This window comes from Panthera tigris, chromosome E1 (genome assembly GCF_018350195.1).
Source record: "Panthera tigris isolate Pti1 chromosome E1, P.tigris_Pti1_mat1.1, whole genome shotgun sequence".
In the NCBI taxonomy this organism is placed as follows: domain Eukaryota; kingdom Metazoa; phylum Chordata; class Mammalia; order Carnivora; family Felidae; genus Panthera; species Panthera tigris.
Genome location: NC_056673.1, coordinates 34,720,106 through 34,781,053, shown reverse-complemented (window position 1 = coordinate 34,781,053; position 60,948 = coordinate 34,720,106). Strand labels below are relative to the sequence as shown.

The following is a 60,948-nucleotide window of genomic DNA, read 5'->3' as shown; positions in this document are numbered from 1 at the left end:
GGGGAGCCTTGTCCACCCTGCTCTGCCCAGCGCAACTCAGATCTCTGTTCTGATAGCTCAGGGCATAGACTTCCTTCTGGTCACTTCCTGCCTGCCCAGAAGGACAGGCGGTGGCTGGCTGCCCCTGTGTTATCTTGCCGCCCCCTACCCCACGCCTGCAGCTAGGCACCCAAGGAGGAAAACACCACTTAAGAACAAGCACCAGGAAAGGGATCACCAGGGTGAACCCCGGGCAGACCCCGCAGAGAGGGGCCAAGACCACAGGGTTGGGGAGGTGAAGGCAGGGGAGAGGTGGCGCGGGGGCGGGTGGAGGGATTCCTTCTCAGCCCCAAGAAGGAGTGGAGAAGTGGCTTCTGTGATCCCGCTGGGGGAGTGAGCGATAGAAGGCCGGAGGGAACCTAACATGGCCAAACTGGGCAAGCAGGAGAAGGCCACTGAGCCCAAACGGGTTTTACAGTTGGGGAATGTGAAGACGCAGCCTCGGGAGTGTGGGCATGTGGGGGCTCCTTCTGGGGCTTCACCTGCCCATCTCCCACCCTGCCCAGGCTGGAGCGGAGGAAATCAACACCTATTGGATGCCCACCAAGAGCGCCAGGCAAGGCGCTTGATGCTTTACCTGCTGTTGCCATTTAACCCTCAGAGTAACCCTCCCAGCTAGGATTATCCCTGTTTCTCAGAAGCAAAAGTGGAGGCAGCAGGCACCAGATCCGGGAGCCACAGAACCTCAGCAAGGCAGCCATTTAAGAGGGCCATGGGAAGCCACCATCTGGATGACGCTAGGACCCCTCCCCACCCCCTCTCCTTGGGTACACCGCACCTGGGAGCACCACCGGTTTCTGCCGGTTCCCAGGTAACCTGTGGGCCTGGGGCGGAGAGGTCAACTTCCTGATTGGCTGACTACTAAGCATTCCCATTTCACGGATAAGAAGACTGAGACCCACAGTTGAACGCGACCTCATCAAGGATGTATTCACGGAGGGAGTCTTGCTAAGTCACTTTCCACGTCTCCATGACTCCTGGGCCGGCAGACTTGCGCCGGGTGGAAGCAGGGGTGCGCCCCTTGGAAACAGACCCCTGCGCCAGCCCTCTCAGCCTCAGTACCTGGAGGGGCATCTCTCCAGCACGGCCCACCGGCCACTTGAAGGAGTTGTCGCTGTGTCAGTGGCCCGCCACCCCTGTCTCAAAGTTCCTCCAGGAGCCGCAGTCTCAGGGAGGCTCTGTCGCAGTTCTCGGCCACTAGACATTCGACCCAAAGGGCTGAGGATAGGGTCGGGAGGGGGCGGAGCGCGGGGAGGGGCGGGGGCGGAGGCGGCTCGGGGCGCTGCGGGGGTCCCGCTTGGGCAGGCTACCCGCCTTCGCCTCCTGGCCGAGGAGCCTCGACCCCATGGACGCCCTGTGCGGCTCCAAGTTCTGGGTAAGGAGGTGTCCCGGGACCGAGGGCGCGCATCCGCGAGCTCCTGAGAGGGCCCTGGGGAGGAGGCATCGCCGGGAGGGGGTCTGGCCGTGCCACCCCCCACCCCCAGCCGGATCCCTGCCCGGGACGCACGGGGACCTGTCCGGCTGTCCCGGGACGCACGGAAGAGCCCGGGAAAGCGAGGCAGGAATCAGAAGGTGCCCCCACGCGAACTAGGGCTCAGTTGCCCAGCTCTACGCCTGCCCCGACCCCTTCCAGCGGCCGCGGGGGCATCCAGAACACCTGTTCAACCAGGTGCTTTACGGAAGCTGGCTTTGCTCTTCTTGGAAAGGGCTCCAGCCACCTTCTTTTCTCTGGTGTTGAGAGCCACTAGGAAGTAGGGAGTCCCTCTCCAATCCTCTCCTTTTACGGGGGGGGGGGGGGGGGGAAGGGAGGCTGGGAGAGAGGGAGGGACTTGCTCAAAGTCCCCCGGTTACAAGAAAACAGAGCTGGGTTAGAAAAGCAAGCCTTTTGACTCATATGCCAAATCCTTTTCGAAAACATCAGGTGCTTTTCGGGCTGCTGATTCTAGTTCCCTAGCATAGTTCAGGTTTAAGTGTAGACAGCCCAGGAGCTTTTTTTTACAGCTTTCAAGACCTACCCACACCAGCTCCTTTGGTCTTCACTGCAGCTCTGGGGGCAGGTGGTGGTGTTGCTCCGTTTTACAGACAGTCTCAGGTTCGAGGGTCTTGTCCATGGTTATGCAGGCATGCCCAGTGTAGGCTGGCCTCGAATCCAAGGCCCCTGATTTTCGATCTCTAAATCTCTTCCCCACGTCGGGTGTTTGTACCTATATGCCTGATGTGTGCGTGCCCAGTGCGTGTTATCCGCGGATGTGTTCTTGTGTGGGTGCGTGGGCACGTGTGTGTACATACAGCGTGTATATGGTGAAGACTCTGTTCTTGGGCTGTGTTTGGCATGAACTAAGGGGTGGTGCATGGATTTTTGAAACTAGGGACCTATACAATGGAGTACCTATAAAAGCGTATCTTTGGAGATCTCTTTCTCCCTCTGGATCACTAAAGGGTCATTAATCAAAGGTGGTACAGCTTTCTTGCCCACCCGCATAGGGACCCACATCCATCGTCCAGCTTGGACTACTCATTTGTCCCCAAGTCCAGAGGTTGTCCCTTTGGTTGATGAGCGTACTTTGTTTGACTCAGCTGGCATGGCCATGGCAGGATCACGGGGGCTGAGATGGCCGGGCAGGGGACTTGCACAAATCAAAGGGGCAGACGTACCCATGCCTCAAGTGCAAGGGCTCCCCGTGCCCGGGCAGACTGTTAACGGCAGACAGAAGGTTAGGACTGGACAGAGTCAGACTGAGGACGTGGAGGTGAGGAACTCACGACTCCCTTCTTCCTCGAAGCTTAGAGATCCTTTGCACCTTTCTGTGACATTGTAGAATCCCAGACGTTGCACAGACAGACCTCGGGGGCTTGAAGCAGCTAGCCCAGCGCCTTATCGCAGAGCTTGGGAAACTGAGGGCCAGGGAGGCAATGGACTTGTCAAGGTCACGCAACAGTAAGTTGCAGAGCGCTGGACTGGGAAGCAGGGCCCCTGAGACATGGGTCCAGCCTTGCCATCGCCTGACTGTGCGTCCTTGGGCTTCTAGGCTCCTTGTCCCTGGCCTTCTTGCTGCTCGTGAACTCAGTGTACTTCCTCTGAGACCTCAGGATCCACAGGAGTCAGCTTATCTGTATTAGGTCCAAGGGATGAATCCCTTGTGGCAGTCTCTGCTTGGGTCCCTCAGAGGACAGGGAACTCACTCCTTTTCCTCATTCCAGTCTAAATGGCTACCGTCTTCCACATCACCTCCTCGCTCCTGAAGTTGTGCCAGGCTGGACCCAGCGTGGTTGGTGACGGGGCGGGGTGGGGAGAAAGCAGGGGGCCTTCCGGCTCCTCCTCTGAGCTGAGACAAGGGAGGACCCGAGGCCAGGAGGCTGGAGCTATATCCCCAGGGCCAGTTCAGTTACCCCAGAGGCCCGGGAGTTGTGGGTGACCTTCAAGGTGGGCTAGTTTGCATCTCATGTGTATTGCGCGTTATTCGGGTATGCTGCCCAGAAGCTTTTATCTCAGGGGCCTGCGGGTGACCCACCTTGTGGAAAGTAGTTCAGGGTAGCATGCGAAGGGCCCGAGCCAGGACTGAAAAGGTGGGGGTTGGGCCCTCCCCTCCGCCCCCATGGTTCAGGCCTGTCCGCCCACTTAATCTCTGTGCCTTCTCACTAGCTTACCCGCACAGCCTCCCTTACTCATCTGTGACATAGAATAACTCATCTCCTAACCACCTAAGACTGTTGTGATCACATGAGCAGGGAATGGGAAACCATTCCAAGAACGACAAAACTTTCTGTGGGTGACAGGGTCCTGATAGTCCTGGAAAAGAGAGGGAAGTGAGAAATGAGGTTCGAAGAGGGAGGCAGGTCTGGGAAGACCTATGAGAGAGGGGCTGACGGGGCCACTGGGCCAGGGGCCTCTATGTCAGCTCTTTGCTGGGGGTTTTGTGGCTTAAATCTGTCTGCCTCAGCCCCAGACAAGCCAGAGGGCATCCATGAGCCCCTGGACTTGTGCACACACACCCGGGCGCTCGCACACAGAAAGCACGGAGTGAGTGATTTCTCTTTGACTTTCTCTCTCTCACCTCTACTGCTTTGGGGTAGATCACTAGCACCTCCGAGGGTTCCTTGGGAATCGTTATAGACATAAATTTCCAAATGAGCGAACCATGACCAAAGTGCCCAGCACTAATGAGGCCAAAGATGCTTCTAGAATAAAGAGGTGGTAGTGTTCCTTTGCTGCCCCATTGCCTACCACCTGGAGGATTGTTTTCTGTTATGAACAACGGAGTCAGGGGAGCCCTCAAGTGTGAACAAAGGACACGGTGCCCCAGGAGATCTTGACCGGTTGGCAGAATTAGTCTCTATCTGGTGCCCCCAGGAAGCTCTTGGGAGGCTGATGTTGGCTTAGATATCGGAAGGTCTTGACCATGAGGACTGTCCAAAGGTGGCACCAATTGCCTGAGAAGTAGTGAGCTCCCCATCACTGAGGGTGTGCAAGCATATGGTTAGTGACCACTTGGTATGGATGCTGAAGAGAGGATTCAAGTCAAGGAAGGAGTCCTACTCTGAAATTCTGTGACCAACTAGGAAGAAGGAAGATGTGGCCAGTGGAAGATTCACGGGTTCCTCCTCTGACACGTCCAGACCTCTCTTTCCCTGGCTCTCTCTCCACTTCGGACATGGAGCTTACCTAGCAGCAGCTCTTGCTAGAGACCCACGGGTCTGCCACTGGTCAGGCACCAGCACCTTTGTGTTCCCTTGGTTGTCTGCCCACCCTCGGCAGAGGCAAAGCCCTCATCCTGCGGAGGCTCCCTGTGTCTTCTCCCATCCAGCTAGTTCCATTCAGTCACTCACTAGCTGTGTGACTTTTGGCAAACCGCTCACCCTCTCTGGGCTCCAGCTGAGCTTAGGTGGACTCCGGGGGGGCCCCCTTCAGGTACAGTTTCCCCACACCGATTCCGGGAGGCTAATTCTGAGGCTCAGGGCCATGGCCATGATTAGAGCCCTCTAAACATTAGGGATCACTCAGAGTGGGGGGGGGGGCACTCAGGTATGCCACTCCTGGGTGGCCAGGCCTCTCCCCTCCCCACCTGGAGCTGTTTCTGTTTCCCATGGTAGGTGCAGGAGGTCGTAATGGGGGTGGTACCCTTGGGTCAGATCTCTCCTTCTTACTGGGTATTCAGGTTTCTAGTCTAGCGGCTCCCAGAACCGCAGCCAGAAGGTGATTCGAGAGGGGGTTGCGTTGGCCGAAAGGAGATTTTTAACATTTCAGGTGATCTGGACACCTGTGGGAGGTCATGCTGGAGTCCTAGAGGAAGTGCAGTAGAACAGGGACGGGGACTCTGGAGCTAGACTGCCCGGGGTCCCAGTCCTGGTGCTAACCCATGGGATCTGGGGCGTTCACTGCCCAGCCAGCCATGGGTCTCAGCTATTGTGGACGTAAGATGATAATCCTAGAGCACAGAGGTGCTCAAATAACCAGAGTCCTTGGTGGTTGGCAGGCCCCCCCTTCAGCATCTGGGCCAGCAGGCCCGTGAGCCACAGGCTGGCCCAGCACAGAGGGCTTTGTCCCCACCCCCAGGCCCTTGCAAAGGCTGCTGTTGCAGCCACAGTAGGGCAGTGAGCTTGAATGGGGATCGGGGATCAGGGATCAGAGCAGGCCCTTGGCCTTTCGGCACCTCCATTTCTGCTGAGATAAATGAACTTGTCAGTTGATCGCTTCTCCTCCCTTCTCCCTCCTGCACAGGATTAAGGAAGTAATTACTCTTCCCACTGAGCAGAGGCTGTCCACAAGCCTGGGGCCCTGGCGGGGGTGGGGATGGGGCTGGATGGTGGGGGGGTGGGAAGGGTAGGGGGGGTTGGGAGGGTGCTGGGAAGTCCCTGACAGAGCTGTGACCCAGCCAGGGCCATCCTCCCACCCACCTGTCTCCTGCTTGGGTCTCTAGGGATTTCAGCCTCCGTGCCCACGGAGGGGCCCTCCTCCGTGCGGTCCATTGGGCGCCAGACCTTATCAGTCCCGTGCAGCTGTTGAATCGCATTATTAAGGAAGCTGTTGTCGCCTGTGGAAACTGTATGGGGGTGGGGGGTGGGCGGGCTGTGGGCCGGGTTGCCAGTCCAGCCCAACCCAGCTCTTCTCTTTTGAATGCTCGTGGTTTCAGAGGGGATCATTCACCCTGCCCAGCAGAATTGTAGGGAGCGTCATGGGGTCCAGGAATGACCTCCACCAACCTTGTCCTTTGCACTCTGTTTGGATCAGAGACCCCCCTTGGGTGCCAAGGGCTGTGGTCTTGCTGTCAGAGAGAGAGCATACTGTACCCCTGGGCACTCAGCTGCAGAAACCGGGCTTCAGAGGGCCCCCTTCATTCCTTTCTCCATTCATTCATTCTTTTGTTCACCAAATGCATTATGAGTGTCCTCTCCCGTGCCGACCACTGTTCTGGGGCCCTGTGGTGAACACCCTGGTCCTCATGGAGCGTGTGTTCCAGTGGCTGGGGAAAATAGGACGGGCCAAGGGAGGTGGGGGTGGGCAGGAGTTCGGTTCTGGACGCATTGTGTATGATCTGTCCCCTCGATGTCCCAGCAAGGGCTCTGGGGTGAATAATCTAGGGGCACAGGCATGGGCGGGTGCCCACCGCCCCTGCAGAAGGCTCTGCCAAGGTGGCCAAGGTAAAGGAGCCTAGGCTGGATCTCCCCGTCGGTCCAAGCAGCCATCTGAGGTTTCACACCCCCAAGATCTCTTGATTGTTGCCACAGCGCAGCCTGTGTGTGAAACCAAAACAAAGTCCCAGCAGCCTCTTGCTCTGGCCCCTGTCTCCCTGAGTGCTGTCCTGTGAGACGCGGGGTGATCTGTTGTTCATTCTCTCCCTGTGGGGAGCTGCCTGAGATGCAGGCATCCCCACCCCACCCCCCACCCCCACCCCGGTACTCACGTTGGAGACGGAGCTTCAGAAGGTGAAGGAACTTGTCCCCGCTTCCGTGGCTCGGGAGTGGCAACTCGTACTGGGCCTTCTGCATCAGGCTTTGTGGCCACTCCCCACCTGCCTTAAAAAGCCGTGCCCCCGACTTGCACGTTCATACAGTGATTCCCCATCATGGCCTTCGAACTCGGGCTCCATCCCTGCTACATACACACTCCCTTGTCATCAGCACCCACACCGTATCCGGGCTGCTCCTGTGTACCCAGCCCTGTGCAGGGGGCTGGAGGGGCGGGGAGCCGGGCGTCTGCCCTCCAGGGCGCACGTTGCTGCAGCAGATGGGATATGTGTGCAGGTGCAGGTGGCGGGGGTCAGGAGAAACCCAGGCTTGCTGTGACAAGGCCTGGGTGCCTGTCCCAGCTCTCTGCGGCCAGGTCCTCTGACCTGTGGCCCGACTGGGTGGAGCCTGCTTTCTCTTTCGTGAGCTGGACCTAATACCGTTCCACTTCTCTACTTCTGGAAGTGTTCTGAAATGACGGCCAGGTAATGACCATGTAAGTGCTGTAACAAAATGCCACAGAGAGGGCCTTTATCACTCTCAGGTGACAGTCACTTACCTGGCTGCCCAAACCACCCAGGATAAAGCAAAAGAAAGCCCTGGCAGAGGCTGGGGTGTCCCAGGAAGGCTTCCTGCAGGAGGTGAGGCTCAGGCTGGGCCCAGTGAGGTCTGGAGACCTGAAGGTCTGAGTTATGGATGGCCTTGGGCAGGCCTGCTGGATCGTGAGGAAGTGGGTGGGTTTAATGGGCTTGCTAAATTTAAAATAGGGTGGGGCTGCCGCTGACAATAGAATGGATACATACATGGGTCCATTCATGCGATGTGCCACCACCCAGAAGGTCCCTTCGTTCAAGGGCCACCACTTAGAAACGAGGAGGGAGAATCCCTACTCACACTCAACCCCGAGGATGACCCCCACAAACACAGAGTTGTGTGAAAGAAGCCAGACGTGAAAGACACATACTTGTATATTTCCTTTAGGGGAAGTGGCCAGATGGGCAAAAGGTAATCCACATGGTTAGAAGTCAGGATAGCGTTCCTCTGTGGTCAGTAGTGGCTGGGAGGGGGCACGAGGAGGGGGTGTCTAGGTCCCAGCAATGTCTCGTTGCTCCCAGCGACGATTCGGGTGCTGGTTACACAAGTATGTTCAGTGTGTGAGAATTCACTGAAGGGTATGCCTAAAACGTGTGCGCTTTTCTGTAAGTTTATAATAGCCAGTGTTCTGGAAGTTGAACAGGAAGCATTTTGTTTATTTATTTATTTTTATATTTATTTATTTTTGAGAGAGAGAGAGAGAGAGAATGAGCAGGAAAGGGGCAGAGACAGAGGGAGACACAGAATCCGAAGCAGGCTCCAGGCTCCGAGCTGCCAGCACAGAGCCTGACGCGGGGCTCAAACCCACGAGCCGTGAGATCATGACCTGAGCCGAAGTCGGACACTTAGCTGACCGAGCCACCCAGACGCCCCATAAGAAGTGTTTTAAAAAGGGCAAAGGGCTGGATTAATTGTGTCTGCTTGCCCTCCCCCTGGGGTGCCTCGACTAGGCCTAGGGGTGTACCCAGCTCTGACGCGGCACCGAGCCCTGGGCCAGCATGCCAGGTGCTCAGCAGGAGTCCTTAGTCCTTGTGGGTCCTGAGCTCACTGAATGCAGGGCCCTAGACTACAAGCTGTATGTGGTATACACTTTGCCCACCAGGGTGTGAATCTAATACCCCAAAGCAGCATGCCCCTGGACCTCATGCTCCCCAAAGGCAGGGACACGTCTGCCACGGGTGCACCCAGCCCAGGGCGCGACTCAGAGCATACCCTCAACACAGCATCATCAAGCGAGAAAACGGATGCTCTAGAAAGGCGGATCCCTCATGAGGTGCTGACTTCAGAGGCGGGGGGGGGGGGGGGGGGGGGGGAGTGGTATTCACGGTGGGAGACGTGGCTCCCAAGCCGGGCCCACCGGGTGGAGGGTGGAAGAGACAGAAAGCAGGTTGAGCAAAAGCGTAGCGGTGGGACCCTCAGAGCACATTTAGAACGAAGTGAGCTAGCAGCAGGGGAAAGGGGCAGCGGGGAAGAGAGGGCTGCAGGGTGCGTGGGCGCCCCATGAGCAGCAGGAGGCAATGTAGGTTCATGGCCCTGAAGCAAGGGGGCACAAAGCCGCATTTCAGGAAGAGCTCTGGGGCAGGGGCATCAGAGGGCAGAGGGCTGACCCAGATGGAAGTAAAGAGTAGAAGCTGAGGAAAGGGAGGCAGGGTGTGCAAACCACTCCGTGAGTATTTTAAGATGGGAGAACGCAACTGGGGCGCCTGGGTGGCTCCACTGGTTAAGCGTCATGATCTCGCAGTTCGTGAGTTCGAGCCCCGCGTCGGGCTCTGGGTTGACAGCCTGGAGCCTGCTTTGGATTCTGGGTCTCCCTCTCTCTCTGCCCCTCCCCCCACTCGCACTGTGTGTGTCTCTCTCTCTCTTTCTCAAAAATAAATAAACATTTAAAAAAATTTTTTTAAAAAGATGGGAGAACTCAAGCATGTGGATAGTTCAGTTCCCAGGATCAGATGATTCAGGACCAGCTGGAAATTTCGAATGCTGTAGTAATATGCTTGGACTTTGTCTTCTAGGCTTTAGGGCACCGCTGAAGGTTTAAGGGGAAAGTATAAAATTATTTTATTCATTCATTTATTTAACAAATATTTCATTTAAGTTATGTAACCACATTCCCCGCCACCCCCGCTATGTGCTTGGCATTGTTCTAAGTACTTAAAACACATCAATAAATGAAATAAAAATGGCACCCCAGCAGGAAAAGATGAGAGAAAACACAATAAGCCAGTGACTTATATAGCATGTTAGAAGGTGACAGGTGCTATAAAGAAAAGGAAGATGGGGCGCCTGGGTGGCTCAGGCGGTTAAGCGACTGACTTTGGCTCAGGTCATGATCTCGCAGTTCATGGGTTCGAACCCCGCATTGGGCTCTGTGCTGACGGCTCAGAGTGAGGATCCTGCTTTGGATTCTGTGTCTTCCTCTCTCTCTCTGCCCCTTCCCCGCTTGCGCTCAAAAATAAACATTAAAAAAACAAAAAGAGCAGAGAAGGCAAGGAGAAGGTAAGGAGAGTCACTGGTGTGTAGAAGGAGCTGGATGGGCCCCCGGGACACTGCCATGCCAAGAGAGGGAACCGGCCAGGAGACTTAGAAGGAAAGACCAGGGAGGAAGGGAGAGGTCTGTCTGGGCAGGGATCTGGGCACCTAGGGGATGGAAGGGAAAAGATCAGAACCTTATGGAAATTACTCAGGGGGGAAGTGAGGGCCTGGACTAGTATGACAGCTGAGGAGCCAGAGGGGAGGGGGTTGGGGAGATGTTATCCCCAACATTACCTTCAAAGAAACCAAGGCCCAGAGAGGCAAAGGTTAAGCATGTTGCTCAACATCACACAGCTTGAAAAACATAGAGCCCACTGTAGTGGACCTTGACAGAGTCAAGTAAGTGTAAACTCTGAATATTTGTATGGCAAAAGCCATTCTATACTGGAAGGGTGAGGACACTCAAATGGGAAGGACAAGACAGGTGCAGCCTCATTATCAAATAATAATAAATCGAACAATAAAGGTAAGAACAAATTGCTTTAACATGTAGAAGTAGATAGAAGTTAGCATATTTGAACGTATTTGCCCCTAGAAAATGGAACTAGGGAGGCACTTGTGTGGCTCAGTCCACTAAGCATCCAACTTGCGCTCAGGTCATGATCTCGAAGTTCATGAGTTCAAGCCCCGCCGTTGGGCTCTGTGTTGACAGCTCTTTAAAAAAAAAGTTGTGTGAAAGTATAACTTGGACAAAAATAAAAATGATCATTATTTAAATGGCCAGTTGGGAAGTAAGGAGTTTTATATCCTCTGGTGTTAGCAGTTGTCTCTAGATGGATGAGATTGGGGATGGGTTTTTTGGTTTTTGGTTTTTTGGTCTTTTTGTTACCTGCTTATATTTTCTGAGCTTTCTGGAAAGAACATCTAATGCTTTGTGGAGGTTGGAAGATCAGTTCATTTGTGGCCTTGGAAGAAACAGTCTCACTAAAATACGTGTTTGAATGTATTCCCCCACCTCTTTCCAAAAAGCTTGGTGGGTGGAGTTGTATTCAAAGACTGGACCCGGTCTTGTCGTGAGTCAGTGGCTCCCCACCAATACCAGACTTCTAGTGCTAGGACCGGGGCAGTCCCAAATGGGGATGGTTGGTCACCCAGGCTTTGTAACGTACAAAGGTCTCTCTTCATTCCCTTGCTCCTTTGAGCCTACCCAGTCAGTGAGGTAGGTGGGGTGATGGATCACTTTCCTGAATCCAAAGGAGAAGCAAATTAATCTCAGAGAAGCTCCCAGTCCCTTCCCTGGGAGAGGCATGGAGAGGAAGTGGGCTCTTCAACCATGCGCATATATCGCGTTGATAAAATAAAACACATGGAGCGCCTGGGTGACTCAGTGGCTCAGGTCATGATCTCGAGGTTCGTGAGTTCGAGCCCCGCCTCGGGCTCTGTGCTGACAGCTCAGAGCCTGGAGCCTGCTTCGGATTCTGTGTCTCCTTCACTCTCTGCCCCTCCCCCGCTCACGCTCTGTCTCTCTGTCTCTCAAAAATGAATAAAAAATAAAACACTGATTTTTTTTTTTTTTTAGAAGAGTGGAAATCTAGAATGGTGGAAAGGAGAGCAGTGGTTGCCTGCGAGGGATGGGCTGCAGAGGGGCCCAAGGGAGGTTGTGGAATGACGGAAATACCCTGTATCTTTCCCGCGGCAGTGGTTTTGCTGGTGTGTATGACAACCAAGCCCACCGGGTTGTGCACTTTGCACGGGCACACTTTATCGTGCTTTAACGATACCTCAATTAGAGAGAGAGGGAAATGAGAAAAGAGGGGCTACCATGGCCTCCCGGGAGAGCGCACACTCCTCCCAGCGCTTGCTCGCTTGCTCGCCGACCTCGTGTCATCTCCACGTGCCCTCTGACGCCCGGAGCAGGTGGAGTGCCTCTCTGGCCCAGCCACCTTCCTCCAGGGGGAGCCCCGTTCTGCGGCAGGCTGCCACAGCACCGAATTGTTCCCTCTGCCCCCAGGACGCCAATCTGTCTGTGCACACCGACGACCCGGACCTCACTCCCTGTTTCCAGAACTCCGTGCTGGCCTGGGTCCCCTGCATCTACCTGTAGGCCTCCCTGCCCTGCTACCTCTTCTATCTGCGGCACCATCACCGAGGCTATGTTATCCTCTCCCACCTCTCCAGGCTCAAGACGGTCAGGGGGTCAGGGATCTCTCGCGGGTGGGGCTGGGACCCGGAAGGTTCTGCTCATCACGATTCTCCCCCCCCCCCTCCCATCCCCCACCCTCGGTGGCTGAACGCTTTCCCAGCTACACCTGCCCCGCAGCTCAGGCCACGACAGCCTGCCAGCTGAGTCTGCGGTCAAATGAGATAGTCCCTGCTTGCGAAAGTTCAAGAAAGTTCTCTGGCAACACTCTCCCCGCCCCCGGGGCGCTTCTGGCCAGTGCACCACCTAGCCTCCGGGGCCAGACCCTGGGTAGGATAAAAGGACATCCTCCAGGGGCGCCTGGGTGGCTTAGCCAGTTAAGTGCCAGACTTCGGCTCTGGTCATGAACTCACAGTCCGTGGGTTCGAGCCCCGCATCGGGCTCTATGCTGACAGCTCAGAGCCTGGAGCCTGCTTCAGGTTCTGTATCTCCCTTTCTCACTCTCTGCCCCTCCCCTGCTTGTGTGTGCTCTCTGCCTCTGTCTCCCTCTCAAAAACAAAAAATAAACATAAAAAAAAAGATTGAAAAAAAAGGACATCCTCCGGTGGGAACCGTCCCTACTTTTGAAGGTGAGGTTTCCACCCTGTGCCCTGTTTGTAGGCCTTGGGCGTCCTGCTGTGGTGCATCTCCTGGGCTGACCTCTTCTACGCCTTCCATGGCCCGGTCCACGGCTGGGCCCCCGCCCCCATCTTCTTTGTCACCCCGTTGCTGGTGGGGGTCACCGTGGTCAGTGCGGGGCCCTGGAAGTTGATGGGGGAGGGTCTCCAGTGAGTTGTGGGACCGTGATAGGGGAGCCATGGGCTCCTTGGAGAGGGCCGGACACCTTAGCAGTGGGAAGAGGAAGGAGTGACCCCCCCAAAACATCTGGCCATGTGGGGTGGGGAGGACAGAGAAGGTCCAGATATCTGTGTACTCCGGCCCAGCCTTCCTTGCCCCCTCGGCACAGCTGCTGGCCACTCTGCTAATCCAGCATGAGCGGCTGCAGGGGGTACAGTCCCCAGGAGTCCTCATCATCTTCTGGTTCCCGTGCATGGTCTGTGCCATTGTCCCCTTCCGCTCCAAGATCCTGTCGGCCGTGGCAAAGGTAAGGGGCAAAAGGGGAACCTGCCAGGTGCAGCCCTATCTAGGGGATGGCCTCGGGGCTCAAGGTCACCGCCGGGTCCCAAGCTGCCCCTCCCCTGCTCCCAGGACCTCCCCTGCTGTTCAGTCCTTTCTACGTTGTCCCCTACTTGCTGTATCTGTGCTGGGAAGCAGACCAGGGAGCCGGGGGAGAGGGCTGGTGTCACACAAGGGAACGAGGCGGGACACGGCCATTGTGGGGCGTTCACCGGATACAGGGGGCCGTTCTGCCGCCACCACGGGCACCGCCACGTGCAGGGTCTGCCAGGGGCCTGTCAGCGTCTGCGTATTGGACACGTGTGTGCGGACGCGCACGGGTAGTCTGTCCTACCAGGAAGTCCTGTTGTCCTGCTCTCCCCTTTTCTTCCCATCCCCCTCACTTCTCTGGTCTTCGTCTTGACCTTTCCTGCGGTGGTGGGGTGCAAGATTCCTCCGTTTCCAGGGTGGGGGGCAGTCGAACGTGGTAGTGAAAGTGCAGGCTCAGAACATTCTACTCGCCCTCTCTGTGATCCTGGGCCAGTTGCTTCGCGATCATTTCCTCGATTGCAAACTGGATATCCCGAGATTTCCTACCCTGTGGGGAGGGTCAGACAAGGTGACTTCGGTGGGGTGCTTGGCGAGCCCTCACCGAACAGCGGCCCCTCGTGACCTCGCCCCATCTCTCGGAACCTTCTGGGTCCTGCATCCCACCCCGAGGGAGCCTGGCACCCCAAAGGACCCCGTGGGGGGCAGGACTGCAGGTCCAGGGTTGCCTGTGTCTGACGTCCCTCCCCACTCTCCCCTGCAGGGCAAGACCTCAGACCCCTTCCGCTTCGCCACCTTCTACATCTACTTCGCCCTGGTGCTTTTCGCTCTCATCCTGTCCTGCTTCAGGGAGCAGCCGCCATTTTTCTCCCCAAAGAATGTCGACCCTGTGAGTCTGCTATGGAGGCTGGGTGGCCGTGGGGTTTCCACAGCCCACTCCTCAGCCCAGCCCTTACCAGCAGCTCCCGTCCCTTCCAGTTCCTTCCATCCCCATGTCGTCCTTCCCTCCAGGAAGGAACGAGGGCCCCTGCTCCCTCTGCTCCGCTTCGGGAGGGTGGTGGGCACGCCAGAGTCTTCCTCTCCTACCCTCTCATCTTCTAGAACCCCTCCCCAGAGGTCAGCGCTGGCTTCTTCTCCTGCCTGTCTTTCTGGTGGTTCACAAAGTGAGTCCGCTCTCCCTCCGTGCTGGGCCAGAGGGAGGAGGAGAGGGGAGGTGGGGAGGAAGGGGAGCGGGCCACAAGTTGAGCCGGCTTGTTTCCCTGCCCCAAACCCTGACCCCAGAGGGCATTCGGGGCAGGCGAGGGTGAGGAAACCTGTCCATTTGGACCATTTGGACCATTTGGACTGGGGGCTGAGTGTAGAGGTCCAGCTGGCCCAGCTCCCATCCCAGCCCTGCATCTGGGCCTGTTCACAGGAACAGGCCCCGGGAGCTAGAGGGAAACTGTAATTACTTCCGAGCTCTTCCATCTGGGATAAGCTTACAGCTTGTCATTTCCTTGGCGGCCCCTCAGTGTGGCTTGAGCAGGATAATTGTGTCTGTGACCTGGGTGACAGCTCATTAACCACACCACACTGAGGAGGCACCTGGGTCTGGGACTCCATCCACCCGCACTTGTCCTCCCCCCGGGGCCACAGTCCGTGTGAATTTCATCACCAAGGCGCGAGGGTCAACATGGCATCTGGGGAAGAGGCGGAGACGGGGTGGGTAGGGATAGGAACTTGGGATGGGAGGCAGTGACCTCCAGGCTGTTCACTGTGGCCCGTGGCCATAGCCCTTCAGGGAGACTCTGGGGGCTCTGGAGACCCCGGTCCCTAGCTCTAGGCTGCTGAGCTCTGACCCCGCGTGGGCTTGCTGCCCGCCCCAGGACGGCCATCCTTGGCTACCGGCGCCCCCTGGAGGAGCAGGACCTCTGGACCCTGACCGAGGAGGACCGCTGGCAGGTGGTGGTGGACAGGCTGACGGAGGCATGGAAGAAGCAGCAGAAGCAGGCAGCGCGGTGAGGCCCTCCCTGGGTTCCCACATCCCAAGTCTCCTGCGGGGGAGGCGGGTAGCCCTGAGGCCGATCGCAGGGGTGGGGGTGGGGAGAAAAGCAGGTGCGGGCGGTCCTGAGGGGGGACGCCCGGGCCTGAGTGGGGCCAGCTCTCCCCAGCTCTTCTAATTCCAGGGAATAGCTGACACTTGCGTAGCACTTCGTCTGTCGCTACGTGGCCCTAAACACGTAGATTCACTCAATCTCTAACAGCCCTGCCGTGTGGGTTCTATTGTTTCCGTGTTACAAGTGGACGCTGAGGAGCGAGGGCCTAACAGGGCCCGCAAGGTCCCCGACTTGGTGGTGGCGGGGCTGGAACCCACCGGTGTCCGGACCCGCTGCTCTCACCGCTGTGCTATCGTGCCCGTCCTGAAAGGTGTTTTCCGGGGACTTCCCTCAGAAGGGGAAGGGTCAGGGGAAGAAGGTTGAGGCCAGCCCCTCTTCTCAATCCCGCCTCCTCCTGTCTGGAGGAAGGGACCGAAGAAGATGATCCTTGGACTGAAGGGCCTTCCCACTGGCAGTTTCCCATCAAAGACCCAGGGACCTGTCTGGCCACCCGCCCAACCAAGAGAGCTAGAGCTCCGAGTCCTCCTTCCCTACCCGTTTCTGACCCCAGGACTGAACCCCCTTCCCTCCCCCCCATAATTGGGGACCCAGGACCTCCGTGCCTTTTCAGCCCAGAGCCCCTGATTGGCAGCTGGCTGGTGGAGGAGCCAGGGACTTGGACTTAGTCTGTGGTGTCTCGGCTTCCTTAGTTCGGGGCCTCGGAGAAGACATACGGGCCCCCCAGTCTGCATGCTGCACCCCCTCTCTTCCCCTCCATGCCACCTTTACCCCCTCCCTGCCCAGCTCTTCAGTGACCAGGTCACTCGCCATCTCTCCCCTTGTCTCCCTTCCCTGTCGGCATCCTCCCTGGAGCCGTGCTGTGGAGGCAGGGAGAGGGCTGGAAATTGCTTGAGTTGTAGTCCTTGGGGGTAGTGGTTAAGGCAGCCCGTGACATAGCCTCATACGCCGGCAGACAGAGTCACTTGGGGAGTTCTCACCCGGAAGGTCATGTTGTCTGTCCCTCTGCCAGTCCTAAGAGCCAAGAAAGCAGGTCCGGGCACCCCCTGCTCCTCGCCAGGCCCCACTGGTGCTTGTCTCGTGGGGCACATGTGACCCTTCCTACCCACTGCTCCTTCCTCCCTGGACCAGACACAGGGCCGCGGTGGCATCTGGGAAGAGTGTGTCCGGTGAGGATGTGGTGCTGCTCGGGGGGCCGGCCCAGGCCCCGGGAGTCATCCTTCCCGCGGGCCGTGCTGGCCACCTGTGGTTTGGGCATCTTCACGAGCATCTGCTTCAAGTTGACCCAGGACCTGCTCTCCTTCGTCAATCCGCAGCTGCTCAGGTCTGACCACACTCACTCTTGCTGCCACCCTCCTGGGTAAGGGGCGCCGGCTGGCGTCCCTGAGGTCTGAGCGCAGAGGGACACCATGGGAAAGATCCCAGACCGGGACCGAAGGGGCTCTCCCCACTTGCTGTGTGGCCTTTGGCAAGTGACAATACCCCTGTGCCAGAGTTTCCCCAATTCACATCCAGCTCATCTTCATCGGGCACGTGCTATATGCCAGGCACCCTGGTGGGCAGATGGACAAACATCCTCTCTTCAACCCCCTGAACTCCAGCCAGGGGGTTCTTGCCAGTTGATAGGCTCTGTCGTCTGTCCCATGAGTGGCCTGGACCAGGGAAAGCTCTCAAATCGGGGGGTAAGAAGGAGGGCTACCCCGGCCGCTGAGCCCCCCAACACCTTGTCCCTCCACGTGTGCATCCGTGTATTCTCATTCAAAAAACAGCTGTTGAGCCCCCAGTGTACCAGAATGACGCTAGATACTAGGGATGCAGAGATCAAGAAAACACGGTGGGGGCGCCTGGGTGGCTCAGTCGGTTAAGCGTCCGACTTCAGCTCAGGTCACGATCTCACGGTCCGTGAGTTCGAGCCCCGCGTCGGGCTCTGGGCTGATGGCTCGGAGCCTGGAGCCTGCTTCCGATTCTGTGTCTCCCTCTCTCTCTGCCCCTCCCCCGTTCATGCTCTGTCTCTCTCTGTCTCAAAAATAAATAAAAAAACGTTAAAAAAAATAAAAAAAAAAAACACACAGTGGAAGACCAATGTGGGAATCCATTAGAGCACTGTGCAGACAGAGGTAGACTCGGGTGTCTGGAAATCCCTAGGAGGGACAAGGAGGCCAGGCTGGGAAGGAGCAACAGCGGGTGCACTTGCTTCCAGGAGAGGTCAGCAAGGTGAGAAGGACAGTCAGGTGTTGGTCGACTAGATGAGGAAGGAGGAGAAAGTTCAGCGCATGCAGAGTCACAAAGGCCTCCGCCGACATGACTCAAGAACTCCGGGTATTTCTGGAGGAAAGGGTGACCCGAGGGAGGGAGAGAGAGGGAGAGCCAAGGAAATCCTTGGAAGATTTGAAGCCGGGGGAGGGGCATCTGGTTTGCATTTCAGAAGGACCCCTCTGTCAGGGGATGTAGGTCCAGGTGGTGGGATGGAGGTGGGCCAACCAGGTCAGAGGAGAGTCCAGGCCAGGAATGAGATACGATTCAGGAGCTGCTGGGGAATTGGGTGTGTGCCAGGGAGAGGGAGGGGTCGTGGGCCACCTGGCTGTCGGATCTTTCTCTGAGATGATGAATGCAGCAGGAGGAGGGGGCTGGGCACCAGGCAAGGTGGTGAGTTGAGTCTTGGCTACGTTGGAGTCAAGGTGCTGGGGGACATTGTCCCAGGGGGACATTCCCAGCTAGCTGGAGACCACAGTTTCAGAGCCATCAGGTAGAGGCCCAGGGTCAAGTATCTGTGGCTGGGCTCTCCCAGAGAACTCATGTCGGTGGCCCCAGACAGAGCCCTAGGGAACTGTGACAGGTAAGGGGTGAGCAGAAGGCTGGCTTGGAAGGGCGAGAGCTGGGGAAAGAGCCAGTCGTGGAGCAGAGCACAGAGAATGCTTCTGGCAGAAAGCATGGCCTCCAGTGCAGCAGGTTGGCCGGTGAAATAGAGCCTGAGGGAGACAACGTGGGGTTTGTTAGTGCCGAGAATAGAGGCTGAGAACGAGGGGAAGGACCTAGAGCAGTGGGTCTGCCTTGGAGAGCAGGGGCTAGGGAGGTCTAGAAAGTTCCCATAAGGAAAACACATTCATTTCCTATGGCTGCTGGGACAAATTGCCACAAACTAGGTGGGGAGGGGCCTTAAAACAACAGGAACTTACCGTCTCACAGTTCTGGAGGCCAGAAGTCTGAAATCAAGATGTTGGCAGGGTTGGCCCCTCCTAGAGGTTCTGAATGAGAATCTGTACTGTGCCTCCTAGCTTCTTGTGGTTGCTGGCAATCCTTGGCCTCCGCTTGTAGACACATCACTCCCATGTCGGCCTCCAGCATTCTCCCCAGTGTGTGTGTGTGTGTGTGTGTGTGTGTGTACACGTGCATGTGCACATATCTGTGTGTGCACTCACATCCGTGGGTCTCTGTGTGCAAATCCCCTTCTCCTTCTCTTATAAAGACACCGGTCCCTGGATTAGAGCCCACCCGACTCCAGTATGACCTCATTCTAACTTGATTACATCCGTAGAGACCTTATTTTTGAATAAGGTCGAATTCGCAGGTACCGGAGGTTAGGACCGGAACATCTTTTTTGGGGGGAGACACAGTCAACACGCAGCAAAAGGAGAGGCCTGTCTACACCTCGGGAGGTAGCTCCATGAGGTCGAGGGGAGGTTTGTCCCAACATGGAAGAGACTTGGTCATGCCGGTGAGTGAAGGTACAGAGCCGCCAGCAGGGATGAAGATCTTGATGGTCCAGAAAGGGTGGCAATGAAGGAGCGTGTTGCTGAGCAGGTGGATGGGAGTCAGGGCTCAGCGGGGCAGGATCAGGCTCGGAAAGCCAGAAGAAAAAGAAGAGAGCAAGTGTTTGGAGGGAAGTCCGTGGTTGTCAGGGAGTTCTCAATGGGCGGTTAAGTGGTAAGACACGAGCGGGGCGGCTACTGAGTGGGGTGGGGAGTGGGGGCAGTGAGAAGGTTAGAGACAAGAGGTGCAGAGGGCCAGGGGACAAGAGGTAGATTAGCGCCCTGGAGAAGGTCACCAGCAGCACCGGGGGCCACTGATGTTGGAAAGGCTGGATTTGAGGGGGAGAGTCTGTGGGGTCGTGTGGTAGGTTCTAGAGCCTTCAGCAGCCAAGGAGAAGGTGCAGGAAAGTCAAAGCTATGGACATGTGGCATTTCTTCCTGCCACGTGGTCCAAGAGGCAAGAAAGGCAGGCAGGCAGGCTCGCAGGGAGAGAGTGATAGAAGCAGTGGGCCGCAGCGCCATGGCAGGTGGGAAAAGAGGTGAGGGCAGAAGGGACAGAAGATGGGGGGGTCATGGTCTTAAGGTGGCATAGGGCTGAGCCGGGGTGTGGGGGTGGTCTGGGTGGGGGTGTGGAGGGCCAGCAGCCCCTGCCTGGGAGAGTGGAGGCTAAGGGTGGGAGGGGAGGGCGGCAGGAGAAGGAGTGGCCTGGGGGACCCCTCCCCGCTCTCATGCCTCTCTCCTCTCCTTGCAGCATCCGGATCAGGTTTATTTCAAACCCCGTGGCCCCCACCTGGTGGGGTTTCCCGGTGGCCGGGCTGATGTTTGCGTGCCCTGTGATGCAGACTCTGCTCTCACAACAGTATCTCCACTGTATCTATGTGACGGTGTTGAGGCTTCGTTCGGCGATCACAGGTGTCACAGGTGTCCACTGGAACAGGGTGCCGGGGGGCCTGGGTGTGAGTCTGACTATCCTTGGCTGGCCGGCTGTAGTCGCCTTCCTGTGTGTCTGGACTCCTTCCTCTGTTTGCCTCTTTGTTCCTAGCTTTTGACATTGTCTGATGGCCGGGGGCTTCTGCACCTGTTTTCGTATTTGGCCTTTTTCCGTATGTTTGCTTCTCACTCTCTGTTGGGCTGACTACCATCTCTTGCTTCCTGCCCAGCTCCACGTTTCTGATCCATAGGCCTCTGTCCGTCTGTGGGGGTCTGTGCACATTCTTTAGGTATTTGTCTTATCGATCCACCCATGCCTCCTCAGAACCTGGGTCCTTCCATCTTGGCTGGGGTGGCTTTAATCGTCTTGCTGGTCCCACTAATGGAGCTGTGGCCATGAAGATGCGTGCCTTACAGGTAGGCGCTATCACGGGTCTGCTGCTCCTGCCTGGAGCACCCGGCCAAGGTGCCTGGGGGAGGGCCTTCCCTAACCTGGGGCCCCTCAGTTGCCTTGCTTACTGAGGAAGGATGGCTATAAGCCGCTTCCACAAACCTTAGCTCACTGCAACCTCATGACAGCCCTGAGAGGGCTCTAGCCACATTCTCGTGTAGCAGCTGAGAAATCAAAGCCCAGAGAGATAAGGGCAGTCCAGAATCAGGGCGAGCCGGGCCTCAAACCTGCGTCCAGAATCAGGGCGAGCCGGGCCTCAAACCTGCGTCTTCCGGTCTTTTTTTTAATTTTTTTTTTTTAACGTTTATTTATTTTTGAGACAGAGAGAGACAGAGCATGAAGGGGGGGAGGGTCAGAGAGAGAGGGAGACACAGAATCAGAAGCAGGCTCCGGGCTCTGAGCTGTCAGCACAGAGCCCGACGCGGGGCTCGAACTCACGGAGCGCGAGATCACGACCTGAGCCGAAGTCGGACGCTTAACCGACTGAGCCACCCAGGCGCCCCTGCGTCTTCCGGTCTAATGAGAGCCTTCTCCCACCACACTGTGCTCAGTGTAAATAGTCGTCCAAGCCTTCATTTTCAAATGTTTATTGAAGTCTTCAGTAGCCTCCCACTGTGCGTAGAATAAATGACAAACTCCCCATGACCACCCACCAGGCCCCTGCCCACCTGCAAGTCCTCACCCCCCAGGGCATGGCCAAGTGGCAGCCACTCTGGCCTTCTTTCTTTTCTCCAAAGCACCAAGCTACGCGTACCTCTGGGCCCCCCCACCCACTGTTCCCTGCCATGCGTCTCATCCCTTCCTTGCTTGCTCACTCCTCCCCATTGTTCCCCAGCATAAACTCTGAGTTCCCAGTCCCCGCCCCATTACTCTCCCACAGAGTCCCACGTACTGATTTACTAAGCATTTACTTAGTTAATGTTTGCTTCCTGTTGGCCTCCCCCGTCAGACTGTCAGCTTCATGATGGCCGGGGCCTCGCTTGAGTTGTTCATCATTATGTGCCGCGTGTCTGACACGTGGCCTGGCACAGAGTAGGCATGCAACGAATAGGGCTGAATGGATACAAGTCGGGCTGCCGTGCCCTGGGTTAGGGCCTGGGGAAACAAAGAGAAAGTTAAGCGGTCTGCACCCTCAGGAGGCCCCCAGTCTGACTGTGGAGTCCTGCGCGCGCAGGGATTTCCACGGGAACGAAAGAGAAGAACAACGTGGCTTAGAAACCCAGCAAAGGGGGCAGAGGATGCTGCCTGGGAGGGTCAGTGATGGAAGCACTGAGGCTGGAGTTGGACTCTGTGGGCGGAGGAGAGGGCGCAGCTGGGCTGAGGGGCAGCTCGGGCCATGCGGAAGGACGAGGGGGGGAATGGGAGCCGTCTGAATGGCTGCGGTGCGTGCCAGGGCACGGAAGGTAGGAACCCCAGTGGGGAGGGGTCTGGGGAGGAGAGCAGGGCGTGTCACTGCCACTCTTCCCACGGGCGGAGCAAATGAAGTTCAAGGACTCGTGCACCAAGCTGATGAGTGAGATCCTGGGTGGCTTCAAGGTGCTGAAGCTGTATGCCTGGGAACCCGTTTTCTTGGGGAGGGTGGAGGGCATCCGGGAGGACGAGCTCCGGATACTACGCCGGTCTGCCTACCTCCAAGCCATATCCGCGTTCACCTGGGTCTGCACCCCCTTCCTGGTGAGGCTCTCCCCCGACCGGGCCTGGCCCCCCACCTCCCACCTGGCCAGCCCAGGCCTCTGGACTCAACAGATTCCATTCTGACACTCGCCCTCCACCCCTGCCCCGGTGACCCTGATTACCCTTGGGGTCTATGTGTCCGTGGACCAGAACAACGTGCTAGATGCCGAGAAGGCCTTTGTGTCTGGGTCCCTGTTCAATATTTTAAAGACTCCCCGGAACCTGCGGCCCCAGATAATCAGCAGCCTGGTCCAGGTAACCCCGGGTAAGGCTGGGGGTTCTGCGGGAGGTAGGGCAGGCTGTTAGGGTCAGGGGACAATCCAGGAGAATTATTGGAATTGAGGGGGCGGGCAGTTGGCATGAGGTCATTAGAACCAGGGGTCATTTGGAGACAGAGGAAGAGAGGAAAGGTCCCTGGAAACATGGATTCTGAAGACAACCTCCTCGTACCAACCTAGACCCTATTCTTGGCAGTGGGTGCCAGAGAAGACTCAGTCGTAGGGTGGGGGGTGTCCAGCACCCCGTCTGGGTCTTTAGGGGGCCCTGCCTCTCCCAGGAAGTCCGGGCCAGGCAAGTGTGGGAGCGGGTGGGGGAAGGGAGAGCTTCCTGGGCTGACTCACTCTCCGGCAGATCAGTTTGTCTCTGAAAGGGATCCAGCATTTCCTGAGCCAAGATGAACTTGACCCCCACTGTGTGGAAAGAAAGACCATCACCCCAGGTCCAGACACCCTCTACCTGGGCTGCCCTTGCCCCAGACCCTGCTCCAGAAAATCTTCTGTTCCAAGCTTTTAACTTATCCGTTTCTTCTTCCTGTCTTCCCACCGGCCCCGCCTTCTCCCTCCCTTTGTGCAGTCCCTCACCGGGCCTCCCCCACTTTTTTTTCCTTTCTTAGGCCTCCCTGCCCCTCCCCCCCCCCCCCCCCCCCCCCCCCGCCAAGCTTCCCGGCCTTCTCACATTGGCCCCTCCCCCCAGGGCTCCCCCCACCTCTCCCTCCTCTCACCCCCCCCACCCCCAACTCCTTCCACTCCCATCTTTGGCTTGGAAACCAGAAAGAGCCTCAACTTGTCAAGGTGGTATCTGAAAGGGAGGAGGGCTTGAGTCTCTAGGTGAGAGGTTGGGGAAGGAAATCCCAATCCCTACCTCTGACTGGGTTCCTGGACTCCTTGCCCTCAGTCTAGACATCCAGGTGCCGAAAGGGGCACTGGTGGCCGTGGTGGGGCCTGTGGGCTGTGGGAAGTCCTCCCTGGTGTCTGCCCTGCTGGGAGAGATGGAGAAACTGGAAGGCACGGTGTGTGTGAAGGTGAGAGAGGGTACAACTCCCGGGAAGGGCCGCTTGGCCAGGCCTGGGGTACACCCTGAGGTAGCTTCTCCTCCGGCCAGGGCTCTGTGGCCTACGTGCCCCAGCAGGCATGGATCCAGAATTGCACTCTTCAGGAAGACATACTGTTTGGCCGAGCCCTGGACCCCAAGCTCTGGAAGCCTGTGCCTTGCTAGCTGACCTGGAGTTGCTGCCTGCCGGGGACCAGACAGAGATTGGAGAGAAGGTACAGGGTCCCCTCCCATCCTCTAGGGAGTCAGCACATACAGCTCCCCACCTTAGCCCAGCTCAGGTCCATAAATGAATTCAATCCTTCCTTCCTTCCTTCCTTCCTTCCTTCCTTCCTTCCTTCCTTCCTTCCCACATTCATGTTAATCACCCAGCTCTGTGCTTGGCAATGGGGGAACGGGTCTACGACTGGGGTAGGCTGACTTATGAACAGGTAGGGGGTGTAGAATGCGCTGGGGACCAGGCCGGAAGCTGGTGCAGGGGACAAGGAGGGAAGTGAGGGTGGGCAGAGCTGCATAAGGAAGGGCGTCACTTTTGAGCTGAATCTTAACAGCTGAGGAAAAAGAGCTCATCGTCCATTCATTCATTATCAGATTTTATTACATACCTACTGCATGCCAGACTGTCTTACATGGCAACGAATACCAGACTAAAATCTCTGCCCTTTATATCACTTATATTCTAGTGGGGGAAAGAGAGGATAAGCAAGATAAATGTATATTATTTATTATAATATTAATATAATATTATATACTATTGTATTATATTAATATTATATTATATTATATTAATTTGGACTTAATTAATATTAAGTCCTATATTAATATAATATAATATTATTTATAAAATATATATTAGATAAATGTTAAGGGGAAAGAATGAAACAGGAAAGGGATATAGGAATATGTACAGGGCTGTATTGTTAGGATGCCTTGGGAAAGCCTCACTGAGAACAAAGTGAGGAAGTAGTCCATATCTGGGGGTGTGGAGCCCCATCTGGGGACATTTGAGGCAGAGAGAGCAGTAAGTGCAAAGGCCCTGAGGCCTTTGTGTTGAAGCAGTCAGGATCCACATAGAGTCCAGTGCGGCTGGAGTGGAGCGAGCTGGGGTGAGGAGTAGGTGAAGCCACTGAGGTATCCAGGCAGCCAGGTCATGTAAGGCCTTGTGGGCTTTTATCAAGAGTGATGGAAAGTCTTCGAAGGTGTGAGCCAAGGAACAGTGATGGGACCGGCATTCCAGGGCAGTTTGGTGCGAGCAGAGGTTTGGAAGAGGTGGGGAGGGTACAGGGCAAGGCAGAACCTTAAAAACCTTAGTGAAGGTTTTGGCCTATACCCTAAAAACCACGGGGCCCCAGTGAAATTTTTTAAATTAATTTATTTTTAATTTTTGCCAAATTTACACACCATAAAATTTACCATCTTAGCCATTTTTAATGGTACAGGTCAGTCGCGGTAAGTATATTCACCTTGTTGGATAGCCAAGTGCAAAACTCTTTTCATCTTGCCCTGTGCCCATGTAAACAATTCCCCATGCACCCCGCTCCCCTCAGCCCCTGGCAACTGTCATTCTACTTCCTGTCCCTAGGAAGTTGACTACTCCAGGTACATCATATAAATGGAATCCTACAGCATGATACCTGCTTTGTGTGTGTGTGTGTGTGTGTGTGTGTGTGTGTGTGACTGGCTTATTTCACTTCGCATACTATCCTCAAGGTTCATTCATGTTGTTACCTGTGTCAGAATCTCTTTCCTTTTTAAGGTCAATATTTTATTATGCATATGGGTCACATTTTGCTTATCCATTCACCTGTCAGGGGACACTTGGATTGCTTCCACCTGTTAGCTATGGTGAATGCTACTACTCTGAACACGGGCATGCAAATATCTTTTGGAGACCCTACTTCCGATTCTTCTGAGTATGTACCCAGAAGTGGGATTGCTAAGTCACGAGGTAATTCTATTTTTTGAGCAAATGCCATGCCGTTCTCCGTCACGGCTGCACCATTTTATATTCCCACTAACCGTGCAGGAGGATTTCACCCTCCGCACATCCTGGCCAACGCTGTCGTTTTCTTGGGGGGAGCGGGTGTTTGGTTTTTGACAGCGGCCATTCTCATGGCTGCGAGATGGTATTTCATTGTGGTTTGGACTCGCGTTTCCCTAGTGATTAGTGATGCTGAGCATCTTGTGTTTCTTGCCATTTGAAGATTTTTCTTTGGAGGACTATCTATTCAAGTCCTTTGCTCATTAAAAAAAAATTTTTTTTTAATGTTTATTTATTTTTTTGAGAGAGAGACAGAGACAAAGCAAGGGAGGGGCAGAGAGAGAGGGAGACACAGAATCCCAAGCAGGCTCCAGGCTCTGAGCTGTCGGCACAGAGCCCGATGCGGGGCTCAAACCCATGCACCATGAGATCATGACCTGAGCCGAAGTCAGACGCTTAACTGACTGAGCCACCCAGGCATCTGCCCCAAGTCCTTTGCTCATTTTTAATCCAGTTGTTTGTCTTTCTGTTGTTGATGTGCAGGAGTTCCTTATGTAGACTGGATATTAACCCCTTATCAGGTTTATGAGTCGCAAATATTTTCTTCTCTTCTGAAAGTTGCCTTTTCACTCCGTGGATCGTGTCCTTTGATGCGCAAAAGTTTTCAATTTTAATGTGATCCGATATATCTTGTTTTACTTTTACTGCCTGTGCTTTTAGTGTCATATCCAAAAAAAATCATCGCCAAACCTGATGAAACTCTCCTCCTATGCTTTCTTCTAAGAGTTTTACAGTTTCTGCTCAGGAGGTTTTTCACACTGACGATTTTGGTATGTATTCCCTCAAAACAGACATTCCCTAACATAACTATACTTGAATTATCAAAATCAAGAAACTTAACATTGACACGAGACTATTATTTAATTTACTGTCTGTATTCACATGTTCTCATTTGTCCCCGTACATGTCTTTTTTAGCTGTTTTCTTTCCTGGGCGAGGATCCAGTCCAGGATCACGAGCTATAGTTAGTTGTCACATTTCTTTATTCTCTGTCAATCTGGAGAATTCCTCAGGCTTTGTCTTTCAGGACCTTGACAGTTTTGAAGACTGCAGGCCAGCTATTTTGTAGAATGTCTCTCAATTTGAACACAATTGGGTTAGATTGTATGTTGGGGGTGGGGGGGGGAAGTGTCAAAGAAGTAATATTATGTCCTTACTGGTGCATCATAGCAGGAGACACATGTCAGTTCGTACCTTATTGGCAATGCTAACTTTGATCGCTTGATTGAGGTCGTGTCTTTCATTGGTGATTTCATTCACAACGTTCACTGATGATTCTTGCCTGAGTCAGCGTTTACTGTCATGTTTGCCAAATGGTGATTCCCTAACCCCATTCCTCCTACGGTTATTAGCTGCCATTCTAGTCTAAAAAAGAGCCTTCCCAGGGCGCCTGGGTGGCTCAGCCAGTTGGGCGTCCGACTTCGGCTCAGGTCACGATCTCGCTGCCTGTGAGTTCGAGCCCCGCGTTGGGCTCTGTGCTGACAGCTCAGAGCCCGGAGCCTGCTTCAGATTCTGTGTCCCCCTCTGTCTCTGTTCCTCCCCTGCCTGTGCTCTGTCTGTCTCTCTTTCTCAAATAAAAAAAAATATATATATATAAAAAAATTAAAAAGAGCTTTCCCCTCCTTCCTCTTTTTTACTTATTAATTTCTTTATATCAATACGAGCTCAAGAATTCTTATTTGACTCAATGGATTATAATCCCCTACCATCATCACTTATCTTGATGTTCAACTTGTCCATGGAGGGTTTTAAGTAGGGACATGACCTGCATTTTGTAAAGCTGCCCTGACTGCAGTGTGAGGGGCCCAAAGGCACAGGAACCAGTAAGAGGCTCTCATGGTGGTCTGGGGGAAGCAATGAGGACCTGAGCCGGGCAGTGGGGATGGGAGTCTGAGGTTATAGGAAGCCAAAGGAGACCTCCTCATCTATGATGCAACCCCTCCTTCCCATCTCTCCTGGAGCCGCACTAACCTTGCGCACACACAAACCTAATTTAGCGCCCAGCACTTAGTAGGCACTCAAAAAAGACTGGTTCGTTGAATGCAGACATGCTCACATGCCTCAGTCACTTCAGCTGTGTGCCCACTCCCTGCTTCTCCCTGTATCCTGAGCTCCCATCCCACTTTTGCCACTCCCCAACCCATTCTGGGTCCATTTCTCAGGGTACCTGAAAAAGCTGGCTCCTGTTCCAGAGGGAATGAAGGAAGCTGGAGGTGGGAAAGCAGACCACACCTCTGGGGTCTGCTTTCGGGGCCCAGCCCTGCTGCTATGTGCCTCGGTTTCCACATCACGGGTTTAAAGAGAGATCTTACCTCTCCTCTGGCTCCTGGACAATCCCAGGGTTAACGAATTTGGGGGCCGGAACCGGGTTTCCATTCTTGCTTCTGCTCTTGAGAGTTCAGGACCTTGGACAAAGTCATTAACATCTTGGGTTCTAATTTCTTCATCTAGAAGGTGGGGCTGATGACACCTCCCTGAAAGGACTGATATGAGGGTCAAATGGGATCCCCGTTATGAAAGCCATCTGCAAACTGTATGGGCGATGGCAGATTATAAGGTCTATGAAGGACCTCCTGGGGGATTTCCAGCCTTTCAGAGTATACAGGCAGCAGCCAGGGAAACCAGCTGGGCAGGGTGGTGAAGCAGAGGGAGCAGATATCCTCACCTGCCCCGGGGGGACGCTTGAGGGCCACCACCTCTTCTCCTATGGCCTCAGAGCTTCACAGGGACAAGACCAGGCATATCAAATGAGAATTGAGAGGTCTGCTTTGTTGAATGACGGTGACAGGGCTCTTGTCCCCTTGTGCCTGTCTGACTCTCTTCTCCCCAGTACACACCTCCCACCTCTCTCCTCCATCCAGGGCATTAACCTGTCTGGGGGCCAGCGACAGTGGGTGAGTCTGGCCCGAGCTGTTTACAGGGAAGCTGACCTTTTTATGTTGGATGACCCACTGTCAGCTGTGGACTCCCATGTGGCCAAGCATCTCTTTGACCAAGTCATAGGGCCCGAAGGCGTGCTGGCAGGCAAGGTGAGGCCTCCAGGAGGTTGTGGGGGAGGCTCGGAGAGATCTAGGGCCTTAGGAGAGAAGCAGTGGGAGGCCAAGGGGTTTGGAGGAGACCTGGAGATATGGGAGGCCTGAGAAGCAGGAACGTCTGTTGGGTGGCAGGGGAAGCCCGGGGAGGGGGGACACACCCCAGGGGCACCGAGCCGGCTGCAGTGAGCCTGGGGTGAGGGATGTGAGATGACTTTCACCCCTGTGCCGACGCCAGGGGTGTGTGTGCTGAGGTCAGTGGAAATGATGGCCTGCTGTCTTCTCCCCAGACACGGGTGCTGGTGACACACAGCATCAACTTCCTGCCCCAGATGGACTTCATCATAGTGCTGGCTGACGGGCAGGTGTCTGAGGCGGGCCCCTACCCAGCCCTGCTGCAGCATAGCGGCTCCTTTGCCAACTTCCTCTGCAACTACGCACCTGACAAGCCCGAGAAGAACCTGAAGGAAGGCAGCAGGACCGGTAACCGTCCCTCACCCTCCACATTCCTGTGCCCTCCCGGCATCTCCCCTGTCTTGGGGTGTCTGTCGCTGGATGGGCCCAGTGTCACACAAGGGAGGTTCCGAGGAACTTCGACCATCTGCGTGACAATCAGACGTCACCAAGAGGGAAACCGACCTGGACGTAGTCGAGTGCCTCTCCCTTCTCTTGCCTGTGTGACCTTATCAGCAGCTCAGGCCTCAGAGCCTTACTTTTCCCTTGTGTCCGAAGGGCATAAGGGCCCGGGCCCAGCCTGAACGTCAAGGCTATCTCACAGAGAAGTCATTTGATAAATCTGCAAGTGCTTGGAGAAGTCAGTTAGTTACCAGCAAAGATGGACTGAGTAATTACCAGGTCCTAGCACTACTCTGGGCACTGAGAGATGGCCGTGGCCAAATGGAAAATTCCCTGTCCTCGTGGAGCGTTTTGAAGTCTCTGAGCCCAGAAACCCCCCACCCCCTTTGTTGTCCAGTCCTGGCTCCCCAACACCAAACCCTGGGCTGGCCCACAGATCTTTTCCTGAGTTTTCTTGCCTACTGCTGTATAGACAGCTAACATGACTTGAACATTTACTAAGTGCTGGGCCCCTTGCTAAGCACTTGACACACATATCTTCCCTTTAATCCTCCCAGTCACAATGACACGATCAAGTGGGTACTATTATTATCCCCATTTTACTTGCCTGCCTAAAGTCAGGCAGGGAGGAAGTGACATTTAAGCTCAGCCAGTCTGCCTCCAGAGCCCAAGCCCCCGACCCTTATATCTGAGGCTCCTTCTCCATAGCCCCTGCAGGGAAGTTTTTCTCCGTATCTAACCTAAGTCTTTCTTGCTGCCTTACCCTCCCCCTCCCCCAGCCCAAAACTGATCGTTTACTTCCGTTCTTGTTCTTGGCTGCCCTTTCGTGTTCTCTCGTGCTTCTCGTGTTCTCTCATGCTGGTCCACTCGGGTCTCTTCTCTGGCGTGGGGATCGGGGAGCACTAGTGGCTCGCAGGGCGAGCTAGCCAGCCGCTTCTCCTTTCTCCCACCCTGCTGCAGCCTTGGAGGACACAGACGAGGAGGAGGTGCTGCTGATTGAGGACACGCTGAGCAATCACACAGGCCTGACGGATCATGAGCCAGTCATGTATGAGGTCCAGAGGCAGTTTTTGAGGTGAGCTCCTGAGAGCTCTCAGCGCCCTCCCTATGCCCGGTGGGGCCAGGTGGGGCACAGGTGGGCGTTCTCTCCCTGACGGCCACACCTGGGCCTCCGGCTACAGCCTGAACCCCCTGGGGCTCTGTCCTGTGGGTTTGTTGGAGATCGCCTCTCTGGGCCTGACCAGGTGCCTTCACAGACAGCTGAGTGTCATGTCCTCGGAAGGCGAGGGCCAGGGCCGGCCTGTGCCCCAGAGACGCCCAGGTTCAACAGAGAAGGTAGTGCAGGCAGCAGAGGTGAAGGCGAGCGGGGCACTGATCCAGGAGGAGAAGGTGGAGATAGGCACTGTGAGTAGGGTGGACAAGGAAGGCTGGAGAGGGCGGGCAGGCCCCCAGCAGTCCCGGGGCTCACGAGAGTCCTCTGTCCTTGACCGCCATGGCCTGCAGGTGAAGCTGAGTGTGTTCTGGGATTACGCCAAGGGCATGGGGCTCTATACCATAGTGGCCATCTGTCTTCTGTACCTGGGTCATAGTGCGGCTGCCATCGGGGCCAGCGTGTGGCTCAGTGCCTGGAGCGATGAGGCTATGGTGGATGGCCAACAGAATAATACCTCCGTGAGGCTGGGTGTCTATGCTGCCTTGGGAATTCTGCGAGGTGAGCGTGCAGAGACAGCCGGAGGTATTTTCCTCACGTCGGGGGTGCTGGATCCCTCAAACGATGCCCTTGACTCTGTGTTTTCTTCCATCATCCCAGCCATTGCCTGGCCCCAGTGCCTCCCTAAGCCACCCTAGCAGTCCACCTGCCTCTGGGCCTCTCCAGCTCATCCCAGCAGTGCTCTGTCTCTGAGCCTGCCAGCCACCGTGGCCACCCCCTACCTCCTAACCTTGCCCTGCATGCCCGCCACCTGGCCAGTGAATAAGCACCCCTCCGGCTCCTCCAGCGGGGCTCCTGGTGATGGTGTCAGCCATCACGCTGATGGTGGGGAGTGTCCAGGATGCACGCTCGCTTCACCGGGTGCTGCTGCACAAGAGGCGCTCGCCACAGTCCTTCTTCCATACGACGCCCTCAGGCCGGATCCTCAACCGCTTCTCTAAGGACATCTAGGTCATCGATGAGGTTCTGGCCCCCACCATCCTCATGCCGCTGAATTCCTTCCACAACTCCATCTCGGCCTTCGTGGTCACCATAGCCAGCACGCCGCTCTTCACTGTGGTCACCCTGCCTCTGGCTGTCCTGTACATCACGTTGCAGGTCCGCAGCCAGAGAGGGGGCGTGGTTTTTGTGTAGGCGTGGCTCTCCGGAGGCGGTGGTGTGGGCGGGGCTCTCTGTGGGCGGGGCGCTGATGTGGGCGGGGCTCTCGTATGGACTGGCCACCAGGGTTGGGACCCAGGGACCTTGCAGTTGGATTTGGTTAGGGACTGTAGTCGGTTACTTTACTTCTTTGAAATTCATTTTCCTCGCCTGTAAAATAGAATCCTGGAACCTACCTCATAGGGTTGTTGTTAGGGTAAAATGAAATCCTTGTAAATTGTGACTGAATTTACAGGACTGAAACTCCTTCCTGCTGCCTATTTTTAATTCCGAAGTTTTGAGACAGGGAGAGCGAGCAGGGGAGAGGCAGAGAGAGAGGGAGAGAGAGCATCCCAAGCAGGCCTCACACTGTCAGGGAGGGTGGAGCCCGATTCAGGGCTCGAACTGACGAACCGTGAGATCACGACCTGAGCTGAAATCAAGCATAGGATGCTTATGAGGCTGAGCCACCCAGGCGACGCCCCCACCCCGCCCCGCCGCTGCCTATTTTTAAATAAAATATTGTTAACCGTGCGAGACACATTATCCTTCCCTTCTTTTAGACATATCTAAACATATATGTGCATATATGTGTTTAACATAGATGATTTGGTAACATTCAGTTACAGCTGATTGTAGAAGTCCTTTGCGTTTCTGAGCCCCTGTCCTTCCATGAGTTTAATCAGTTGATGAAGGTAACCCACAAGGTGACTGGAAGCTCAGGCCCTTGTGGGGAGTCCCCGATCTGGGCTGTGTTCTGTGCAGGGACAGGAGACTCTCAGATACCCGTCCTGTAAGGCCCTGGCCATCTTGGGGCCCACAGGATGGAAACTGGAGGCAGAAACATGTTTTTGTGGGGCTGAAGTTTTAGAAAACTGGAGTTGGGGCGGGGAAAAGCTCTTTACACAAAAGAATACAAAATGATCTTATTTTTGCAAATCTTGTGATATTCTGTGTGAGCACCTTGCTGGGACCCCCTCAGTGGAGACAGGCACGTTCACTGATTTAGGAGGCCACGCAAGGTCTGTACTGCAATCCAGGCCCCTACAGGGGGCTAGGGGGTCAGGAGCTGAGAGGGATTCAGGAAGGGCTTCGTGGAGGAAGTGGCCTGGAAGATTCAGCAGGGCTGACCAAAGGGAAAGGATGGAATGAGTTCATGGAGCCACATCAAGTAGCGAAAGGTAGCCAAGTCTTATGGGTAAGGGGGCTGGCCGGAAGAAGGCCCACATGGGTTCAGAAGGCATGCCGGACTGAGTCAGGGGTCCTACGGTGCTGACCCCAAGCACCTGAAGAGGCTGGACTCCATCAGCCGCTCGCCCATATACTCCCACTTTTCAGAGACGGTGACTGGCACCAGCGTCATTCGGGCCTATGGCCGCAGCCAGGACTTCAAGGCCATCAGTGATGCTAAGGTGGACACCAACATGAGGAGCTCCTACCCCTACGTTGCCTCCAACAGGTCACAAGCCTCTTCCCTCACCCCCTATTCCTCCAAGAGTTCCCACCAGGGTCTCTGCAGGACAGACCCTGGAGTTCTGGGTTCCGGCTCTCCCCCCTACACAGGAAACTGCCCCCTTCCTGTACCTGCCCCACTTCCTCCTTGTCTTGTTCCCACAGGTGGCTGTGGGTCCACGCGGAGTCCGTGGGGAACTGTGTTGTGTTCTTTGCTGCACTCTCTGCTGTGATTGGCAGAAACAGCCCAAGTCCGGGGCTGGTGGGCCTTTCTGTGTCCTACGCCCTACAGGTACGCAGGGGTCCGGGTCCCGGGGCGGGGGCCACAACTGGGGCAGAGACAACACAGGTGTCACAAGCATCTCCCGAGCTTTTGCTCTGCCCAGTATGGGGACCAGCCACGGGTTCTGCTCACCAGGACCGTGAGCCCACAGTCAGGCATGGAGAGACACTCTCAACCAACAGGGGATTGTAATGCCGGGTGAACAGGTCTTTGTGGAGGAAGGAACAAAATGTGTAAGACCCCGGAGGAGATTCTCTACCTTGGGTGTTGGCGTTGGAGAAATTATCTTGGCGTCAAAGGACAAACAGAGCTTGTCCTGCCTGTGCATGAGATTTAGAAGGTCAACAACCCTGACAGCAGTCCTGGGGCAGGGAAGCAGAGGGCTGGAAGATACCTCATTTCACAGGCCTGCAGAGAATGTACATAGAGAAGGTGACTGGAGCCTGGAGTAGAGGGCGGGCTGGTCACCTGACATCAGCCTGTGTTATCAAAGGCTTAAATAACTACAAATGGTGGGGCGCCTGGCTGGCTCAGTCGGTGGAACGTGCGACTCTTGATCTCGGGGTCGTGAGTTCAAGCCCCACGTTGGGTGTAGAGATCACTTAAAAAATAAAATCTTAAATGACTGCAAATGGCATTTTTGTGACTTAGATCACATTTTCAATGCCTCAGAGGGCTCAAGCCTTGAATGCTTTGGTAAACAAAGGGCAATCTAGGCAAATGAGTCTTCTCAAGCTTTCCTGTGTTATGAATCACCTGGAATGTGGGTTCTGATACAGCAGGCCCAGGGTGGGGCTCAGGATTCTGCATGCCTATCAAGACTCCTTGGCACGCAGTGTGGTCCAGGGACCGGTTACATCAACATCACCATCTGACTCTTGGTTTCAGCTCAGGTCATGATCTCATGAACTGGGAGATCGAGCCCATGACGGGCTCTGTGCTGACAGCACAGAGCCTGCTTGGGATTCTCTCTTTGTCTCTCTCTGTCTCAAAATAAAATTTAAAAAAATACAAAATCTCAAGTCCCACCACGGACCTACTGAATCATAAGCCACGTTTTAACAAGATTCTCTGGGGAACCTTTCTTATACATATTAAAGTTTGAGAAACACTGGGCTAGGTAGTCCTTGGTTAAGTCTGCAAGGTCACTGCCTGAGATACAGTTGTGATAGAGCCCCAGGTGGCACACCTATGGGCTTGCCCAGGCCCACCTGGGGCGTAGAGGCAAGGAGCATAATCAGGGAGTCGGAACTCCTCCCATAGCTATTGGGGGGAGGGGAGATCACCGTATCCATGACCCAGTCCCTTTGGCCAGATAACAATTAGTCTGATGTGGATGATCCAAATGATGTCAGACTTGGAGTCTAACATCGTGGCCGTGGAGAGAGTCAAGGAGTACTCCAAGATAGAGACTGAGGTGGGTCCTAGGATGAGCCTTGGGCAGGGCGATTCTGGAATAGCTGGGGAAGGGTGCTTGGTGGCCCATCGTCCCTACATCCCAAGACCAGCTCTTCATTTGGGGGATTCTTCATTCATTCATTCATTCATTCATCCACTCAACCCTTATAGAGCATCAGCCAGAGGTCTATGCTAGGAGGTGAAGAGGGTCCAGAGTTGATCATGGTGGGTCTCTCTTCAGGCAGATTCTGATGTGGGAGAGGGAAGACAGGGCTCTGATAAGAGCCCTGGAGTGATGCACCCAAAGAGGGCGGACAAGAGGAAGGTCATTCAGCTGGGGTATTCAGGAGGGTCATGACTCCAGCCAGAGATTAGCCGGGTGGAAGGAGCAGGGGTGGGGCAGCATGGCCTTTATTGGGGAAAGGGAGTTGTCCCCTAATGGCGGCGGGGAGATGCAGACTCTTCTCCACTTACTTCTTCCTGTGGTCACACCCCAGACCTCCTCACACCCAGAAGCTGCACCATCTCTGAGATCTCAAGTCAAGCTTTTATTTAAAAAAAAAAAAAAAAAAAATTTTTTTAACGTTTATTTATTTTTGAGACAGAGAGAGACAGAGCATGAACAGGGGAGGGGCAGAGAGAGAGGGAGACACAGAATCCGAAACAGGCTCCAGGCTCTGAGCTGTCAGCACAGAGCCCGACGCGGGGCTCAAACTCTCGGACCGTGAGATCATGACCTGAGCCGAAGCCGGACGCTTAACCGACTGAGCCACCCAGTTGCCCCTCAAGTCAAGCTTTTAAACCACCCTTCCCAGTCCTCCCAGCTCATGTGCCCCAAACCTCTGCTGTCCCAGAACTTTGTCGTCATTAGGACCCCCAACCCTGTGGCCTACCTTTGTCCCTCTGTCCCCCAGGTCATCTAGCCTGGGTTCTGTGCTCCACCGGTGCCAATGCTCCCGACTCCCTTGCCCTCCTTTCTGTCAGTGGTCCTCGCCTACAAAACCCCTCCCCAGCCGAGCCCCTCTGTCTACCTTCTACATACTGACACTCAGCAGCTAAGACATCGCTGGAGAAAATCACTGATTTTACTTCCAGTTTGTGACCACACATCACTGCTGGGTATTTCTATTTTGCTTCCCCCAAAAGCATGTGATCCCACTTCCAGAAAGAGCCATTTGAACCTTCTTTCCTCGAACCCCCATATTTCCTCCCCTTGGCTCAGCCATGGACCTTGTGTGACTTACTTGCCTGTGAGAAAAATAGGGTAGGAGATGTGAACTCCCTCAACCTTCTCGCCTCCAGACTTTCCAACTGCCTGTGGTCCCTTCACCTCTTCCTTCCTCTTTTAGCAGGAAGTGTCCCTCCTGCTACCAAAGTCTACCCCTGCGGACTTCACCCCCCTCATTACACCCTCTGCTTCCTACAGCCTGCTCCCTCTGTTGGATGATTCCCATTCACTGGCAAGCATGAGCTATCATAGCATCCGTCCTGCACACACACACCCACCTCCCCTCCCCCTTACATCTCACGGCCCCGTCTCTCTGCTCTCCTTTGTCACGAAGCTCGTTTTAAAGCACACACGGGGAAGTGGGGAACCCCGTCACCCTGTAACACATCTGCGTCCCGCGGTCTGGTCTCTGGCCCTGTCACTCCACCAATGACCCGCCTGGTTCCAAACCTAGGGGACACTTTCTTGTTCTCATCTAATTCAATCTCTCAGTGACGTTCAGACAAAATGACCCCTGCCTTCTTCTTGGAAGGCCCTCCCTCATAGCGTCTGTGACCCAAGCTCTTGCCCTGTCAGTCTCCTTTGAGCCCCCACCTCACCTGTTCCTCTCAGCCTGGCCTCTCTTGCCCCCGCGGCCCCCCCGGCCTCCCCCCTGCCTTCCCCAGACATCTCCTATCACCCCCCTCAATCCTCTGCTGGCAGGGATCTTTAAATTCTCCCTCTTCATGTCTAACGTTCCCATTTCCCCCTGTCCATAGACACGATCTGTCTCCATAGCCTAAAAATCTTTGCCCCCAACCCTGTTGCCCAATCTTTTGACAACTCCTCGAGAGAATGGTCTATACTGGCTGCTTTGCTTTTTGACCGGTGACAGTCTGGCTTCTCCTGTCTCGAAGCAGGGTGGCTTTATGTGACCCGCAGAGTCACATGGGTCCCCGCGCTTAGAAGGAAGGGTCTTACATCTGCTTTAATGCTCTGTGCTGTCACCACGTGGACATTCTTAATGACTATCGAACAAGAGACCCCACATTTGCATTTTGCACTGAGCCTCCCAAGTTGTTGCTGGTCCTGTCTCAAAGCCACCGTCATCTTATGCCCAATTTATTTTAAGAACCTCCCAACTAGCTTCCCTGTTTTCCATCATCCCCTCTCCTTCCCCTCATAGCAGCTAGAGGGATCCTTTAAAAACACATCAAATCGTGCCATTGCTCTGCACATGGCCCCTGATGGCTCTGCATCTTGGAGTGAAAAAAAAACAAAAACAAAAAAACAAAACCATGGTTCTTAAAATGGCTTGCAAAGCCCTTCATGAGGGGGCCACCCACTATCTGTCTCCTACCTCTCACTTTGTCACTAGGCTCCAGAACACATCTGGGGAGGTATTCACGCTTTCTGTGCCCTCTGCCTGGCATGCCCTTACGCCAGATATTTACTTGGCTTGTCACCTCCCCCACCCTGCTTTGGGTCTTTATTTGAGTATCACCTCCTCCAGGAAGCCTTCCATGACCACTCTGTACTTCTACAACACCAAGCACTTCTCAGCACTCGGCACTTTGCTACATTGTGCAGATGTGCTTATTTGTTGATGGTGTGCCCCTCCATTGTGCGGTACCTTGTGACTTGTGACCCCGGTAGCTGTCACAGAGTGGCCACTCAGGGAGCTAGGGCAGGCAGGGAGAGGAGCTCAGGCTCCTAGGAGAGAGTGGGAGAGGGCCCGGCTGCGGAAGAGGGGCCACCCTGACGCAGACCCATCCTCCCCGCTGGGCCAGGCCCCCTGGGTGGTGGAGAGCAGCCGTCCTCCCGCGGGCTGGCCCCTGCGGGGTGAAGTGGAGTTCTGGAACTTCTCTGTGCGCTACCGGCCGGGCCTGGAGCTGGTGCTGAGGAACCTGAGTCTGCGCGTGCACGGTGGCGAGAAGGTACGCGAGGGGTGGGTTTGTGCCGGGGACGCGGCCACAGCCTTTGGGAGAGCAGGTGCCGCAGCCCAGAAGCCCGGCGGCCCTGGAGATGCCCGCTGACTCCTCCCGCTCCTTGAAAGCCCCCCTCACTCCCTCCAGGTGGGGATCGTGAGCCGCACCGGGGCCGGCAAATCGTCCATGACCCTCTGCCCGTTCCACATCCTGGAGGCCGCGGAAGGTGAAATCCGCATCGACGGCCTCAACGTGGCAGATGTGGGACTCCACGACCTGCGTCCTCAGCTGACCGTCATCCCCCAGGTACAAGCCTGCCATGGACTGGCCGCACTGAGCAGCCCTGGGGGTTGGGGGGGCGGGCCCCACCCTGCTTTGTAGCTTGAGGTCCAGGCCCCGGACCTCCGTCTGAGAGGCTGGAGAGCCTGACAGCAGGAGCAGAGCCACAGAGCAGCCACCTGTCATGGATCTGAAAGGGGTCAGACTATCCTGGCCCCATCAGACGCTGCCCTCCGGCCACCTGGGCTACCAGTTGAGACCAGGATCACAGGACCCTTCAAGTACCCCATCCCCCTGAGACGCTCTGTCCTGGTCTGCCTGTTTCCCCACTCGGAATTGCATTTCACTTTTTCTAGCTCCTCTGGGGTGTTTTTTTCTGCTGACTGGACATTTTGGAGTCAGATTAGCGGTTCCTCTGTCTGCTTTGGTGGACAACTTTGACTGGCAAAGCTGGGGTTTATCGCTTCCCCACAGGCATTTATCTGCCCTTTGCCTCCCTCCTGGAGGGCTGGGGACAGAATAGGAAACGCTGCCCCAAATTCCTTTCTTTTTCTCTGGCCCTGGGACCCATGGCTCCTGAGGGGGCCTGAACGGCCCTCTTCCGAGACCTCGTTGTGTCGCCAGGACCCCATCCTGTTCTCCGTGTCCCTACGTATGAACCTGGACCCCTTTGGGTATTACTCGGAGGCAGATCTATGGCGAGCCTTGGAGCTTTCCCACCTGCACACCTTTGTGAGCTCACAGCCGGAGGGCCTGGACTTCCAGTGCTCCGAGGGAGGGGAGAATCTCAGGTAACGGCTGGGGTTGGGTGGGTCAGAAACAGCAACCCGAGGGGTAGAAGACTTCGTTTCAAATGACACAGAGTCCAGGCCACAGCCCCCTCCCCACTCCCGTCTCAGTCTGGGGGCGCTCGAGGGAGGGGGGGCGGGGCTGTTGTTTCGTATTGAACATATTCTGTGGGATCTCACTGACGCCTCCCACAAGCTCCCGAGGTGGTGATGGTCCCCCTTTGCAGATGAGAAAACTGAGGCGGAGCCAAAGTCACCTAGCTGGGTGAAGGCATGCCTGGGATTGGAACCGGGAGATTCCAAAACCATAGTCAGTCCTGTCCTGCGAGGTTGTCAATGCTGTGCTTGGCCTGGGGTGGGGGTCTGTACTGAGCCCTTGGATCAGGTAAGAGCAAAACCTACAGTGCATTAGGTAGCTCACAGATATTTCCCAAGATGGCTCTGCAAGTCCTTCTGAAGTTTCCGAGTGAGCGAAGGGAGCTCTCCAAGCCCTTCTTTGCTTTCTTACCACCCTAGTGTTGTATCCACAGCCCCCGGGCTGTGCAGCAGGGAGGGCCGGGAGTCACTTCTTACTAAGTCTAAAGGCTTGCGATTGATTCCCACACCTGTGTTAGCTGTGTGATTTGGGGGCAAGTTGCTTAACCTCTCTGTTGTACCTCTTCCTTCCCTCTAAAATGGGGATAATAGCAGTCCCATACCTTTTTGCACCGTGCCACCCACTAAAAAATATAATGTGAGCCACGTATGTGTAATTAAATTTTTTTCCAGTAGCCACATTAAAAAAAGAAAAAGGAGCAGGTAGAAAAGAAAAGAAATAGATGGAATACATTCGAAAAGTGTACTTCATTTATCCCAATCTATCTAAAATGTTGCCATTTCAACAAGTAATTGATATAAAAATTATTAGGGATATTTTACGTTTTTTTCATACTAAGTTTGAACCCCCTCCCCGTGTGGACTTTTACCTTTATGGTACATCCCAATTTAGACCAGCCGCATTTCAAGTGCTCCATAGCCACACGTGGCCAGTGGCTATCATTTGGACAGAGCAGTCTTGAGGTCATTGGGATGAAACAGAAAGCACTTAGCCTGGATACACTCCTGAGATATTTAGCTATTTTATTCTTCTTCGTATTAGTCTGCTGGGTCCACACCCATGGACTCTCTCCAGACCTCAAAAACAAAAACAAAAACCTTTACATTTGCTCAGCACTTAATAGCGTTCAAAGAACGTTGGCATCCGCTATCTTGTTTAATCTTTACTGCAGTCCTGTGGGCCAGGAATGAGGCTCCAATGCATAAAATGATTGCCCAAAGCTTCTCAGCTAGCAAGAAGGGGGGGGGGGGGGCAGGGACTCAGGGAAACCAGGGCTTTTGCCCCAAACCCTTCATCGCTGTGTCACAGCCATGCGTGGGATGGCCCTGCCCCCCGCCCCCCACTTCCCCTGCTAGTCCCGGGAGATTGAATATGCCCTTCAACGGGATTTCATTTACGCAGCCGTGTTGGGGTGGCTGGTGGATAAGCACAAGCTTCCAGACCCTGCACCCAGAGCTGGCTTTGCTCCATTTTCCTACCTCTGCTTGCTATCAGCACCTCTCCTGGAGCTTCCCCTCCATCCCCCCCGTCTGCCAGGGTCTGAGACAGGTCGGCTCCCCCCCCACCCCTCACTGAGCTTGTAGCCGCTTTAATAAGGAGAACTTGCATCCTGTGCCAGTCCTACCATAAATCAGCCCTGAGTTCTAGCTGGAGGCTCACTCTGATGCCAGAACCTTCATTAGCTGCGGGAATGGGCCAGCGAGAGAGCCTGGCCTTCACTTGGGCTGCGGTGACTCACCCCTTTGGGAAAGGCTGAGGTATTTGTCCTTGGGTGTGGGGTTATAGCAGCCTCTGTGGTTGGGAACACAGCCTCGCTTTGTTCACTAGCTCTGGCTTCCAAGGCAAGAGGTTGAAGGTATGCGCCCCACCTCTCCTCCACCTCCCCAGTGACCAGACTCGGGAGTCCCCGTGTCCCTGACCCTTCTTGTCCTCACAACAGAGCCCTGGCCTGTATTCCCCCATGGGGCTGGGAGATGACTGTCTGAATTGTGTGACATTAGGCTCGGCAAGATGACAATGCGTGCAAATATCCGGGAAGAGCCATTTAGGTGTGTTCTTTCTAGAGTGTAAATGACGGATAGAAGCAGAGAAGCATCATGGCACTAGCTGAGGAGCGAGGACAGGGAAAAAGACACAGAAGGAGGAAGCCGGGGGTGCCAGAGACAGACCGGGATTTCACAGTGTTGAGCACTGCTCTACCCCAGACCCCTCATCAGCCCTGTGGGACCCAGATCTCCATGACTCGGTGTTCCAGGAGGACTGGGCTGAGGCAGAAATGGGAGAAATTAGACAGAAAGCCAGTCCTGGGCCTTTGGGAAGGAATGCAGACAGAAGGAGTTCAGGGAGTCCTGCCTGGGGGCAGGTGGGGGCACCCAGCTCGAGATGCCTGCCTTGCCTGTTCCCAGCGCCAGCTCGTGTGCCTGGCCCGAGCCATGCTCCGCAGGAGCCGCATCCTGGTTTTAAATTTTTTTTTTTTCGTTTATTTATTTTTGAGACAGAGACAGAGCATGAACGGGGGAGGGTCAGAGAGAGGGAGACACAGAATCCGAAACAGGCTCCAGGCTCTGAGCCATCAGCCCAGAGCCCGACGCGGGGCTCGAACTCACGGACCACGAGATCATGACCTGAGCGGAAGTTGGCCGCTTAACCGACTGAGCCACCCAGGCACCCCAACCGCATCCTGGTTTTAGATGAGGCCAGGCTGCCATGGACCTGGAGACTGACGACCTCATCCGGGCTACCATCCGCACCCATTTTGAGAACTGCACGGTACTGACCATCCCGCACCGGCTCGACACCATCATAGACTGTACGAGGTGGGGCGCCAGAACCCAGCGCGGGGGGCAGTGGGCGGAACCTGGTGGGGTTATCTAGGTCACCAGGAAGGGGCATGCAGATTACCTGGACACGGGAGAGCTCGTGGGATTGTCTAGGGCATGAGGGACAGAGCAGGGCTTCCCAAGTTATAGATAAGGGGCAGGACAGAGCGGAGTCATCTACCCACGGTGGGCACAGTGATGTTTTCTGAGACATACGGGACACTTTGAGGTCACCAACGTGTAGGGAAGGGGCACACTGGGGCTCCCTAGGCATCGTGAATTGTGCCCACGCTGCCTCCCTGCCGCCTTCTGTTAATGCTATGAGGTGGAACCGGGTCCTTCATGACAAAACCCTCACTCCCTGAGCACCCTGCATCTTTAGAGGGCCCGCGTGGCCATCCCTTTGTTTGTACGTCGCTCCCACAATCCGAGCTGGGTGTACAGGTGGGGAAGCCGCTAAGAGAAGTGTATGATGCTAGAGTCCCTGCCTCAGAGGGCTGGACCCTGACAGCCTGGACCCTCAGGAGCAGACACCCTGTGGTGAGAGAGCGGAGGGCTGAGCCCCAGCCCCAGCAGCTGCTGACTGCTGTGTGACCTTGGGCAAGGTGCAGAACCTCTCTCTTGGGGTTGTTGTAAGGAGTCAACGAAATGAAGCGTTTCAAATGCAGGCGACCCTGGAAAGTGTTAGCTTCTCCCCCAGCCTCTTACCATAACCTCCTCTAAGGATTAGGGCAAGGGCCTTGCCCTGGGGAATCTCATGCCTTCCCTGGGGAGGCAGCCACTCAGCCAAAAGAAAAATCTGGGACCTATTCCCTCACTGTGTCCAACGTTAAGGTGTGATGCTGGAGGACAAGGTCAGGGGCAGGGGGATCAGGAGCCTCACGGAAGTGACGTGGCACTGGCCTGGCAGACTGGCCCCCTTGGAGATGTGGGAGCTCAGAAGGAGGAAGAGGAGGAAGCTGAGATAAATCTGTGTCGAAGGAGTGTGGCGGGAGTACATCAATAAGGCTTTATTCACAAAATAAACATCTCCAGGCACGGGGAGGTAGGGAGGATGCCATGGATAGGGCAATGGGCAGACCTTGTCCCTGCCTCAGAAGTGTCCCCACACAGCCCCCAGGGGCTGGGGAACCAAGCCGAGAATGCCCAACGCTACCGTCTGTCTGTTCCATCCCTACCCCACCCCTATCCAGGCCCCCACTGAGAGAAGAGAGGGCAGACAGAGGTGCCAGGCCTTGGGTCCAGACAAGGAACAGGGATGGGCTGAGAGGATCTGGTCTCAGGCCTAACTGAAGACGGCGGTCACCGGTAACCCTGAGGGCAGAAGGCTCAAACCAACCTTGGAGGTTGGGAGTTCATTCATTCTAGTGGGACTGGCAGAAATTAATCAAATACTCCTGCTATCAAACGTGTAAGGAGAGCCTGCGGGAAGGAAGCAGGGGTATGTGTATGTAGGGAAGAGAAAGCCAATCCACACAGGGCAGCCAGGACACTATCTTTCCTAAGGAAAGGAAGCACCAGCCAGGCCCTACAGGATGAGTAAGAGTTGGCGAGTGGGCGAGGAGATGGGGTACGGATACAAATTTCAGGCAAAGGTAGGAGGGCACATGAGGCAGGAGCGCAGAGGGGAAGGGGACAGTGGAGGCAAGATGAGGAGGAGAGAGGGACAGGCCCCACCATCCTGCACTTTGAGGACCCTGGGGAAGCAGTCGTTACCCTAGGGAACAGTGAGAAACCACTGAAGGGAGGAGGGGCATCTCCCGGGCTCATTTGAGCAGTGACCAGGCAGAGATGTGCACACACTCCTTCCCAGGACGTGTTTCCGGGAGCCCTGTAGGTAAGGGAACAGAGTGAGACCCATCCCTTCCCATCCAGGAGCATCTCGCCGGGCTCAGGGGAGCCCTTTCCGCTCCTGCCTCACCCTGGGAGTCAGGCTGTTAGCCCTGCACCAGGTGCACCCCGTGCTTGATTGGCAGGGGATTCTAATCCCAGGCCCAGACCTGACTCTGTGTGTGTGTGTGTGTGTGTGTGTGTGTGTGTATCCATCCATCAGCAGCAACCAGATATGCAGCCAAAGTCCCAGATTCCAGTGTCAGGCCTCCGTGCAGCCCAGTTTCCTGCCGTGTGCCTTTGTGAGTTGGCACAAAGCAGGTAGGAGCGCACAGGGCCCAGCGCACAGGCCCGTGGCTCCCTGCGCACAGTCCTGTGACCCCGGTTGAGGGAAGGGCTCATTAGGGAAGGTTTTCAGAGGCCCGAAGAGCAGAGATGAATAGGAACCTTGTGTTTGATCCCAGAAACGGTCTCATCTGCTAGGAGAGCAAACAGAACGGCTAAAATAACCAGCCTTGCGAGCGTGCACATGTGGCCTAGTGGCTGTGTTGGGTGGGTCTCCTGAAGCAGGAGGGTTGGCATGTCCCCGCAGGGCCTGAGCAGGACCCAGAAGGGCAGAGTTGGACGGTAAGGGCCAGGTTGAAACTGATGGAGACCTCACCACTTCTTTTCTTTGGCTAGCGTCCTTGTCCTGGACAGAGGGACAGTAGCTGAACTTGATTCTCCAGCCAACCTCATCGCAGCCAGAGGCATCTTCTACGGGATGGCCAGAGACGCTGGACTTGTCTAAAATATATTCCTGGGACTTGCTCCTGGCCATTGCTGGTTTTCATCAGGAGAAAAAAAGACACCAAGCATGTCTGCAGGATGGACTCGATGGCAAACACTGGAGGCATTTGCTAGATTCTTGCCCTGCAAAGTGCCTCACAGAATAATTGTGCTAAATGCTTTAGATGAGGAAGTGGGGCCCAAGAGGTGAACTACAGGCCCGAGGCCACAGCTAGTTTGAGGCAGAGCCCAGACTGGTGCCCGGGGTCTCCTGATTCCCAACCTAGTGTTCTTGCCACGCTGTGCTGTTTTCAGTCATTTCATGGAATGACCTCTCCACTCTGTCTGATTTTTTGTATTTTCTACTCAGAAGGATTTTTTTTTTTTTTTTTAAAGTAAAGCTTTTTCCTCCTGGAACAGCAGACTGCCGGGTCAGGGTGTCCTTAGGAACTGAGTCCTGTACTCTGGGGTGCTGGCCTGAATCCATTAAAAATGGAGCACTGATGAAATAAAGCGACATGGTCAACGATACGTATACCCCGATGCAGCCTTTCTCTGCCTGTTCATAAGGTTTGGGGGTTAGGGCCTTTGCAGGGGGCAGGGAGGGAAGGAGAGAGGTGGAGGCAGACTTTATGTACATCTACATGGCTGGGATTATCTGAAAACTTCAGTCTCCAGAGCTTTTGGCTAGAAATATTGTCTTTACAGCCAAAAGTCACTGGGTAATTGCCAATACTTCCTGCTCTGCTGTGCAGATACTGTGAAAAGGCGAGAAATAAAGCCCCTGAAATCGGACCCGAGGCCTCTTGGGAAGGCTGCTGTGAACGCCTCCCTCATGCCATCCCTCAGACCTCCAAGCCTGCTTCTCTAGGGGCTGGGATGTGCGTGGTGCCTTTTACTCCCCTGCTCCTTTAGTAGTCTATGCCAGGGGCGCCTGGGTGGCTCAGTCGGTTAATTGTCTGACTCTTGATCTCCACTCAGGCCGTCATCTCCTGGTTTGTGAGTTCAAACCCCGCATCAAGCTTTGTGGCAACGGCGCGGAGCCTGCTTGGGATTCTGTCTCTCCCTGTCTCCCTGCCCCTCCCCACTCACTCTCTTCATCTGCCAATAAATAAACTGAAAAAAAAAAAAACAAAAAAACAAGTCTATTCCAGACAGGTCTCGTAACCAGCGAGGCCTCAGAGCCATTCGTCTTCCTCAATGTGGCCAAAGCTGCACGTGAGAGCACAGAACAGCCCAGAGGCGCCCCTGGCCCTGACAGTCTCGGGCCAATAAGCAAGATGAGGGGCCGAATTAAATTTGGTTTTGAGCAAACCGACAGAGTGCTCATTTCCTGTGGGTCAGAGTCCACCTGGCACAAGGCGTATTTGGAAATTTGGAACGGATCTCTTCTCTTTGTTACCTTACTGAGTTTTCTGGTGTCTGACCCTCTCGTTTCCTCGACCTTTCTGCTTGGTATGATGTGACGGGTTGTAGGGGATAGTTTGTCTTTCTTCCCTAAGTGGTTTGCAGTAGGTGCGGAGATGGCTCCTTTGATCTGGTTTTCCTGTATGTATCGGGTCAGCCTGTGCTGCAGGACCATTTGTTAAAGGTTAATCACATTTTTTTTGGCAGCCTGTTTCTGCCCAGGATGTTTATGAGTGTAGAGAAGAAGACTTCCATCCTTGTGATAAAGCGAGTATGAAAGCCCAAATGCCCAAATTATTCTGCCTCTCCTTGGTGCTAAGAAAAGGTCTCTGCTATGCTCCCTGATTTATTAGGCCAATTTGGCATGACGTCTGCTTTGTGAGGTTCTAGCTGCCCTAACCCAACAGAAACGCAGATTCATTCGGCATCACGCTCAGCTAAAGATCTGAAGGTGGGAGGCTGTTACTTCCTCTCCTGCCTTGGGAGTCTGTTTCTGAGCTCACGGAGGCCCTGACAGGTGCCGGCAGCCCAAAGGAGAGGCTCGGTTGCATAAGGTAAATAGGCTAATCGAAAAATGTGGTCACTAGAGGATGACCTCCATCTAGCCGGCTCACCTCCTCCGGGGAAAGGAAGCTGGCCGCTGAGAGCCGGGAGGAAAGGCGCTGCACAGTGTCTGCGGGTGCCACTGTCAGGCACGAGCCCCTTGGTGGCAGCAAGACGGAGGAGCCTCAGCTGGGCGAATGGTCCCTCCGATTTTTCCCCTAGAGCACCGTGTCCCCGGGACTGTCCAACAACTCGAACCCCCGGTGATTAGGAGTACAGTGCTGCTTAGGAGGCCCAAATGAAAGAATATGGGCTCGGTTCGTTAATATTTTAATTTTAGTAATACTGGTTATGTTTGAACAGTCGGCAATGCACAAAGAAAACAATCTTCGGTGAATGTTTACACACGGTGTGAACACATGCTTTAAATATGCAGTGGAGGGGGGGTGAATTCACAGTTAACAAAGCTAAAAAAAAAAAATCCTTGTTATAAATTACACAAAGCATATAAAAATATTTCTCTGAATGCATAGATTAAGACTTTAAACTCACCTACCGGCAACTGTCAGTCTCATCCAACCGCCTTAGGCAGGAGTCAGGTGACCGCAGAGGACTTTACAAGGGAGAAGGGAGGACAGTGTCGGGCTCATCCCTCACCTGAGACGCCAAGCCTCTCCCTCGCCCTCGCCAGTTTCTGAACCAGGGGGGGAATGCCCTGCAGCCACTCGGTAGGCCACCTCCCGGCCAGGACCTCCACTGCTTCTGAGTCTCTAATTGATCTAAATGGTTAGAAGAGTTTTAACCCCAGTGATTTAGACATGAATTAATACCGGATTTATTTCTGCCAGGATAGGGCTAGCCTTAGTGTTATCAGTAAACTGTCACTTTTTCCAAAGGGAAGGAAAGGTTAGTATGTCTCGGTAAACTAGCTTCCGATTGGTTGAACCACCAGGGCGGTTTCTTCTTTAAAGCACTTCAGGGAAGGGGTAATAAGTAACTTCCCTGCGGAGTCTGACTCTGCTGTGCGAACACCGTACAAGGGTGAGTGAGTCACCACCAGGAATCGGTGGGCTAAGGGGGACTCACTGAACGGAGTGATTCCACAAAGCCGGCCTTGAGGACGGCCTCGACCTCAGCTCAGCACTGAGGCGGCAACAGGAGGCCATTATCTCGGCCCAACATTCTCCTCCATTGACGTCGTCTGCATGCTCTCGCTCCGTCAGCAATCAGTCGCAGCGTTCCAACAAAATTAACACAGTTAGGAAGTTAAGTTTCTTTGGAAACTATTTAGGCACTATGGGGAAAAAGCTTCTTAAGACAGCAGGGATGCTCTTCGACAGCTGGCTTCGAACTCCTGCCCTCCTGTTCGTCTGAGTGTGCTCGTTCTTATTTCTAAAGTGAAGCTGTTGGTTTCGACAAGACAGTGGCTCTTTTAACGTTAATGACACCGAAAGAAAGGAAGGGAACTCTTGAAGGCGTTCCTTACGATTCTCGTAGGCCTAGGCCGTGCTCAAGAGTGTAATCAGGTGTTTTCCAGAACAAAGCCTGGCAGGCTCACAAACCGCCTCTGTGAAGCGGATGGGTGGGTGGTGGTGGGGGAGGCCTAAGGGCAAACAATTTGTTTACAAAAGCAACAGATTTCGGAGTTGTGTAAAAACCCTAGGAATTTCAAAATAACCTTTATCTTTGATACAAAAATAAAGACGCTAACTCCTTTAGCTCAGTTTCCCACAATCACCTGGAAAACGGCAACAGATTCGGTTTCAAAAATTGCTTTTCGTGCCTAGTGGGGAACGCAAGTGGGGAACACGGGCCGGCAATGTTCGTGCTCTTCTCGGACGGTGCGGTTAAACACGGAGAGGCCAGGAATCACTTCAGAGGTTTAAAGAAAAGAAAAGAAAAGAAAAAAAGAAAAAGGAAAAAAAAAAAAAAAGCGGCTGCTCTTTTGGAAAGCATCAGAGAGCCCTCTAGTGACCACAGAGTCAATGCAGAGACGACTGTCCAGGCAAAGGCGGACACGGGAGACAGAGAAGCAGTCTTGAGTGTTGACAAAGGGCAAAGAGGGGGAGGGGCAGCTCTTTTGGTTAACAGCATATTTACAACTAGGTAACTGTAGTCTTAAATACTTTAAACCTGAGTAACGTTGGTAAATATGTTATGTGAAACCTCACAGCCCCAAGTCGCGCTAGAAATCGTCTGTCCAGTGTGCTTTCCCCAATTTCCCCTCTAGCCGGTTCACACTTAGGAGAGCGGTGAGCGTGCAAGTCCCAAGAAAGCCCTGCAGGTGCACTGTCCGCAGGAGGGGCGACAGCCGCGCTCCGCTCCCTCTCCGCTTCTGCTGAGACGGCTCACTTAGCTTGGGCACGGGAAACAGGGGTTCAGAAGCGCCGGCTTCGGCCTCTCCAGCTTCTCCGCTGTTCACCGCTTCAAGCAGGAGGTTTACTGTGCACCAAGAGGCGTGGAAGAGTGGCACCGCTGCGGGGGGTCAGGGGCTCCCTACCATGGCAGAAACGATGTTAGTGTAGACGACGCAGTGGCACCGGGGCCCTCCTGGGCGCCCAAGACGTTTAGATCCATGGCTCGTCCTTGGCCCGGAGGTGACACGCACTGTCACCATACTCAGCGATAAAAGTCCCTGCTGAACTTAGTACGTCAGTTTAGAAGCTCTCCTGTTGTAGCAAGGTCTTTCAGTCAGTGTGGACGCAGCATTTCGGAACAGGAAATTGTTTTCGCTTATCATTAAAACCAGTTCCAGCTCCTGGAAATCTTGGAGTCGAGCAACGTCTTTGTCCTAAAACAAAATGGGTTAAGCCCATTAAGAGGAGCCACTTGTCGGGGCGCCTGGGTGGCTCAGTCGGTCGAGCATCCCACTCTTGATTTTGGCTCAGGTCATGATCTCATGTTCGTGGGGGAGAGCCCCGTGTCGGGCTCCGCACTGGGCATGGAGCCTGCTTCCCTCTCCCTGTCCCTTTGCTGCTCCCCCACTCATATCCTCTCTCTCTCTCTCTCTCTCTCTCTGCTCCTCCTCTGCTCACACTCTGTCTTTGTCTCTGTCTCAAAAATAAACAAACATTAAAAAAAAAAAAAAAGAAAATCCCTGTGGCAGGCCATTGGTGACTGTGCCCATTGGTGACTGTGCGGGGAAGTCCCCGGGGGCGTGAGTTGGGCTGCCTGGAGGATGGGAGGGTGGCAGCCCTGAACGGCAGCTACTGCAGGATGAGCACACCTTGGACTTGGAGGGAGAGGCCATTCAGACCAGTTTTCCCCAGGTGCCCCGAGATGCGATAGTGTAATCCTCACGTGTCACTACGCAAACAACCACACCAGGTACACGGGAACGGTAATTCAGAAAATTCTCTCTGCTATGCTACCGCCTTCAAAAATGTCATGTCCCTGTCGACCAGGAGAGGGAAAGAAAGCTCATCTGGAAAACCACCCTTTGCCCCTTTTCTATTCTCTTCTCAGTTCTCAACTATGACTCATCCAGCCAAGGAGGAAGCTGGGTATTTTCCAAATGCAAAAAGCAAGCAACTGCTCAGACCTCTCTTACCTTTCTTACCAGGGTATTGGGTAACTTTCTGATCTTCTCCACTTGATCTGGATTAACACCCAGCTCACAGCAACTCACTCTGAGCAACTCTTGATAGGTGAGCTCCTGTCGGTCCAGTTCAATTTCAATGAAATCATTTTCTCGAAGAGATGGGTTCTGAATCCTCACCTTGAGTACCAGCTCTAGGGCGGGGGGGCGGGAAACAGGGAGAAATGTCAATGAATGGTTCCTGCATAGTCAGTCGATGTAATTTAAGATCTTTTCCAGAAGCTGGTTATACATAATCATGCCCTGTGCCGGAGGCCCGCGCCACCCAATGAGAAAACTAAGCACCGTCAGCAGGGTTTTGCTCAGCCCCAGTTCTGGCTCTGGTGGCAGTTTTCTGCACTGTCTTCCCTACATCGAGAACTGTGGTTCACGAAGTAAAAGGGGTGTGTGTTCGGGGGGAGACAACCATCCAGTGTGTTGAAGGATAATTAACTTCTGCTGCTGGTGCTGAGTAGGTAAAGGCTTAAGAACGGGTGTGGGTATCGAACCACACATAAGCAGGGGAAGGGGGGTGGAAAGAAGGCACAGGCAAGAGATGGGATACGAGTTACTCTAAAAGGATTTAATAATTGTGAATCTAAAGGTATTTATGGAATATGAAATTCCTGGGGCGCCTGGGTGGCTCAGTCGGTTGAGCGTCAGACTTTGGCTCAGGTCATGGTCTCACGGTTTGTGGGTTCGAGACCTGTGCCGGGCTCTGTGCTGGCAGCTCAGAGCCTGGAGCCTGTTTTGATTCTGTGTCTCCCTCTCCCTCTGTCCCTCCCCTGCTCACGCTCACGCTCTTTCTCTCTAAGATACACATTTTAAAAATTAAAAAAAAAAAAAGAAATATGGAATTCCTCGCGATAAACACAGTAAAAGAGCAAAAAGACAAGCTTTTAATAAAAATGACAGTCTATGATTTGAATGCAGCATGCCTCAACAAGGAAGGAGTCTGGGTGGGGAGTAAATAAGGACTATTACTTTAGGGTCGGGGATCTAAGCAGTCTGCCCTTAAATTCTGAGCCTGGCTGCCAAGATGGCCCAAGTCAAATACCTACGTGGGTTTGGTGGTTCTGTTTTGCTCCTTCTATAGGAATCTCTCAGAGCACCCCCAGGTCACTGTTATCAGCACATATAACAGCAGGTCCTCAAAACCAGAAAGTGAGGGAGTTACTTACACAGAAAAAGTAAAGGGGGGGGGGGTGCCTGAGTGGCTCAGTCGGTTAAGCATTGACTTTGGTTCAGGTCATGATCTCAGGGTTCGTGAGTTCGAGCCCCGCGTCGGGCTCTGTGCTGTCAGCTGGGAGCCTGGAGCCCGCTTCAGATTCTGTGTCTCCCTCTCTCTCTGCCCTTCCCCGCTCGCACTCTGTCTCTCTCTCTCTCTCTCTCAAAAATAAAGAAAACAATAAAAAAAAAAAAAAAAGAAAGAAAAAAAAAGAAAAAGTAAAGGTAAGACTAGACTGTGCCCCGGGGTGTCTGTCTGGAATGGGAGGGATCAGGATGAACTTGTTTTTAACATTTTTATAGAGAGAAATAGATACAGAAACATAGGAGGAAATGTAACTATGTATACGGGTATTTCTGTTTGCTCCTTTCTTCCTTCCTCCCCCCCTCCCTCTCTTTCTCTCTTTCTTTCTTTTTCTTTCCTGGCTTTGTCCTCTGTGTAGGCCTGGAAGACATGACACCCCTGGAGCATAAGGGCACCTGGTGTCCACATCCTAGTTTCTGAACACCATTCTCTGCCAGAAAGAACAAGGGCTCCTCGGAGAAATGGCTGCCTCCGGGGCAGGAGCAGGGAAAGTGACACTAGGAGCCTGGAGCCCTCTTGCTGCACCAAAAAGTAAGGAAATGCTCCAAGAATGAGGGCATGTGTCCAAGCGATGTGAGAACTGGCTCCAAGGGGCTCCTTCTCGACAGATCTGGTATAATGTGAATATCAAGATGATGACAGTAACAAAATTATAACCTAATAATAAAGAATCTACGAGTTCATACTGATCTAAATGGAGAAGGGAAGGACCTTCTTTACAAGAGAATATCAAATAGTCCCTAGAGAAAGGTAATAGGAGATCGTATTCTTTTGTTTTAAGTTCATTTATTTATTTTTGAGAGAGAGAGAGAGAGTGCCCACATGAGCTGGTGAGGGACAGAGAGTGAGAATCCCAAGCAGGCTCTGCACTGTCAGCACAAAGCCTGATGTGGGGCTCGATCCCACGAACTGTGAGATGGTGACCTGAGCAGAAATCAGGAGCCGGGCTTAACTGACTGAGCCACCCAGACGCCCAGATAGGAGATCATATTCTACACAGTACCTGGCCTGGACTCTTCAAAAAATACTGAGGTCCAAAATGATAGAGAAGGGCTGAGGAAGCTTCCAGGTGAAAGGAGAATGGAACAGTATGATAACCAAAGGCGACAGGTGACCCTGGGCAGAGGACAGGGGTGGAGGGAGCACAGAGAGCTGCAGAGGGCACCAACACTGAAACATGGCCTGAATTAGAGAACACAGGTGGCTTAGAGAATGGTATTATAGCAAGGTTACATTTCCTAAATGTGGTCACTGGACTGTGGTTATGTAACAGACTCTCCTTGCTCTTAGGAAATACACACTTAACCACTGCAGGTGAAAGGGCAAAACGTAAATAATATATGAGTCTGGCTAAAGGGAGCTCCTTATAGTGCTCTTGCAAAACTTCTACAAGTTTACAATTAGGCCCTAAACACATAAATAAATACAGACATAAATCCCATCCTCCCAACCCCCCCCCCAAAAAAAAACTGGGGAGTGAAACGCTAGACCTCTGGGCGCCCTCCCCACCCCACCCCGCAGAGGCTGTCCCCTGAGGAGGGTTACCTTGCATGTTAAATGGAAATGCCCCCGTGAAGAAAAATGGCTGGAAGGCTGGCGCTGGCCCTGCATATGTCCCATTTTGAGGCTCCAGAGACACTGGTGGCTTGGACGGGACAGAAGAGAACAGTGAGCGGCTCTGACTCACTGGTGGCTGACAGACAGGACCCGGTTTTGTGCTTTCTGGTGTTCGGAGTATGGCAGAGGGGGCAGACACATCTCGGTTCTGAACCAGGGCCAATGAGGCGTGGTCCCGTGGAAAGGCCCCGACCAGGGGAGGCTCCCCGGCAGGCAGCAGCGGAGGAGTGCTTTCCGCAGGGGGTGACGCAGGAGGTGTGGAGGGGCCCCCGTTCTGGAGCTGGGCCGCATCCTCTGCCGCCGCAGGGGTGTAGAGAAAAGGGAAGGCTGGGTTGGCCAAATAGTTGGGAACAAAGGGCAGTTCTGACTCCTTCTTCAGCGGGGGGAGGCTGTCGTCACCATCATCTTCTTCCACTTACAAAGAAGAAAACGCATAACATTTACATAGCCCTTTAAAAATTACCAGGAAGAGAGTGTCTTGTGAAAGCTAGTGTCCTTTGGTATATGGCATATTTTGTTCCGTGTTTACTGCCTCTTCAAATCAGAAGACAAAAGAGTGTTTCATTAGGTTTATGATCACTGTTTTGATTGCCTTAAATTTAATAGACTAAAAAAAAACAAAAAAACTTACAATGCCTACCTATCTGGAAATGACATGGAATTACTATCGTGGCACAGTAGTATTACCTTGGCTTCTTTTTTTTTTTTTTTTTTTTATTTTTTACATTTATTTATTTTTTGAGAGACAGAACACAAGTTGGGGAGGGGCAGAGACAGAAGGAGACACAGAACCCGAAGCAGGCTCCAGGCTCTGAGCTGTCAGCTGTCAGCTGTCAGCACAGAGCCCAATGCGGGGCTCGAACTCACGAACCGTGAGATCATGACCTGAGCCGAAGTCAGACGCCCAACCGACTGAGCCACCCAGGCACCCCTTACCTTTGCTTTTAAAAACAGATTTGTGAAAAAAAATATATTAAAAAAAAAAAAGGGGGCGCCTGGGTGGCTCAGTCGGTTAAGTGGCCGACTTCGGCTCAGGTCATGATTTCGCCGTCCGTGAGTTCGAGCCCCGCGTCGGGCTCTGTGCTGACAGCTCAGAGCCTGGAGCCTGTTTCGGATTCTGTGTCTCTCTCTCTCTGACCTTCTCCCGTTCATGCTTTGTCTCTCTCTGTCTCAAAAATAAAGGTTAAAAAATAATAATAATAAAAATTAAAAAAAAAACAAACAGATTTGTGGGGCGCCTGGGTGTCTCAGTCGGTTAAGTGTCCAACTTCGGCTCAGGCCATGATCTCACGGTTCGTGAGTTTGAGCCCCGCGTCGGGCTCTGTGCTGACAGCTCAGAGCCTGGAGCCTGCTTCGGATTCTGTGTCTCCCCCTCTCTCTTACCCCTCCTCTGTTCATGCTCTGTCTCTTGATAATAAATAAGCGTTAAAAAAATTTTTTTAAATAAATAAAAATAAAAACAGATTTGTGGTTCGACTGGCATCAAGAACACAGCCAATGAGACCACAAGTCTTAAATGAGTCTGACAAAATCAAAAGTTGCCCCCCAACCCGGACTCACCCCCCATGATCTTCCTGATTTCTCTCCTTGATGTCAATTGGACTGGCATTTCTCCTTTTGTCGTAAGAATCTCTTTGTCAGCTCCTGATTTTAATAAGTAAGAGACCACCTGACCATGATTGCGTTTACACGCCCAGTGTAAACAGGTCCTGTCCGAAGAAAAGGAGAAAAGAGTTAAAAACAGAAGAGGTGAGGTGGGATTTCAAATTCCAGGTGCTAGTCAATAAATGTATGCAAGCCTGTTAAGAGCTCAGCTAGAACCAGGAAACCGGGCAGGTAACCTCAACTTTTCTTTTCGGAAAGCAGATGATCAAAATATTTAGCATGCTTAAAACTTATTTTTGGGGCGCCTGGGTGGCTCAGTCGGTTAAGCGGCCGACTTCAGCTCGGGTCATGATCTTGCGGTCCGTGAGTTCGAGCCCCGCATCGGGCTCTGTGCGGACAGCTCAGAGCCTGGAGCCTGTTTCAGATTCTGTGTCTCCCTCTCTCTGACCCTCCCCCGTTCATGCTCTGTCTCTCTCTGTCTCAAAAATAAATAAATGTTAAAAAAAAATTAAAAAAAAACAAACAAACTTATTTTTATTTTCATTTCTGACCCTTGGGAAAAACTAATTTATCCCAGGAGCTTTCATTTCGAGGAGTTCCAGGAGGCTGGCTGGTTAACTCTAATGGTATTGCTGAGAGGTCTTCTAGCACTAACGCTCGTTAGATTGTCCCAGTCTCTTTAAAATGTTTTTATGGTGTCACTTTTCCTTTTTAGGGACAATGGAAACTTGCTTCATATGCATCAAATGACACACGAACATTAAATATTATCAGGGTAATAATCATCTACAGCTTGCTCTGCCACTGAAATTATTATTGCTACATAGACATTCCCGGCTGAATCTCAGTTGCTCATTCTTTTTCCTTTTCTTTCCTAGACACACACACACACACACACACACACACACACACACTTTAAATTTCCATTTTTAAAATACTTGGATCCTCTAGTTCTCTCCAGAAGGCTACAAACATACCCTCATCTGCTTAAATGTAAGGCACTGCACACAGGCTTTAATTCCTAAGGCACTTGAAAAATGTACACCAACGACCAAAATTTTCAAGAACAAACTCTTCTAACATATTAGCCTCATTTAAGTAAAACTAATTATTTATTATTGTACACACAGGAAGGGATTATGCACACTCTGAAGGGCTATTATTTTAACACCGCGTAGAAATATAATTAGCATGCTGGTAAAAACTCCATCTTAAACAGAAATGAAGGGATTCGGAGTTGCTAAATTCATCCCTGGTTGCCAAAGCTGAATGATATTGTGGAAGGAAAATCCTTTCTCCCCTCTGTTCTGAAACGTCCTCACCAATTCTCTAATTGAATGGAGAAAATTTCTTCAGAGCTGCCAGCCAAGTACAGATAAGATAAAGAACAGAACAATAATGTTCGGTAGTGAGGATTAAGTTAGGTCACTAACCTGCAAAGTACAACTATCCATAAAGTTCATTTGGTTCCGGGGAGAAGGTGATGTGCCCTGGCCTCCTCAACATTTCAGGCTTGCAGAAAGCTAGCTTGTCCGGCTGGCTGGGACTCCATCAACGTTTCAGAGGGATATTCCATACTATTACTGATTAGAATTAGATTATCCAGGTACCTTTAAGGTGTCCTCTATAAAGAAAAGATTGCCAACTTGGGAAAAATAAGGGAAGAGGCTGCTTCTGCTTCTGAAATATGAGCTCATGGAGATAAGGAAGTGTCTGCTTGGACGTACAGGTACTTAATTGCTCAACAAGGGAACCAAGAACAAGGTGGACACTGGTCCGGGCAGAAGGATCCAGTACATCCTTGATTGTGGGCAAACTGCAGCTGAGAGTGTTTGTCTGTGGATCTCTGTGGCATGGGCTTGAAAAGTGAATAATTATAATAAGTGAGCATTCAAAAATGAATGGAGCATGATGAGAAAAATATGTTCCCTTTTGGAAATAAAGTGCTCACTCGCTGGTAGTAAATCACTTGTTCATGACAAGCTTGAGACTGAAGAAGGTAATTTACTGCCAGTGGGTCTGAGACACTCTGGGAAAACCAACTAGCTAAAGCATCACCATGTAAAGTGGTGTTAAGGCCACACAGCACGATCCCCACAACCATGTGCCCTGAGTGGCCATCACTTACAGTCCAGACCTGTGTGGCTCTGGGCAGCCATAACTCAGAGCCATTGCAGCCAGGCAATATTTTCAGCTTTTTCATGAGCCATTATGCTTGTTGCTTAAAGCCAAGGGGTACGCACGACCCTTGAATTACAATTGATATGGGAACTCTATCTTTGAAGTTTAACTCTTCAAGCTTTAAATTTGCAGTCAGAATATCTGGTTAGTCCTGGGAAGTATTTCAGACCAGAGGGGCTGGGTATCCTTCATCAGTGCTGAAATTGTGGTTACTGACCAACTACAAAGTGAAAGCAGTAACCATTCGGCTTTTCTATGCTAGAGATTAAGTGTTCTATGCCAGCATGCTGCTTAATAATAAGAAAATAATAGTTAACAAAGATATAGTGCTTTTTACATGGGGGATGCTGTTCTAAAGGCTTCATATATGAGTCAATCTTCTGAACAACCCTTGAGTTAAGTGCTGTTATCGACATTCCCTTCATTTTACAGAAGTGGAAACAGAAGCAGTCAGCAATAGGCAGAACAAACAGTATGCTTTGGTGATTAAATGTTACAGGGACAATAAAACAAGGGAAGGGACCAGGGAACGCCAGAGGCAGGGGAGGGGCATGGTGCCATTTTAAATCGAGGGCAAAGGAAAGCTCACCAAGGTGACATCTAAGCTAAGACCTGACAGAGGTGAGGGAGGAAAAGCATTTCAGACTTGGAAGAAAAAACATAAAGGCCTTGAATCGGGACTGTGCCTGGTGTTTCAGGAAAAGGGAGGAGGCCAGGGGAGCAGAATGAGGGGAGTGAGGGGGCAAATCCGGGGATGAGGCCTTGAGGTAGAGAGGGAGGACGATGGGGACTGGAAGCAGAAATTCGAGGACCCTCTGAGCTTTTACTCAGAGTGTGATGGGGGCCATTAGAGGGTTTTGAGCAGAGTGAAATGATGCGACTTTTGACTTGTTTTAGGTCAGGATCCCTCCGCTGTGCTGAGAAAGGACTACAGCGTATGAGGGAAGCGAGACTAGTTGGGGGTGGGGGGGGGGTGGGGAGTGGTGGTGGTGGCTCCAGCAAGAATCCGGGCACCAGAATGGTGGCTGTGTAACCAGAAGTGTTGAGGGAGAGTTAGTGAGAAGTGGTCAGATTCTGACTATAGCTGTAGGTGAAGCTGGCAGAATTAGCCGACACACTGGATGTGGAATGTGAGGGAAAGACAGGAGGCAAGGAAGGCATCGAGGGTTCTGGGCTGAACATGTCAGACGCTGAGCTGAGGAGGACTCAGAGGAACAGGCTTGGGGCAGTCCGGGGGATGAGGGGAGATCAGGAATTCAATCTTGAACCTCCGACATGAGGTGCCTTAATAGACATCTTCCCCGATAAATCTACGAGAAGCCTGTTCAGGTTGCTTCAGATTCAGCCTACATTTACTGAGCACCTACTACGTGGCAGGCGTCATGGTTAGGAAAGCAGGGTCTAGAATCAGATACGGGGCTCCTTCCTAGTAAATTCTATGACCTTGGGGAAATTACTTAATCTTTCTGGGCCTCAGTTTCCTCACCTGTAAAATGGAGAGAATAACAACAACTCTGTTCTTGAGTAGTTGTGAACGAGAGAGCCTGGCTTGTGTCACAGAGCAAACTCCAGGAATGTGAGCTATTTATACAATGCTTCATCTCCTTCAATGGTCACAACACTCTTCTCACATAACTGGAAAATGAAGTGACTCAGGAAGGTTGCATTAGCTAAGCAGGAATGGAGAGTCGGCGGGGAAAGACCAGGCTCCTTCCTCTATACAACACCGCCTCCCACTGCCAAAACAGTGAGTCACAGCTTGTGAACCACAGAGCCATGCTCAGAGAAGGTACACACCAAAGGGCAAGCTTGTTTGCAAACGCTTTTAAAGAAAACAAAAGGCAGTAGTGTCTACTGTTTCCTGGCCTTCTGCACAGCTATCCAAGCTGTTTTCTATAAGAGGTAGATAACTTTGCAAGGGAGTCATGGAAACCATGGTTGGGGTCACAGCTGTGTGGTTATTCTCTGCCCTTGGACCCATCTCCAATGTCCCTCTCAGTTCCAAAATGTAGGATGCCACTTGAAAAAAATATTTCCAAACTCACTGTAACTCTAAGCTAGCAAAAACAGGCTGCTTAGGCATGACTTGGATCAAATAAAAATTTAAATTTAAATGTGAAGAGGGCAGAATAATACCACATCCAGTAAGTAACTTAACACTAAAAATCTGACCGGCACATCCTAAAATGTGACTCCTTATTTAATTGGGAAGGACTCAGTTTGCGGGCCGGCATCTGGAGTCTTGAATTCAAATTCTGCATTTAAAATTGCAGTAAGAAAACAAGGCAAAACACTCTATGGGATAAACGAGTAAGTCTTCCCTCAACAGGCAGCTGTAGGCAGCGGCATATCAAGGCTACAGTGAGGCAACAGAGAGGCAGAAGAGTGATGCAAAGTGATTTGGTTTTTTTGTTTTTGTTTTCCGGTCTTGGGAAAAGAAACGGTGCTAATTTATAAGATTCACATTCGCTCGGTTGCTTATGCTTTTTGCTCTGCACAGGTGTGTTCTCCAGAAGCTCCTAGGGCAAAATAATCGCACACGCGAAGTGGGGTGAGCTCCGTACGAGCGTGCGAATCAATCGAATCATAGCCAGCAGGGCTCCGGCCCAGCGAGCCCGGAGGTGCGGGGCGGGGAGGGGGGGCCGGGGCTCAGGTGGGCGCTGCCCCGGGAGGACCACGTGGGCGGGGACTGGGGCAGGCCGCGCTCCCGACGGCACCGCGCGGGGCTGGGGGCGGGGGGGAGGGGGCCCGGGCAGGCCTCGGGAGCGCACGGCCTCGGAGGCCCAGACGCTGGGCCACGCCTTGGCGGGCGGCGGCAGCCTGCGCCGGGCCTCGGTCATGGGCGCCCGCCCCCACGCCCCGGCCCCGCCGGCTGCTCTGACCTAGGCCTCCCCCGCTCCCCCACTTACCAGCCGTTGACCTCATTTTGGGAGTTCACATCCACCCCGCTCTCCACCAGTTTCTGCACCTCCCGAATGTCCCCCAAGGCCGCGGCTTCCCGCAGCCTCTCCTGCTGCTCCTTCTGCTCTAGGAGAGCGCTCATCTTCCCCCTCGGGCCCAGGCCCCAGCCGGCCGCCCGCCCCGCCCCGGGCCCGTCAGCGCCGCCGCCGCGGCGGCCCGCTCCCCGCCATGGGGAGCGCGCGGGGCTTGCCCGCCCTGCTCGCGCCCGGCCCGGGGCTGCTGCGCCCGCCCGCCGCCGTTGCCGCCGCCGCGCCGCCCGCCGCTCCCCGGCTGCTCCCGGCCGCAGGCCCCAGCCTCCGCCCCGGCCGCGCCTCCCGCAGGCCGACTCCGGGGGACCCTATTCGGAGTGACAACCCTGACCCAGATCTTTTCCGTTCCTACCCTCGGCCCCGGCGCCCGGGCTGGCTGTTTATGTAACTGCTGCACAACATTATCTGCCGTGATTCATGGACTATTTTTAGACGTCCCCACCCCGCAGCTTCAGAGGAGGAGGACAGACACATGGAAAGAGAAGAAAGCATAGCTGAGAGCCAGAAAAGCCTTATCCTCTGGCGCAGGCTGTTTACCAGGCATCAGAAATAATTGGTGTTTCTTCACACCGCCCCCCCCCCCCGCGCCCCAAGTGTGTGTTTGGCTCTTTTTCCTTATCTGAGCCAACTCTTGCCCAGCAGGATGGGGAAATGGGCTGAAAACGATCCTACTATTATATGCCCATAATTGCAGAGACAGATTACACTGTTCTTTCTTCTTTTGACAGTGCTTAGGACCAGCCAGTTGGAATATTTATTTCAGTCGCTGTTGTTTTACATCTCGCTTTAAACCGATTTCTTCTAACTTGGCTTTCAGGGAAAATATTTATATTGTGCCCAGAGTCTATAAACTGTAATTTATTTCTGATTATAAACCATAACTGATTACTCTTCATGAAAGCCATGTAAGGACAAAAGAAAGCAAAGAAGAACACCACAGAGACGGTGGCGTTGTCTATCCTGGTGCTGATGCCAGGATCTCCCCGGAGAGCTATGGTGTGTATTATACACAGCGTTTTGCCTGACTCCTGCCTGATCAGTCTCATGAGGCTCAGAGCCTGGTTTGGCACCGGTTTACCACCTAGTAGGACAAAGCCAAAATATTGTTTTGCCCAGCCCAGGTGTCTTGGAGAGACAGATCTTCCAGTGTGGCACAGGATGGAACCTTGCAGATGCGGACGGGGGATGTTAAGGAAATAACCCTGTGATGGAAAGGAGGAAGACCTGAACAAAGAGAGGAGAGAAATAGGAA

The 60,948-nt window shown here is 53.6% G+C and overlaps 2 protein-coding genes across 2 annotated transcripts; one reads left to right on the top strand and one right to left on the bottom strand.

The window, feature by feature from the left end:
* Window positions 1-11,872: 11,872 nt before the first annotated feature.
* Window positions 11,873-44,795, top strand: ABCC3 (ATP binding cassette subfamily C member 3). The gene is given in 32 exon segments (XM_042965451.1): window positions 11,873-12,238; window positions 12,851-12,976; window positions 13,197-13,334; window positions 14,157-14,282; window positions 14,495-14,556; window positions 15,259-15,390; window positions 16,618-16,675; window positions 16,677-16,810; window positions 19,987-20,156; window positions 20,417-20,542; window positions 20,545-20,588; window positions 22,093-22,289; window positions 22,398-22,545; window positions 22,921-23,008; window positions 23,397-23,590; window positions 23,671-23,758; window positions 23,761-23,834; window positions 28,522-28,689; window positions 28,983-29,175; window positions 30,229-30,343; window positions 30,525-30,672; window positions 30,772-30,979; window positions 31,266-31,576; window positions 32,875-33,074; window positions 33,233-33,359; window positions 34,666-34,767; window positions 37,746-37,892; window positions 38,031-38,189; window positions 38,787-38,953; window positions 41,443-41,524; window positions 41,748-41,863; window positions 44,378-44,795. Coding segments are annotated over 32 exon segments (4,623 nt in total). The 3' UTR covers window positions 44,487-44,795.
* A 1,932-nt stretch (window positions 44,796-46,727) lies between these two features.
* ANKRD40 (ankyrin repeat domain 40) lies at window positions 46,728-59,767 on the bottom strand. The gene is made up of 5 exons (XM_042966875.1): window positions 59,616-59,767; window positions 54,481-54,629; window positions 52,849-53,334; window positions 49,965-50,146; window positions 46,728-49,205 (listed from the first exon to the last, which is right to left on the bottom strand). The coding sequence occupies exons 1-5, from the start codon at window positions 59,747-59,749 to the stop codon at window positions 49,059-49,061; spliced, it is 1,098 nt and encodes a 365-aa protein (XP_042822809.1). The 5' UTR covers window positions 59,750-59,767; the 3' UTR covers window positions 46,728-49,058.
* Between the last annotated feature and the right edge of the window lie 1,181 nt (window positions 59,768-60,948).

Bases quoted from the DNA above. Each gene is read 5' to 3' on its own strand.
- ANKRD40 (XM_042966875.1), bottom strand. From the start codon at position 59,749: ATGAGCGCTCTCCTAGAGCAGAAGGAGCAGCAGGAGAGGCTGCGGGAA. The intron at 54,630-59,615 runs GTAAGTGGGGGA...TTCTTCGGACAG, and splicing joins CAAAATGAGGTCAACGGCTG to GACCTGTTTACACTGGGCGT. The intron at 49,206-49,964 runs GTAAGAGAGGTC...ATTTTGTTTTAG, and splicing joins CCAATACCCTGGTAAGAAAG to GACAAAGACGTTGCTCGACT.